Source organism: Catharus ustulatus, chromosome 4, assembly GCF_009819885.2.
Source record: "Catharus ustulatus isolate bCatUst1 chromosome 4, bCatUst1.pri.v2, whole genome shotgun sequence".
NCBI lineage: Eukaryota > Metazoa > Chordata > Aves > Passeriformes > Turdidae > Catharus > Catharus ustulatus.
In genome coordinates, this window is record NC_046224.1 from 7,894,518 (window position 1) to 7,949,823 (window position 55,306).

A 55,306-nucleotide genomic window follows, 5' to 3' on the forward strand; every position below is an offset into this window, starting at 1 on the left:
TTTGTTCACATAAAGGATGATCAGACAGAGGAACTGTCCAGGGCTGCCCAGGGAGGCGGCGGAGTCATCACCCCTGGAAATGTTCAAGGAAAGTCAGTGCCATGGTCTGGTTGACAGGGCGGTGTTCAGTCACGGGTTGGACTCGATGACCCCAGAGATACTTTCCAGCCTAATGGAAAAGGTTGGAAAAGGTTCTGCGATTTACAACGTCTCCCTTCATGTGCTTCACAGCCAGCAATTAAACCGCGAGAGGCGCCACGGACATAAACCACACTTGCTGCTTTCTCCCCTTTAATCTCGATTTTCTGTTTTGCTTTCTCTATTTCCCAATTCCCGCAGTTTAATCCTCCTTTCCCGCCGCGCTCTGTCCCGGGTCAAGCCGCCCCTCACGGGCCCGCCTCTTCCTCAGCGCCGCTTCCCGCCAAAACCCGCGCGCGCAGTCTGCCCCCGTTGCTATGCGCGATGACGTCACCGCTCTGCTTTTTCTCATTGGCTGCTCCGCCGGTGACGGCGCGGCGCGGCGCGGGATTGGCTGGGAGCGGCCCGCGCGGGGCACGCCGGGACGGGAGGCGGCCATGGCGGCCATCGGGGTGCACCTGGGCGCCACCTGTGCCTGCGCCGCCGTGTACAAGGTGAGGGCCGGGGGGTGCTCTGGGGGCTCGGCCTGGGCATCTCCGCCGCCCGCAGCTCCCCCTCGGCGGTGCGGCCCCCACAGACTCACGGCTGGGCCTCCCTCTGTCTCTCTCCCCAGGATGGCCGCGCCGACGTGGTCGCCAACGATGCCGGGGACAGGGTCACTCCCGCGGTGGTGGCGTTCTCGGAGAGCGAGGAGGTGAGGCTGCCCCTCCGCGGGACGCTGTGGGGAGGGGGGCTCTGTCTGCTACTCAGCTTTTCCTCTCGTGTTTTCCTTTTTTTTCCGTTCAGGTTGTTGGCTTAGCTGCGAAGCAAAGCAGGATAAGAAATATTTCGAACACCGTAGTGAAAGTAAAGCAGATCCTTGGGCGAAGGTAAGAGAACGGGCGGTGTGAATTTTTATCATTTAAAGCTGGTTTAAGGTCTCAGAACTAATACTGAAGGCATTTCAAAAAAATTATTCTGTTATCATAGAGTCACTGAACTGTTTTGTTTGGAAGGGATTTTAATGATCACGTCCCTTCCAAGCCCCATGCCGTGGGCAGGCACACCTTCCCCTAGACCAGGTTGGTACTGTGGCCTTCTGAGCCTCTATTTTCTTCCAGCAGCAATGAGATGCTTCTGAAAATAGAAAAGTAGGGGAGAAAAAATGTATTTTAGGTCTTAACTTGTCGGTGAAAATCAAGTTGTGAAATTTAGCAAGAAGTTGCATATATGCTTTTCATAGATACTGAAGTTTCTTAACTATAATTTCTTGTCACTTGATTGCTTTTCTGGGTGTAAAATCCACTGTGGTTTTGTTTGCATGAAACTTTGTGTTGCTTTTATTGCAACAGTGAAAGTATTGATTAGTGCCTGTTTTGATTTCTGTTAGCAGAGCTGTGGTAATTTGCACTGGCTATTACAGTGACAGTAGATTTAAACCTCTTGGGTTGGAGTTAACATCAGAGATGTGACAAAACTTTCTAGTGATAACCCAGCTGTGTGTTACAACTGTTTCATTGGCAGGAGCTGACAAAATGTTGTCCGTTCTGGTGTATTTATCAGCACTTTTCTTATGCAGAACTTCACTGAAATCTTCTAAAATGTTCATGGGGGATAGCAGGTTAAAACAATATGGTTTTGGTTTTCCTCTTCTGTAAGTAGTAGGTATTTTTTCAGTCATAAGCTTTGGAAAAGGAGAATGAAAGATGCCAGCAGTCAGAACTGCTGGGTGTTCTTCTGGTCTGTAAATGTATCTGTAGAATGAAAACAGGAGATTTTTTTCAAGTACAGCTTGATGTGTTAGCAATGTTAAAAGGGATATCAGCAAGATGCATTTCTGCAATTAACCTTGAACATGTGATTTATTTCATTATTTTGAATTTTTATGACAGTGCTGGTGACCCTCTGGCAAAGAAATATATTGCAGAAAGCAAATGCTCTGTGAGTATGATGATTTGTGTAATTTTATGCTTCTCTTGTTATTGTTTGGGCCACACCATGTCTGTGATCTGTAGTGATCAGCTCTCATCATGTGATGTCCCTTTGCTGCTATGTGGAATGTTTCTGGTTTTATCCAGTAGATAACCATGTTCTGGGGTCTGCCAGCAAAATGTAGTTAATTCCAACAGAAAATTTTTTATCTTTTTATATTTAGGTAGTAGTATTGTGTTTTAAGTTGCAGCACCTTGTGGTTAACACTTTTAACCAATTGATTTAATCTCAGTATTTAATTTGCATAATATTGTCCTTGTTGCTAGAAAATTTTGCAAAACAGGAGAAAAATTATCCTGGAAAATACATTCACAACAAGAGTGAGTCTTTTCCTGTGCTTTGACTGTTTATTTTGGTGTATTTTTAAAAAATAACTAGGTGTTTTCTTATGGAATATAATCAGGAGTGTACTTTTGTTCTAAACATTGCTTTTGTACTCAGGAAGACTTAAAAGAAAGGGAAAGTCTGGACTCTTTAAGTTATTAAATGTCCCTTTAGTGTCTGTCATATGCTACAGGTCTTTTTGTGATCTTTGATGAAGTCTTGAAAGTGTTTGTCCCTTGTAGTAGAATACTGATGCAGTGTGTTTTACACAGTCCAGTGCTTTTCACTTTAAACAACCTAAATTAAACATTACTTTTTGTTATTAACCAAGTTACTGTCTAACAAAGGTACAGTAATTTCACGACCATAAGGCGCACCGGACTATAAGGCGCACCCCCCGGGAGCCGGCACATTTTGCAACTTTGTAGATCAGATAAGGCGCACCGGTCTATAAGGCGCACCGGGGTTTTTTTTGCAGCGAGGCTCCGCCCCCAGCTCCTCCCGCACGCTTGCTGGTCGAGGCCCCGCCTCAATCCGGCAGCCATTGGCTCCCGGGCCTGCCTGTACCCGGCAGGGCCGGGCTATGCCCACCGCCGCTCCGTGCAGCATCCCCACGGCCCCGCTGTTCCGGGAGTTCCCTGGCGCTCCGGGTGACCCAATGCCGGCAGGCTTGCCCCGTGCCGCCGCTGCCCCGATTCCAGCTGCTTGCCCCCTCCCCGCATGGCAGCCGCTCCGATTCTGGCGGTTTTCCCCCTCTCCGCATGGCGGCCGCCGTGCTTCTGGGGGTTTTCGCCCCCCCCGCGCGGCGGCCGCCGTGATTCCGGGGGCTTTCGCCCCCCCCGCGCAGCGGCCGCCGTGCTTCTGGGGGTTTTCGCCCCCCCCCGCGCGGCGGCCGCCGTGATTCCGGGGGCTTTCGCCCCCCCCGCGCGGCGGCCGCCGTGTTTCCGGGGGCTTTTGCCCCCCCCACGCAGCGGCCGCCGTGCTTCTGGGGGTTTTCGCCCCACCCGTGCGGCGACCGCCGTGATTCCGGGGGCTTTCGCCCCCCCCGCGCGGCGGCCGCCGTGTTTCCGGGGGCTTTCGCCCCGCCCGCGCGGCGACCGCCGTGATTCTGGGGGCTTTCGCCCCGCCCCGCGCGGCGACCGCCGTGATTCCGGGGGCTTTCGCCCCCCCCCGCGCGGCGGCCGCCGTGTTTCCGGGGGCTTTCGCCCACCCCGCGCGGCGGCCGCCGTGATTCCGGGGGCTTTCGCCCACCCCGCGCGGCGGCCGCCGTGTTTCCGGGGGCTTTCGCCCCGCCCGTGCAGCAGCCGATCCGATCCCTGCGGCTTTCGCCCCCCCCGCGCAGCAGCCGATCCGATCCCTGCGGCTTTCGCCCCCCCCACGCAGCAGCCGATCCGATCCCTGCGGCTTTCGCCCCCCCCGCGCAGCAGCCGATCCGATCCCTGCGGCTTTCGCCCCCCCCACGCAGCAGCCGATCCGATCCCTGCGGCTTTCGCCCCCCCCGCGCAGCAGCCGATCCGATTCCTGCGGCTTTAACACCCCCCGCAAGGGAGCCGTCCCAATGTCGGCGGGCCGGCCCCGCGCGGGGGTGGCCCCGAAGCCGGCGGGGAGGCCCCGATACCAGCGGGTCCGCCCCGCGCGGGGGCGGCCCCGAAGCCGGCGGGGAGGCCCCGATACCGGCGGGTCCGCCCCGCGCGGGGGCGGCCCCGAAGCCGGCGGGTCCGCCCCGCGCGGGGGCGGCCCCGATGCCGGCGGGACGGCCCGCGCGGGGGCGGCCCCGAAGCCGGCGCGTCCGCCCCGCGCGGGGGCGGCCCCGAAGCCGGCGGGGAGGCCCCGATACCAGCGGGTCCGCCCCGCGCGGGGGCGGCCCCGAAGCCGGCGGGGAGGCCCCGATACCGGCGGGGGCGGCCCCGATACCGGCGGGTCCGCCCCGCGCGGGGGCGGCCCCGATGCCGGCGGGACGGCCCGCGCGGGGGCGGCCCCGAAGCCGGCGCGTCCGCCCCGCCCGGGGGCGGCCCCGATGCCGGCGGGGGCGGCCCCGATACCGGCGGGTCCGCCCCGCGCGGGGGCGGCCCCGATGCCGGCGGGTCCGCCCCGCGCGGGGGCGGCCCCGATGCCGGCGGGACGGCCCGCGCGGGGGCGGCCCCGAAGCCGGCGCGTCCGCCCCGCGCGGGGGCGGCCCCGAAGCCGGCGGGGAGGCCCCGATACCGGCGGGTCCGCCCCGCGCGGGGGCGGCCCCGAAGCCGGCGGGGAGGCCCCGAAGCCGGCGGGTCCGCCCCGCGCGGGGGCGGCCCCGATGCCGGCGGGGGCGGCCCCGATACCGGCGGGTCCGCCCCGCGCGGGGGCGGCCCCGATGCCGGCGGGGGCGGCCCCGATACCAGCGGGTCCGCCCCGCGCGGTGGCGGCCCCGATGCCGGCGGGACGGCCCGCGCGGGGGCGGCCCCGAAGCCGGCGCGTCCGCCCCGCGCAGGGGCGGCCCCGATGCCGGCGGGGAGGCCCCGATGCCGGCGGGTCCGCCCCGCGCGGGGGCGGCCCCGATGCCGGCGGGGAGGCCCCGATACCGGCGGGACGGCCCGCGCGGGGGCGGCCCCGAAGCCGGCGCGTCCGCCCCGCGCGGGGGCGGCCCCGATGCCGACGGGCTCTCACTTCCGGGGTGGCAAATGTTGCAACTTTGTAGATCAGATAAGGCGCACCGGACTATAAGGCGCACTTCCGGTTTTGGGGGGAGATTTTAGTCAAAAGGGTGCGCCTTATAGTCGTGAAATTACTGTATTTTGGTTTTGCTTACAGATAATTGAGAAGAATGGAAAACTTCAGTATGAAATAGATAACAAACTTATTAACCCAGAAGATGTGGCAAAACTAATTTTCAGTAAAATGAAAGGTATATAATAATTAAATTCATAACACACTTCAGCTTTTTGAGCTGTCCTTTTATTTTTTTGCTTTTACTCACCATGCTCTGCCTGTTTTCTAAACAGAGACTGCCCAGTCTGCATTGGGTTCAGATGTGAATGATGTTGTTGTCACTGTGCCATTTGATTTTGGAGAGAATCAGAAAAATGCCCTTGGGTAAGAGCATTGAGGTTTTTCTGTTATTTTATGTGCCTAAAGCAGATGGGCTGGAAGATCAGCAGGGAGAATTCTGCTGCTGGACTTCAGCTTGTGACCATCAATCATGATATTGGGATGTTATTTAACATGGGAAAATATGAAAGCAAGAGATTAAATCCTGAGCTGAGAAATTTTTAATGGAATTTGCTGATGTGACCAAAAGAAAATTCTGAATCACTGAAGTGAGAAGAAATTTTGATTTTATCAAGAATAGACTCTCATTTCAGGTCAGGAACTTCAGTGGCCCCTTTGAAATGCACCCTCCTCTATAATCCCCCCTTCCTGCCCTTCATACTCCCCAGAGTGGTGCTGCATGGCCTCTTGAGGTCTGCTTTGTCACAGTGCAGGTGTGGATTATATACCAGTTTTCTACTTGGAAATACTGTTTGGAAATAATTTTGCTCTAAAGTTGCTCAGTAGGAAAACATAAGCTTAAAGCTGAGTGTAAATGGCTGCATCTGTTTCTACTTTCTGATATGTAGAAGCCCTTACATTTAACTGTCATGAAAGAAATAAATAAAGCACACCTAAAAGTTGGTCAGAAAACAGCAAGCTAGGCATTTGCAGTGTCTATAATGAAACATTCTATTGCTCTCGTGTAACTTCAAAGTGAAGGAAACAAGCTGTGGGTTACTGAAGTCTCAAGAAAACGCATGAGTTAAAGTGTTACAAGTGAGGCACAGTAAATTATTTTGTTACCTGTTGAAATAATGTATTGAGGAGTGTTAATACCACACCTGAAGATAAGTTCCCAAGTTTAATTCAGTGTGTGGTGTAGTTGCAAGGTATTTTGCAGTTTTTATGGCCTAGGTAGTCTGATAATCTGGTAGAGTAATCTTTGACAGTGAGCACACAGCAGATCCAGTTATTTGAAGAGCACTGTAGCGATTGACTTTCTTGATGCTTTTCTTTTCCAGTCACTCAGTTTTGTTAATATCTCATGTTATAAACAAGGTCTGGTAGGTGGCACATGTAGTTCAGGTGAAATGTTAATAGTGTGTGACTATAGTGAGATCATTAAAGTAAAATGAAATGCTGTTCTGGCTCATTGCAGGGAAGCAGCTGCAGCTGCTGGATTCAATGTTATGAGATTAATTCATGAACCATCTGCAGCTCTCCTTGCTTATGGAATTGGCCAAGATTCACCCACTGGGAAAAGGTAAAATCCTGGTATTACTTCTTTTTAAGTTGCTGCACTTAAATTCTGAGAAATCTTAAATTAGGAAATCCTGTGTTGCCTTAGCGTGAGGCTTGTTTTGTTTTTTTTCTCTCAAGGAGTTGTAATTTTGTAGTGTATTAAATCCCTTTGTTTTGGTCTTTATATTTTGAGAATTATCTTTAAAGATTTGTCCTCAGTTTCAGACTTTCTGTTTAATAAGCTGATTTGCTTGAAGAAAAATGCATTCCTTTTTAAACATATTTTGGCATAGCTGGTTTTAATTGTGGGACATGAGATCATCTTACGTGGGCTGGAAGAACTAAAGCAGAGCTCCTGAGTTCAGTATGTGCATCTGGTTGTATTTATGAATATAGAGATAATTCACTTTCAAAATAGCAAAGACTGTTGTCAGTTTGAATTTTTTGTTCTTTTTTGGTGTTTCTTTATCATTCTCATATCCTTCTTGTCTGATTAAAACCTTCAGTGCATGGTGATGATCTTCTGACAGTGTGTCAAAATTAATGCTACTTTCAATATTGTTTTAATGTGGCAGCAACGTGCTGGTTTATAAACTGGGTGGAACATCACTGTCCATCACAGTGGTAGAAGTAAACAGTGGAATATATCGCGTACTCGCTACGAACACCGATGACAGCATTGGTGGAGTTTGCTTCACAGAAGCTCTGGCACAACACTTAGCTTCTGAATTTCAGAGGTAAGATTTGAATTCCAAGCATGTTGCTGTTAGGATAGGATCTTCATTATGTGGTGCTTGCTTTAAAAAAAAAAATCTAGCAGGCTCTCTGTGAGTGACATGATTTAAGTGAAGATGGTGCTGAAGGAGCAGTCAGTTGTTTGAGGCTGGGAAATGCCTGGGTTTGGGTGGATGTTGCCTGAAGTTGGTGTTGAACTATAAGGGCTCTGCTGTGTTGAGATGTGTGCAAACTTTCAGTAGTGGCATTGTAGTTATTACTAAAATGTTGACCAGGAAAAAAAGTTCAAAGTTCTGTTTTTCCTTTCAGAAAGAGTTACCAGACAAATTCCTGCCTCTTTAAACTGGTATCATCTTTTTTTTAAATACAGGTCTTGTAAACATGATATTAGAGGAAATCCCAGAGCCATGATGAAGTTAATGAACAGTGCTGATATTGCAAAACACTCTTTATCAACCCTGGGAAGTGCAAACTGTTTTGTAGATTCACTGTATGATGGCTTGGATTTTGATTGCAATGTGTCCAGGTAAGACAGATCTTGAAGCTACAGAAATCTTTCTAGGTGGTATTATTGGTGTTCATTCAGTAGGCTTTGATTTCTGGTGGTGTTTATTTTAGAGAAGGAAATAAGACTGAAGGCAAATTTGCTGTTTCATGTTGATGGTTCTGTTATGCTGTAATCTGTAATGGTTAGGGCAGTCACACTAACAGTGTTGCCCTGAAAGTGAAGTGCAAAAAGCCACAAGGAAAGCCCCATCTTTGGAGTCTGATTCTTGATGGAAGGGGAGTAGATACTGTAAGGAATCAAGGTGGCTGTTTCCTTTCCCTTGTTGTTTTTGTTGTACTTTAAAGAAAAGTTGGTTTGTGGACTCTTGACTTAAATGAGATCCAGAATGATAGGAGTCCTGGAAGTCTTGATGTTGCTTCTCAGTAAGAGCCAGAGTAGAAAGATGTTTTCTGTCTTTTTGTTCCTACTGCTGTGTCCTACTCAGTCCCTTTTCCCTTGGGATAATCTCAGTGAGATTTTTAGCTCACTTTGATTGCTCTTCCAGGCAGCAGCAGCTCTAGCAATATGAAGCACTTTTCCATTCCAGAACTGCAGCAGTTGGAGCTGCTAAAATAAGGCACAGCATGTTTGAAAGTGTGAGAAGCAATACTGTATAACTGGGGCTGGCTCACTTTTGGACCAGGATGTCAGTCCTGTGGATCAGTGTTGCAGACTTTGATTTGTGGTATTCATGCAGAGTAGAACTTTGTTTGCAGGCTTGAAAGAGACAAAAGCAAAAAGACAAGTTTGGTTTTTAATTTGCTTAATCTACTCCCTGTGTGAAGATCAGGACACAGCTTGATTTGCCTCTAAAAATTGAGTCCTTCTATCCGTTTTAAAGATCATGAAGCAGTTCCAGGATTTTTCTTTATTTTTTTGGCATGAGTCAAGACAGCAATCCTGGTGTTGTCAAGACAACAATACTGGGTTTTTTTTCTCTAGAGTACACTGAAGTAGAATGAATGTACATTCATGTAGGTGTTGTTGATGGAACTAATAGCACAGATACTTCCACAACAACAAAATCACTTGAAGATTAATAATAGAAAAAAATTATTTTTTTTTAAAAATCCCTTAGTACCAGCTGGAGAACTTAAAGTATGTTCTAAAACTTATTCTTCCATTTCAGGTATTTGTCTCCAACGGATTATATGATCCTTTTTGAATGTTTCATTTTTCTCTTTTAGGGCCAGGTTTGAACTTATCTGTTCTTCACTTTTTAGTAAATGTATAGAAGCAATTAAAAAGCTCTTGCAGCAAGTTGGATTTACAGCAGATGATATTAATAAGGTAATAATAGAAATAATTAATCTCTAGGATGTTTCCACAAGAACAATGCTTATGGGGCCTGTTTTTCTCACAGACTGAGATTATTTCATGATACATTTAAGCAATTTTGACAGGAATCCAATGAAGTCTGTAGATTCAGGATCTTTAGTACTGCTGTATTTGTTTTCATTTCAGGTATTCAAAGTTAAGTGTAAGGTAGAGTCACATTCAATTCTGTGTTTTTAGTGCTGCATATTGAGTAGGTGGGGAGGATTTGTCTCCATTTGGTGCATTTGTGTAACTACCCAAATTCAAACTGAAGAGTTACCTTTAAGTTCAGTTCTGCCTTCACTGAACTTTGGACAGGGTTTGCTGATGCTTCTGAAGAAAGGCAAAGTGCTGAAGTTGAACAAATCACTGTGTGTCCACTTGGTGCCTGTGCTCCTCCTTGCTGGCTTAAAAACCACATGATGTGCCAAACCAGAGAGTGCTTTAATCCCAAAGATGGTGAGCAGGGCAGCAGACATTATTAGTTTAATTCATGTCTCTTGGTGTGAGAGAGGAAATCCATCTCATCTCCTTTGTACCTGTGCTTGGAAAATGGTGCTGCATTCATTGCTGGCAGAATTGGCTCATCAGGTCTGCAGCTAAAGCTGCCTGGTGCTTTCAATGACACTTGATGTTGTTTCAGACTCTTAATTAGTGTTTGCTGTGTCACTTCTCAGTTTCTCTGATGGATAATGAAGTATCCCAGGCCAATGTTGAAAGAATGGCTTTTGTTTTCTGGTGACAGTGGTTTGTAGGTGGCCTTGTAGGTTCTCAGGCTTTAATGCTTTGGATGGAGAAGAGTGGAACACTTTAAATGTAAAAATAAATAAGTTCAGGGTCGTAAATTAGGTTTATGTTTTACATGATGAAAAGTGGGAGTTAGCTTTGTTTCCAGATCTGGCTGAATTCAACAAAGTCACTCTATTAAGACTAGGACTTATGGATAATACCTGAACATACTCCTTCCTACACATGCATGATGGAAGGGAGAGTGGCAAGCAGCACAAGTTACAACATGGGGAAATTTTAGATGCCAGGAAAGGAGTGTGTAGTATGAGGGAAATCAGATGCTGAATTAAGGGCCTACAGAGTCTGTGGAATATATATCTGTGGAGGAAAGGTCCTGAGCAGCCTATTGTAACTGTGCCTGTTCTGGCCAGGAGGTTGGACTAGAGCACCTCTGGAAGTCCCTTTCAACCTGATGTTCTTTTTGTGTTGAATTTTTCAGTTTTCAAAGTGTTACTTTATCTAGGTGATTCTTGCTGTAAGAGAAACTTTTCAAAGACATCATATTTCCTTTAATTTCAAAAGCAAAAGTATCAGAAGTCAACCAAAGATTACATCAGTTTTTGTTTCAACAACTACAGATGATAAAATAACTTGGGGCCGTTTGTATTTCTGCAGTGCAGGGTGTGACCTGTCTGTTTTATTTCACAGACTAAAGATTTGAAATGATTATCATGTGTTTTCCAGGTAGTTCTTTGTGGTGGGTCTGCTCGAATCCCAAAGTTACAGCAGCTGATCAAAGATATTTTCCCAGCTGTGGAATTGCTGAATTCAATTCCTCCAGATGAAGTTATTCCCATTGGTGCAGCCATAGAGGCAGGAATTTTGCTAGGGAAGGAGAATACCTTGTTAGAAGAAGATGCACTCATTGAGTGTTCTGCCAAAGATATTCTTCTTAAGGTAAGGCTAAATTTAGAATATTAGAAAATTTTACTGCTGCAGTGAATACAAAGCACTGACTATGTGTGATGTTAGAGAAACAGTCTTGTTTTATTATTACTTCTGCAGAATTGCTCGTCAGTTCATGATGGCAAAAAAAAAAGACAGGAAAAACTGATTTTAAGGGGAGATAGATTGTATCTTTCCTATGTTGTAATAGCTGGACTTCTCATTTATAGGAATGTCAGAGTTTTTTACTTGCTGTGATGGTAAATGTGACAGAGGGGAATGAAGCTTAGATTTCTTTTCTTGTGAAGCATTGTGGTGACACTTCCAGCTCAGTGAAGCACTTAAAGAAAAATATGAACTGTTTTTTTTTTTTTTTTTTCCTTAAGGGAGTAGACGAGTCAGGGGCTGACAAATTCACAGTGCTCTTTCCATCGGGGACACCACTGCCAGCTCGAAGGCAGCACACCCTGCATGCTCCTGGAAATATTTCCTCTGTGTGCCTTGAGCTGTACGAGTCATTGGGGAAGAGCCCCATGAATGAAGAGGAGAAATTTGCACAGGTGAGTGTGTGCACACTCCTGGGCACTTCTAACAGCAGCTACCTGCAAATCAGTTGGACCTAGAAAAAAAAATGGAAACCAATTCCACTAATACCAAAATTTGTTAGAAAATTACAGTGGCATGCATTTTAGTTATTCTTCTGGACATGCAAAATATTGAACTACTTTGTAAAGAAACTGGAGTTTTCCTTTTGAATTCTTAAATGGCTGACAGGGTTTGACACTTGGCATTACTGTAATAAGATCCCCTGGGATGAGAGATCTTTACCAGTTATTCCAGGAGTGCACAGATCCCTGAACATTTTAAATGTAACACTGATTAAGAAAATGGCATCGCTAATGTGTTGATTAATTTTTGATCTTCCTAGATTGGACAGGATCTTTGTATTAAATATTGAATTCAGTTTATCACAATGGTAAAATGAAATTATTCTTTCAAGTGAGGGTTTAAAGCTGTTGGTTAGGAGTCAGCCTACAGAGAGAACACAGCTTTTTGAAACAGTTATGATGTGCTTTCCTTGGAAAGCATCAGGAAAGGGGCAGATGTGTCTGAAATTCATGGAATATTTAAGAAGATTGTTATTCCACCTTAATTCTGTCCAGATGTCTTTAAAGGGGATAGGGGAGGGACATACCTAATAATTACTGATTCTAAAGGGCATTGTGGGAGTGATAGGTACTTCAGCTCTCTCAGGGATAGATCCTGAACCAAACCACAAAAGCAGTAGTGCAGATAGCTAAAATGCAGGAATTTTCACATCTTGGATGTTGTGTCACTTAATTCCCTTGAACTGCTGCACAAGAACTTTAAGAACCTATAATAATCAAAGTTGTTGTTTGTTTTTTTTTTAATAGATTGTACTCCAGGACTTAGATAAAAAGGAGGATGGCCTACATGATATACTAACTGTTCTCACTATGAAAAGGTACTCAAAACACTTATTGTTCTTCTGTTTAACCCTGCTGTGTCACACTTCTGATAAGCAGTCTTTGCTCCTGTTATAGAGTATTTCATTTTTTTGAGAAATTTCAGCATTTCATTGGTCACAAGGCTCTACAATCCTAGCAGGGGTAAATTCTGTAGAAATGTGAGTTTTCTGTAGTAGCTTAGGTGCTTTCATTATTTGATTCCTAAAGGAACAAAGCTTAATACAACTGTGTAGATCATTTTTAGCAACTTCTGAACTGTTGATCAGTTTGAGAGCAGTCAGAATCTCAGACAGTCAGACTCAGAATTTTCACACTTCCAGTTGGGTTGGGTAGTTTTGCTGAATGCCCACATGCTTGGGAGAATCTGAAGATTTTGTCTTCTTTAGTTATGGAAGATTGTTGAATTTACAGTGGCTCTGCTCTTTCAGAGGTAGGGCTGTTAAGCAGAAAAACAATGCCACAGGAAATTTCTACTTGCTATTTAGGTTTCAAAATAATTCATTTTCTTATGTTAGCTATCAGGTGTATTAATGCCTGTTAATAGACCTCACCTGAAATGCCTTGTTTGTCCTACAGAGATTTATGCTGAGCACTGACAAGGAAAACATTTTGGGGATTATAGATGCAACTCTGTCATGCAGAAAAACAGCGTTTTTTGGAAGGAGGTTTCAGTAATATTTAGGGGAATAAGGGAGAGGAAGCTTAGTAGAGAACATCTGTTTGTACCTAAATATTTTGTATGACTGTATGCTGAGCTGAAGTAGGGCTCAATATTGTTTCTTAATTCTTGGATTTTGACAATTAAGGTTTTCCTTGTTGAAGGAGATCCTTGGCATTCCAAGACTACTTACACTGCAGAAGTTGTGCTCTTGTGCTATATTCTATTTACAAATCTGCACAAAATAAATTGAATTGCAATATTTAAATGTGTTTCTAGATATATTCTAGCACATGTAGAGAAGATAGGTGCTTTAAGGGCAAAAAGTGCATATAAAAACAGTGACTAAAATGACCTTAATTTTATGAATGAATTTCATCTGTGCTGAAGCGGTGTTTGTCCCTGGATATTTTGATGCTGATCTGTTGTCCTTTCATCTGTCTGAAGACTGTTGTTTATCCTCTCTGGCACATGCAGTAACATAGTAAGTGTTGTTGAGATGATCCTAAGCATAACTCTCTTTTTTTTCCTAGGGATGGATCCTTGCACGTTACCTGCACCGATCAAGACACTGGAAAGTGTGAAATCATCACTGTTGAAGTGGCATCATAGTCCATTTTGGAAGGCAGCATTTTTCTAACTTGATTTTTGTCTCTTACTGGCTTTTCTGCCAAAGCAGTGACTCTTTGAGATGTCTCTCATGATTCTTAGAGGGCTGTAATAAACTAAAGTAAAATACCACCAAGTTAATTTGCCACCAAGTCTGTTTAGAGTGTGGTGCAAAAACATTAGTCAAGATGTGAACAGCAGATGGCTGAATTATCAGCAGTTGATTTACAAAAGGCAAAGCACAAATGCTTGTGCCTGTGATTCAGCAACAAGCATATTTACAGAGTTTGAAGATTTTTTTCCTTGACTAATCAGGTCTTGTACCAATTCAGCCAGTGCATCTGTGGCTTCAGCAGTACAGCTTTGAACCTTAGAAAACAAGACTGGTGAAAATTCAAAAAATCACTTTCTGGTAATTATACTGGAATCTTGTGTGGTCTTGATGCTACCCAGAACCGTGAAGATGGGGCCCATTTGTGCTGGCCTCTGCGGGTGAATTTTTTTTTCAGATTTTTTTTCTGTAAAATGGTTTTGTGATATTACCTAATACATGTAAGTGTGCTTATTTATATGTTATTAAAAAACACATTTTTTACAAAGATTCTTGGCAATCTCCATTCTGTGTAGCGCTGTATTGTCATACATTTGTCTCCATATAAGCTGGCAGGTGTTTTCAATAGCAAGATGGAACAGGCAAGTGTGGTTATGGAATATGAGGGTCTCAGCCTAAAGTGCAGTTAAAGGACAACTGTGTGTGACCTTGTGAAATACTGAAAGTGTCACAGGAGAGCCTCAGAAATTAGAGAACATAGAGCAACCTGTCTGGGTTTGAAGAGGGTTATATTCCATTACCTTGGGTTTGAAGCAAATTTGAAAACCTCTTCAACAAATGCCTGAAAGGAGCCTTCAGGTCAATGGTGGCCCGGGACAAAGAGCCCCACAGGGTGAGAGGTTACTCACTAAGCTGTGACAGGGGCGGTTTGGGTTGGACTGTGGGAGGAATTTTTTCACATTAAGGTAATTAGGCACTGGAATGAGCTGCCCCAGGCGCTGGTGGAGTCACCGTCCCCGGAGGTGTTTAATGAAGGCCTGGATGTGACACTCGGTGCCAGGGGCTGGGTGACAGGGTGGTGTGTGGTCATAATCTCAGATGCCTTTTCTAAACTAATAGTAAACGCCTCATCTGAGGAGTGAGGTGAAACTGTAATATAATTTTATTTCCCCCCCCAAGAAGGGCCGGGACCATTTCTCCGAGGTTCTTTACAGTTCTGCAGAGCTGAGGGTTCTGGGAAAGAAGCTGCCTGACGCTTCCCACGCCTGCCCCAGGCACTGCAGCGTTGTATAAGAACAAAAGCGAAATGGTTTTAAATCCGAGCCGCTCTCCGCCCCGTTCCCGCTTCCCCGGCCCCGTCCCGCCGGGGGCCCCTCACGGCCGAGGCGGGAAAGGGGAGCGCGGGCGGGGCCGCGCGCGCGGGGCCTCCCGCTCTGCCCCGCCCCCTTCCGGCGGGGGGCGGAGCCGGCGCGGCCCGAGCGCGGCGCCCCCAACATGGAGGGCTGGCGAGGAGGTGAGGGGGGAGCGGGCTGGGGACGGCGCGGCCCGGGGCTCTGCTGCCCCACGGGGCTCTGCTGCCCCCCGGGGCTCTGCTTTCCCCCCGGGCTCTGCCCGCCCTGCTCCGGGAGCCGGCGGGCCGGGACGGACTGGGTGGGGGAGGACGGGCGGGGAGGTTCCCGCTCGTTCTCGGCGGTGTCGCCCTGCTCTGTCAGGACCGTTCCCACCTCCCACAGACCCGCGGCGGGGAGGGAAGGGCTGGGGGTCCCGCCCGCTTCCCTGAGGATCCTGCCCTCTGCCCCTGGGGAGCTGCGGGAAGAGGGCGGGAGGTGCTGGGGTGAACCTGGAGCGGGGGTGGGACGCGGGGAGAGGCGCTGGATGCCGGGGCGGCCGCGGGGAAGGCACCGCCGCCCCCTCCCGAGCTCCGTGAGGGGAGAGCCGCGGGGGGGGCGGGCACGGCCCTGCGGCCGCCGCTCTGGACTTCATCCAGCCCTCGATCCCGGTGTTTCCCGGGCCCTGCGGAGTGCCTCGTCCCTCCGAATCCGCCTGGCTGACGGGGCCCTCGCGGTCCTTCTGGAGGAGGGCTGTGGGTCTCTGTCTCCTCGTCCAGTCACCATGGTTGCATCGCAAGTGCTCAGTTGCGCTTGACTACAGAAATTTGGCGGTCTTGTTAAAGAATGGAGGTTTCCTACTTGCCGTAGTTCAGTTATGCGGTGCTGTAATTTTAGAAAAATTGCTGTAGAAAAATTAGTGTATCTTTCACCTGTGGAAGTTTCTGCTCTCCAAAATATTTGTTGTTCTTTTTAAGTGTATATACTGTACAGAATAAAGGTGCAGGGAGGGAATCATTAACGTGTTTCACTTGACCCGTTAGAGAAGGGTTGAGTTGGAGACGCTGCAGTTGTACAAGAGACTCGTGGACTGCTGTCAGAAATGGTAATGTGGGGACTCTGGGATGAGGCATAATGATTTCTATTTAGCTGAGACATTAAATAGGATTCTTTACTAATTTTCTTATTGTAGCCTGGTATGTGCCATGTCTAGCTTCACTTGAGACCCTCCAAGAATTATGTAGGAAGGAAAATCTCACATGTAAATCCCTTGGAATCACCAACAGGAGTCTAAAGAGTTATGAGGTGGAATATTTGTGTGACTACAAGGTAGAAGAGGTAAGATCAACACAGACCAATTTGATCACTCTTTCAGCTGAAATTTGGAAGCAATCCAAAGGTAGTTGTGCTCGTAATATAAAGCAGCAGGCAGTGAGGACAACGCTTTTGCTGGCATCAAATTAAATATATTTTAAACTTTGAACTGTAAACAGAAAGTGGTGTAAGCTGCTACTTTCAGTATGTGGAAGGAAGATCTTTTCCTGAAATTACAGAAATATTAGAATATAAAATGTTTCACCTTTGCATATCTGATACTTTAGGGTGATAGCTCAGCATGAATTATGATGCCTCTCCTTTATTTGCAGACAAACATGCGTTTCTTGATTCTTTTAGTCTGTTTAATGAAGAATTAGGGCTATGTACTGCAAATGGATTCCTGTGAAATTCAGTCTCAGGATTTGTCCTTTTTACAGTTTTTTTTTTTTTTTTAAATAAGTGCAAAATGTATGCTGCTTCATTGTAAATACAACATTACATGTATTAAATTACTAACTGTTCTGGGAGGATGGTTGATATGACCAACAGTGGGTTTTAGACTTTTTTTCGCTAAATTTTGGATTTATTTTTTTTGTTCTGTATGTGATACGACTGCATTCTGCTTGTGCATACGAGTCATACAGCGAGTTAGCATAACTTACCACCTGCCTTGACAAACTAGCCTCCTCCTCCAGGTATGCTGCTAGCAATCAGAGTTCATCCCAACTTCTCAATCTCTTTGTCCCTAGAGGTTATTTGTAAAGTATGCAAAGTTGTGCTATAAGTTATTTTGCAAACAAAAACATGTTTTTTCTGTTTTTCCCCAGTTGTAATTTTTATGGGGACATCAAGGCCTTCTGCCCTGTGTGCTGATCCTTAAGTCCAGAGCTCTTGTTTGTCTGTGTGCTCCGTGATGCTGGACTTCAGCAACATGAACTCTGGCTAAATCTCTGTTTCTGTATTTCAAGGGCAAAGCATACTATCTTGTGAAATGGAAAGGATGGCCAGAATCTTCAAATACTTGGGAACCTCGGAAACATCTGAACTGCCCTCTGCTTATTCAGAACTTTCTTAGAGACAAGAATGAATACTTGTCTCGGGAGGGAGAAGGCAAAGCAATGAGAGTGAGAAACCACGTTAAAACTTTGAAACCTGCAGTTGCAGATTATGTTGTAAAAAAGGCTAAACAAAGAATAGCTCTGCAGAGGTGGAAGGAAGAACTCAACAGGAAAAAGAATCACAAAGCGATGATTCTGGTAGAAAACACCGTGGATCTTGAAGGCCCTCCTTTAGATTTCTACTACATCAATGAGTATAAACCTGCTCCAGGAATAAATGTGCTCAATGGAATAACAACTGGCTGTGAATGTGCTGACTGCCCTGCTGAGAAGTGCTGTCCAAAGGAGGCTGGGTTTATTTTGGCTTACAATAAACGTAAGAAATTGAAAATCCAGCCTGGCTTGCCCATCTATGAGTGCAATTCATATTGTAGGTGTGGGCCTGACTGCCTGAATAGGATTGTACAGAAAGGGACCCCCTATTCCCTCTGCATCTTCAGAACCAACAATGGCCGTGGCTGGGGAGTAAAAACCCTCCAGAAAATTAGAACCAACAGTTTTGTGATGGAGTATGTTGGAGAGGTGGGTATGTATTTATCTCGTATGGGTGGGTTATATACAATCAAGGAAATGTTAGATAAAATCTTAGCGAGCTTTCTCCCAGTTTTAACACCCAGAGGATGGTCAGGCACTGGAATAGGCTCTCCAGGGAGGTGATCACAGCAACAAGCCTGACAGAGTTCGTGGAGTGTTTGGACAATACTCTCAGGCACATGGTGTGATTCCTGGGGATGTCCTAGGCAGGGCTAGGACTCGGTGATCCTTGTGGGAATCTTCCAACTCAGGATATTCTGTGATTCTACTATGTAATGGATCAGTCTGCTTTTGAGTAGAGAGATAAAGGGACATTCAAGTCAATGGTAAAATTATGTTGCCTACAACATTCCTTCATTCCAGAGCAGTTGTAAAAGGTCAAAAGTAAAGAGAATGTTGATCTCATATGGCACTAAAGAATTAATTTAGATACATGCCCTAATAGTATTTCTAAAGGCGTGTCCTTAATTTCTTTCATGGCAATCATAGTCCTCATTCTTTCCTCATCATCTTTTTTGTAGTTTTTCCCATACTCAAAGCAGAGTTGTTAGAAACTCCCTGCACAGTCTTTCAGTCCCTTTTCTGTTTTGTCTGAACTTCTAAAGTAGTATTTCCAAGCATATTTATTACGTCTGAAACAGCAAGAATAAGACCCATAGTACAGACATTATCTGTTTATTCCATCTCATACTATTTCGAAGAGAACTTTTATGTTATAAAATACAGGCCTTGAGTTACTCTTGAGATTTTCTATTGCCCTATGTTTGTGTGGTTCAGCCTCTGCTCTGTTCCAGGGCTCTTCACGCCAACAGGTCCTGGCAGCCTCTCTGTTACAGTTGCATTTCTACCACAAATCTACCTTGCTACTGTGTTGGCTCCAAGTATTTCCTTCTGTCCCTTTGTACAATGTTTATGGTCTTAAGTAGATTTCCTCCATGCTTCCGGACCCAAAGCTTCTGACTTCTCATGTTCATCCATTTCCTTTAAATGTACAAAAGGTCAGATGTTCCAAATATCTCTGTTAATGCAAAAAGGTGATTATGTAATTTTGTTGCTTAAAGGAAAGAGTGTGTATTTACCATTTCACCTGAATCTACTTAATATCTACTGCTGAGTTCTCAAATCTCATGTCAGACTTTAGAAGGACTTGTTGTCCAATTCCATCACATTTTATATCTCTTGCTGCCAAATTATGATTTCTTTGCTGAATCTGCACAACGGCATGTGTAATGTGACAGGCTGCAGATGAAGTTGTTTAAGCTCCTTCATCTGTTGGCAGTGGCACACTTGCCTAATTGAATAGGTTGAGCTTTGTGAAGTGATGGCTGTCTGAGCTGCCATGAATAGGATCTTTCGTTGCAGTCAAAAATAGCAGGAAGAGATGCTTCTGGGAAGAGAGGAGGTGAATATTGGGCTGTAAGTGTGGCTGGGTTTTAAAGACTGATACCTGTTGATCATCTGTGCAAAGGGAAAAGGTTGAATCTTGGTTTTATGTGAAGTAAATGAGGCTTTCTGAGTCTAATAGAAAAAGTGTGTATATATAAACTTCAGGTAAAAACAGTTGATTGTATTGTCATCATCAAAACTATTAATGGAGGGTGTCCCCAGAGACAAAGTAGCACTGTGCATCAGCTGTAGACAAATTGCATCCAGAGAAGCCTCAATCAAAAATAATTAGTTCAGCTGTATGTACTCGTACATGTTCTTAATTCATTAGATGGAATGCTCTTTCAACATCAAAAACTTAGTGTGGTATTTTTTACTAAATATTGTTCTAACTTGATTGTGATTTTTCTTTTGATTTAGTGATAGTTAATAATATGATGCAGGTTTCTTTTTTCCTTTTTTTTCCCCTTTTTTTAGGTGATTACAAGTGAGGAAGCAGAGAGGCGAGGCCAGCTCTATGACAACCAGGGAAATACATACTTGTTTGATTTGGACTATGACTCAGATGAATTTACAGTAGATGCAGCTCGATATGGAAATGTGTCCCACTTTGTGAACCACAGTGTAAGACCTTGTTTTCTATGCTAAGAATTTGTAGAGTTATCCTAATTGTGCTAGGAATGTCTTCTACTGTAAACATTTCCTTACTGTAATCAGTTTTTCTGGAGTAGTTTGCTACTCCAGCACAGTCCAGTTAATCAGATGATATCATAAATAGAACAGAATACTTGGCCTTACTTGGATTGAGACTGCCTACAAAAATCTGGGGGAGAGATGCTGCCTGAAGTGGACATCCTGTAGGACTGGAGTTTTCACTGAATCAACTGATTCTATACAACCAAAAGAGGGTTGGTTTGGGTGTGTTAATTTTGAGTACATGAAATACTTAACGTGTGACAGGTCCTTAATAAAATTAGCCAGGAGTCAGAGATGACAGGAATTGATGTGTTATTTTGTAGCTGGCAGGATGGAATGTTATTCTGAATTTCTCAGTCTCTAGTGTAAAGTTAAATGTCTATAACTTCACTTATGATGCTTTAATGTGTGATATATTTCACTGTTAATGAACAAAAAAGCATTCAGAGTTTGACAGTCTCAGGGACTGCTGACTTCTGATATTTAATCCAGAGAAAATAAGGAAGTGGTTTCTAGTTCCAGTTCAGTGACCTTCCCCCTCCTCCTAGCACCCAGACCGTGGCAGGGAATTCAGAAGCCAAGCAGGTTTGCAGTTTGCAGTAGAAATTCATGCATAGTATGAAGATGTTATCTCTGGCCTGGAAGCAATGCTTAAGCATCAGGACAGAGTAGTGAGTTTGTGGGGCTTGAAACACTAGGTTGTTTTTAGTTTTCTTTCAGCTTTAATTGTTTTTATGGCTTTTGTTGGTGCATACTCTGAATGTAGCTCTGTGGCCTCTGAATGTAGCTCTAATTATTTTTGTTGTCACCTTTGAAGGTGCCACTTTTCTCTAGGTTGTTGCATGCTAGTGTAGTCTGCACATTGTGCAGAGGTTGTTTTCCTGGAAGGACCTGGCTCTGAGCTATGAATAATGTTCTCCTGGAACATTATTTCAATTTGTTGATTTCAGAAGATAACTTAATTACAGACTTCTGTCACTGAGACAAGAACTCACTCTTTCTTTGGTTTACTTAAACACTTCAGTGAAATTAAATGTTAATTTTTCTAAACAGAAATTGCATTAATTTTTGCTTGCAGTGTGATCCAAATCTTCAAGTCTTCAATGTGTTTATTGATAACCTCGACTTACGTCTTCCTCGAATAGCGCTGTTCTCTACCCGAACCATCAAGGCTGGAGAAGAGCTAACCTTTGACTATCAGATGAAAGGTCTGCACATTTTAACATGGTTCTTGTGGGAGTTTTGGGGTGCTGGTGGGTTTTACTGCAGCCTGAATGATGGTAGCATTTCAGCTCAGGCTGTGTTTTTATAACACAGCTCTGGCTTTCAGAACAGTCATTGCTCATGACGTGTAGTGCAGAGAAGAGCACAGCCAGAAGCTTTTGCCTGCATCTCTAGTGCATTGCCTCCCTCAGTGCTCCTAGCACATCAGGGATTATCTGGTGAAGCAAATTATTTCAAAGCTTTGTCCAGGGAATGCTCAAAGGAATGCTCAGGCTGCCCATAAATAAAGCTTTCCTTTATTCAAATCAGCATTTCAGGTAAGCTACTTTCTAGGTTGTCTGCTGGTGATAGTTACTAAGATAGATACTAAAGCAGTTGTGACAGCTCAGCAGCATGAGGCACCATAGGTTTGTCTGAGTTCTGGTGTCTGTTAGCTTCAGTTGTGGATGTAGGTCCTATGGAACAGCTGTTTCAGCTGGGATAGAGTTAATTTCTTCTCCACAGCTGGTACAGTGCTGTGTTAGATTCAGTGTGAGAATAATGTTGATAACACACTGATGTTTTGGCAGTTGCTAAGTGGTGTTTTTCTTAAGAACTTGTGTCTCATGCCTTACCAGTGAGGAGGTACATAAAAAAATGTAAAAAGAAAAAAGCTGGGAGGGAGCATAGACAGATGAACAGGTGAAAGGGATATTCCATGCCAGAGAATGTCATATCCAGTGTAGAAACTGGGGAGATACCGAGAAGGGGATGGTCAGAGTTCAGGGATGGCCTCTAGGTAAGCAACTGTGTGCGCATCACTCGTGTCTGGTTTTTGCTTTTACTACTACTACTAATAATAATAATCAGCATAATCAGAATATCATCATTATTACAGTATTTTACTGTTTCAATTATAAAACTGTTCTTATCTCAACCTACAAGTTTTAATTTTGGTTCTCCTCTCTGCTCCACTGGGGTAGAAGCGAGCGTCTGCGTTGTGTTTCATTGCCACCTGGGCTTAAACCACAACACTGCCAGATTGCTCTCAAACCTTAAAACTCCTTTTTCTCTCTGTTTAAGACACTGACAATGAAGGCTAGCTGCACTGTCAGCTGATCCATGTGGATACCTGGGGGGTACAAAGCTCAAGTCTGAGCTTTGGATTCCGATGTGTATGCCAGGTATTGCACAATTAGCTGTAATAAGGGTGTCACTGGAATCTGAGTGCAGCTTCACACATGGCTCTTTTAGAAGGCCTTTAGAAGCTGTTTGAATACTGGGCATGATCTTGGTCTGTCTTTTAGAACTTCCTTACTTGTGTTCATCTGTGTTGCAGGTTCAGTGGATCTGACTTCAGACTCTGCTGAAGGTCTTAGCCCATCCAAAAAGAGGATCAGAACTGTCTGTAAATGTGGAGCCATGTGTTGCAGAGGTTATCTCAACTGAGTTCGGGTATCCAAAGTCACAAATAGTTTGTTCTTTTTTTAATGTGTTTTAAGAAGACTCTTCTTTCACATACATATTCAAGTATTCTTACATCTGATGTAAATAAGGATGGTGAAAACAAGGTATTGTTTGTATTTGAAATGGCATTGGCCAAAGAAAGAGACTGTAGCATTTCAAGCCAATACAAAACTGATAATGGGGGGTTAAAAATTCAATTTTCTAGAGCAGTTGTTTAAGAAGTCGTAAAATGTGTGCAAAGAAAACTCTAAAATGTACCTTGATTTGAATATTCCTAGAATCACAGAATAAGCTGGTTTGGAAGGAAACCTCAAGGGTCATCATGTCCAACTCTTGGTCCTGCACAGGACATCCCCAAGAGTCACTCCCTGTGCTGAGAGCATTGTCCAAATGCATCTTGAACTCTGCCAGGGTTGGTGCTGTGACCACTGCCCTGGGTCACCTGTTCCAGTGCCCAACCACCCTCTGGGTGCAGAAACCTTTTCCTGTTATCCAACCTAAACCTCCCATGACTCAGCTTCAGGCTGTTTCTTCAAGTGCTGTCACTGGTCACTGGAGTGAACAGATTGGTTCCTGCCCCTCTGCTTCCCCTTGTGAGGATGTTGAAGAGCTCAGTGAGGTCTCTTCTCAGTCTCATCTTCTGCAGGCTGAACAGACCAAGTGACCTCAGCTGCCCCTCATAAGGTTTCCCTTCAGAACCTTCACCATGTTCATGGTCCCCTTTGGATGTTCTCTAATGGTTCAATGTCTTTTTTTACATCATGGTGCCCAAAACTGACCCCAGCACTTGAGATGAGGCCACCTCAGGGCAGGGCAGAGCAGGACAATCCCCTCTCTTGCCTGGCTGCTGATTCTGTGCCTGATGCTCCCCAGGACAGGGTTGGCCCTCCTGCCTGCCAGGGCACTGCTGACCCGTGTTCATTGTCACAGCAGTTGAGTGTGAGCTCTCAGCCATGGGCCTGATTCCAGCAGGATGAAGTGATGCTACATGTTTTCTGCACCTTGAGGAGTCAGGAGGCTTGTGATTTGAATTCTACATCTTAGTTGACAGTTCTTTTGCTTTTTTGTTATATAAAAAAAAGCTTGAAGATCTTAGCAATAACAGTTATGGCAGCAGGATGAGGGATTAAGGAGAGCCAGTGTGTAAATAAAGGTTCAGAGGAGTGCAAATTGTAAAATGTCCATGCAACTCCATGCAAGGGAAGTAATTGCAGAAAGAAAATTAGAGAGGCCAAAGCTCAATTAAAACTTAACCTGGCCACTTCTTTAAAACATGTAAAATGTTTTTGAAATATATTAATAGCACAAGGAGGGGCAAGGGAAACCTCCATCCTTTGTTGGACACGGTGGGGGAATATGGTTACCAAAGATGAGGAAAAGGCTAAAGGTATTTATCACCTCCTCTGCCTCAGTTTTCAACATTAAGACGGTTATTCTGTCCTCAGGACAACTGGCTCCTGAGCTGGTAGACAGGGATGGGGAGTAGAAGAGTCCCCCTGTAATCCAGGAGGAAGTGGTTAGAGACCTGCTGAGTCACTTAGATGCTCATGAGTCCATGGGACCAGATGGGATCCATCCTAGGGTGATGAGGGAGCTGGCAGATGAGCTCACCAAGCCACTCCATCATTTACCTGGAGAAAAGGAGCCTCAGGGCTGACCTTACCAACTCCCTGACAGAAGGGATCAGTCTCCCAGGGAACCAGCAATAGGATCAGGAGACATAGCCTCAGGCTAGTTAGGTTGGACATTAGGAAAAATTTCTTCACAGAAGGGGTGATTGGACACTGGAATGGGCTGCTCAGAGAGGAGCATCCTGAAGGTGTTTAAACAGCATGGACGTGGCACTCAGTGCCATGGTCTGGTTGACAAGGTGGTGTTTGGTCATAGGCTAGACTTGATCTCAAAAGCCTTTTCCAGCCTAATTGAATTCTGTAAGTGGTATTAACAGATCCCAAGTGTAAAACTTGAACTTCTTAGCTGATAGAATGTTTTCAGTTGTTATGCTCTGATTTTTAGTTAGGATTCTGTAGGAGGACTGCAGTTCCACAGAGCATTTGTAAGTGTGGAGTTGCAGAAGTAACATTTGCTGTTTGTTTTCATTGCAGAAATTTGGCAGTCCTGGTTGAAATGAGTTGCAGGCTACAGTTTGGAAATAGATAGCAAAAGGTTAAGGAGAGCAGCCCATTGTCTAACAAAGCCAATACATTGTGGAGATAAGCTCTGTTATCTGTTAGGTGCAAAAGAGCCCTGGGATTGATGTATATTCACAACTGGTTTTTTGGTCAGATTTTTACATACTGTGTCTGTTTTACCTAGTGACAGACTTCTAAGATACTAGGCCTGTATTTTCTGGTTGCAAAAATGTTAACTTCAGTGAAGTTAGTCTAGGGGTGAGTATACCCATTTGCTGTAGACATTTGTAAGATGTTCTTGAATGTAAAGGCTGAGAAATGTACTGTTCTTCAGCTGCTTGAGTCATCTTTTGTTTTTTCCTGGTCATCTTAAAGTTGTCTAATCTATTCATAGCATATGCTAAGTTTTGCTTGGCTTCAGAACCACTGAAGAGCAGTTGAGGTGGATGATGAGTGGTGTTACAGCCAAGGTCCATGCTCTAGGGATGATCCACATGCTTTTTTCTCATGGATTCAGAGCTCATAAAACTTGCATGTGGCTTACCAGTCATGTACATGTTGACAGGGTCAGGCAGAATAATGTTGCTCCATAAGTGGATGCTGCATAGCTGGATGCTGGCTATGTATCATAGGTCAGCTAGTTACCTTTATAAGGTGCACAGCTGTTGGCTCAGGTGAATGAAGTCAAGTACCCAGCACCTAACTGTTTACTTAATTAGTTAGAAAATGCCTTAAATTCCGTGTTAATTACTAGCACTTCAAAAAGAGTATTTCAAGGCTGTTCCTTAAGAAGCACAGTTACATTTGTACTGAAGATCTGGCTCTTGGGTAGCAAATTACATTTTATATGCTACTAGCCAAAATCAATTTTACTCTTTTGGTGAAGAGCATGGGCCATTGGAAATGCTGTGTGGGTTTTGTAATCTACAATAGAGAGATACACGTTGAAATAGAGACTTTATATTGTTTAATGAATAGGAGAAAGTTTGCTTAGATTTAAAAGTGTTTAATGTGATCAGGCTCACCTGTATCCACACAGTTGGATAAATGCTGAATGTTGTCAGTTTTTATCATGCCATATCTCTAATGCTTTTTTTATTTAAGTGGAATGTGGAGCTTTAATGTCAGCAAACTTTAGATGATCTTGCATCATTTGGGGTCATTAGTGCTCTCTCTTGCATGTAGCTCAAATGAGCAGTGCATTCCATGTGGATGGAATCTGCAGTCTCCAGCTCCTTAAGGCGCTGCAGCTGCGCTGTCCCCGCAGGATGGAGCGGCTGCGGCAGGAGATTCCTGACTGCAGCCCCGCCTGTGCCGGGGGCACACTGGCCAGGCTCCTCTCTCCCCGTGCCCAGTTTGATTTAAATATTGCAAGTAGATGCATTTTAGAAGGTAACAGTTGTGGCAGTTGTACTGGAGTGCAATGTCTGCCTTTTCCAGAGGCAGGGAATATTATCACCAGCACTGGAATAACGCTGCTGTTTGTTAAGGATCTGTGTGTTATCTTCTGCCATAAATAAAGAACCATTACTTTATGTTCTGGGAGGTAGCAGTATTTTGTATTTATTTGAAGGAAACCCATGGATCTGTTTCCAACATAAGAGCCTTGAACAGTATTTTGTATTTACATATTCTCAGTGTATTTGGATTGCAGTCAGTGAATTAGCTTAATTGGACACTGTGTCACTTGTTTTAAAACTCCTTTTACTGTTTGTATGAGTTTGGCAGAAAATTGCCAAACTGGAAATGGATTTAAAAAAAAAAGAAAAGCTGTTTTCAAATTCTTAGGGAAGCTAAACCAGCCCAGCTTCTGCCTTTGTTTTGCTTTGTGGACTGTTGGCATCGTCATGGTCACCAGCTCAGTCGTGTGGATGCAATTCTTGGGGGCTGGTGACCTGTGACCTGGCCTCCAGCTGTTCTTTTTTTATTGGTTTTATTTTTACTTTTTGGTAGCAAAACTAAAGCTGCAAGATCACCTGTAAGAAAAGCTATTGTCTATTTATTTAATCTCCAAGTTAAGTCAATCTTTCGGTTATTTTTAATGTATGTTTTGGAAACTTGTGTTAGAATATGCAGTTTGTAAGCTCAGGAACATTTTCTTTTCATACTGTGTCATCTCTAGTATTGCTATCTTCTTATAGTTTTTGATAAAATAAATTAAATTTAGTTTTTCTTTTGTTGTTGTCATTTTTTAAAAAAAATTAGCCTGTCAAAATTAGTTGTAGCAGTAGAATTTGCTTTAAGACTGCAACCTCCTGATTCCTGGCCTGTACCCAAACTTTCTAAGACTGTAAGGACTCCAGCAGAGATACCATGAGGAAATTGTGTTTTCAGTTTAGGGCTGGTGAGAACTTTATATAAATTTATATATAAATTTACACTTGCCTGAACACACTGGATTCTTGAATATTTGATCATTCTGTTAAAAGCAGCCCTGAACGTACATGCACATTTTTCAGATATGAAATGAGCCAACAGAAAAGGTTCTATTTGCTCTGACTTTATTCACAGAGGTAGTTCCAACAACAATTCACTCACTCAGGCTTTCTAAAAAAACCCCAAAGTTAGTAGATCAAATTTGGAAATTAGGTTAAATCCCACAAACACGAGGAAAGTTAACAGTGGAGAAATAGAGGGATCTTGAATACAGATCATGGCAATGCTTTGTCCCTCCTGCCTCTGTTCCCTTTGGCAGAATACTGAGGGGTTGAACATTCACATGTCACTAAATATGGCACAACTGAAGGCACACCCAGAGAGATGTTGTGCTAAAGTCTGTTTAATTCTTTGGGATTTAAAGACCATGGACTTCAGGGATTTTTAGATGACTTCCATGGTTTGGATATTTCCTAGGCACTCCAGTTTAGGAAAAACCTGAATTATATTTCTATGTTAGAAGCTAAGAATTTTGGCAGAGTTATGATGGCACACATGCATGGAGAATATATTGTCTGGATTTAAAACAGTGAAGTCTACAGAATGTTGCACAGGAGGTGAAGTTCTTTAGGGGATATCAGGTAACCTTCTCTGGCTGTTACCTGCCAGAGCAGGACAGGGCTGGTAACTTGGGAACCACAGGATTTTAAGTACAGTAATTTCATGATTATAAGCCACACCATTTTGACTAAAATTTTGGTCCGAACCCACAGTGCGGCTTATAATCAGGTTCGGCTTATAATCGTGAAATTACTGTTCTGAAGAACAATTCAGAACAGACCAGAACACAGTTCTGACAGTGATGACAAGTTGTTTGGAATGAGCTGCAGGTAAAGCAGTCTGCAGTACCTAACTCAGGAGTTAAAGCTCAGTGCAAAGTGAGACTTTGAAATGAACAATTTGATTTAAAACAAATTAAAACGCCCTCACAACTTTGGAAATTCTTACATTTTTAAAAATAACTGCAGTGAGTACCAGTTAAATTGTTATAATAATAAATAAATAAACAGTAATAGTGATTAAAGCCAAATTACAACTGTCTTGTTTGCACGGTCATTCTCAGGTGTTCCTCCCCACAGTTAACAGTGTGCTATTTTATTAAAACCTGAGTTCACATTACAAAGGCAAACTCTTAGAGCTCATGATAAACACCAAATTTCATTTAGTGTCCTACCCTTAGTTTTGTCTGGTCCACTTTTTGTCTACTGGCAGTGCTGGAGAATTGAACCTTGGGAGGTAGAACATTTTTACTGTCCCTCCTGGGAATACTTTCTGAATACATCCTTTTCAGTATTTCATGGAAGGAATAATAAAGGTTCACAGGCTGCACATTCCTAGTTCTGAGAGTAAGATGTTTCTGAATAAAGCATGACAGTAACCCACAGGAAAGAGAAGAATTCAGGTATTCATAGACATGCTGGTATTACCACTGATGTTCATCACTTATACCTGTTCTCAGGAGACTTTTTTCTTAGTGATTATGTTTTCACCTGCTGCGAGCTTCTTGTATAAATGATGCAGCTTATCTGGCTGAGGTGCTTCAGCATCAGGAGTCAAGGGAATTTCAAAGTCAGAGGAGCTCTGGGAGTCCCTCCACAGCTCCAGATCAGGAGTCCTGGAGCTGTCACTTATTTCCACCAGCACATCCTGAGCATGGGCAGTGCCATTTTCTGCAGCTTTCTCACAGCCTTTGCTTTCCAAGCCACAGGCACCATCATGGGCACAAGGTCTGTTCTGACCCGGTGACTGCTCCCTGCTGCTGTCCATCTGAGTGTCCCTGGGACTGTCCTGCAGCACAGGAACCACTGCTCTGCTCCCACCTTTGCTGAGGTCCAGGGCACTTCTCTCCTGGGAGGTGATGAGCACTGTGTCCATTTGGCTGTCCCAGCCCTGGCTCCCCAGCTCTGATATGTGTGTTGACTGAGAAGAATTCTGGGAGGAGATGTGTGTTGAGTCACTTACTCCATCTGAATCACTGAAGAGTGACTGGGACCCACCAGCATCTGCTGAAGATGGAATGTTGTCCTCATTTTCAGAGCTTTCTTCTAATTTATTACCTGTAAAAAATTCATCCCAGCAAGGGACATTGGCATTAGACTCCTGCTGGTCATGAGTTACTCCATTGAAATCGGCTGTGGAAGTGGCATCTGGCTCATGGGAAAGAAATTGAACTGTATTTTTTTCAGATTCTTCTTCATCATCTTCATCATCATCATCATCATTTGATTCCTCACAGTCCATGAAGTCTACCTTGTGGGAGGTGTAAGTTGTGGTCCCTTTGTCATTTTCTGTGCTCTCCTTAATGTTTCCTTCAGAATTTTCAGACTGTCCTGTGCTGGAGGGCATGCTCTCTCCTCTCTGCTGTTTTGGAATCTTAGGCCTTGAAGAAATTAATTCTGAATCAAAGAGATCATCTTCATCTGGCAAGAAAAAAATTTTAAAAAATACTAAGAAAAGTTCACATCTATGCAAAAATTTTGTTGAGAGCAAAGTTTTAATAAAAATTAATTTAGTATAAATTGAGGAAAATGTTCTTTACCCGAGCTGGAGATTTTGCAGGATGATATTGACAGTGTTTGCCTTGCCTGGTGCAGCACAGTGCCTCACAGACACAGTTTGAACAAGCTTTCCTAGGGCTGGGCTAGGATTGAGGGAAGGAACTCCATCCAAAAACTTACAGGGCTATTGAGCATTCAGTACATTTTTAGACTGCCAACAACTGTGTTTTTACACAATTGGAGCTCTCTCACTCTCCTGATATCTAAGTTCACATAATTTCTATTTCTCCTTTCCAGCTGTTGCTGTGAACACGCAGACAGACTGTGGTGAACACCAAAGCTTTTGGCACCTCTGCTTAGTCCCAGACTTGCATTTAAGGTGCAGCAGAACCTTTACCTGTATCAGATAATTCTCTCTTGAGGGCTCTCTTCAGTGTTCCTAAGGGCTTGTACCTGGGTTCCATGATTCTACTGTAGGACCTGCACAATGGCTTTAATCTGAAGGGAATGAGAAAACCAGTTAATATTTAGAACTCAGCAGATGCTTTCAGGAGCAAAAGTAGATCCTTTAACTTGTTTTAAGAACACTGCTCCATGCCTTTCACAGGCACTGCAGCAAAATGTTAAAGCAAAGACAGCAATACCTAGGGCAAAGTCCTTGATTCACTGGTGAGCTTCAGCAGCTGAAAGGTAGAAATCTGTCCTTTCAATAATTAACCTTAAAACAAGTACAATTTTTCAAAACTATCTTGTAGTTCCTTCCTTACAGAAGACAAGCTGACAGGGTTCAAAATATATCTACAGTTTTATTCAGTGATTATTAAGTGGAAGTCTATTTTCTTATTAAGGAGGAAAGGAAAAAGGAACAGAAATCATTGTTCTGTCCAGACTAAGAGACACCACAGCTCTCCTGCACCCTGAGGATGCTTTTTAAGCCGCCAACATCTTACAGCAGCACAAGAGAGCTGGCCTCTCTGATGCTGTGCAGGGGAGGAGTTCAAGTCCCCAGGAAAACCATCTTTACAAGAAACTTCTGAGAAGCAGCAATGACAAACAGAAATGGGTCACAGAACATAGCAAGATGAATCTCTGTTCAACTTCCTCTCAGAAGCAGAAAAGCCTCTACACACAGATAGAAGTAGAATACAAACTCTGAGACTCAGCTCATACCTGTGTGCTTCAGAAAGCCCAAGTCTGTGGGACTGAATTATAGACAAGTAAAGCAAAAGGCAGTGGCCCTCCTGAGAGGCTGGGATTCAGGAGGGGAATTGCCCTTACAGGAACAGAGTTTGGATCACCTCCCTCCAGCAGCCACTTGTCACTTACATTTCCATGACTTTGTCCTCTGTCCCACCCACTGGCAGAACACTGGGATACACGTTCACAGGACAGATATAGCTCAGGAAATCCTTGATCTGAATTCCAGAAAAGAAGCAGCAATTTAACAAATTACATCAACAGTTAAGAATATCACTTAAAGGCAGCACTGATGCAAGCACATCCAAAAGTACTGCTAGTAGTCTTTACCTAAAGCCCATGACTCTGTCAAAGTGGGTATCTCTAGAACAAGGAAACAGACCTGAAAGAATGCTGAGAACTCAGCCTCACCTAACACCTCACTGCTATTACCAATTAATACACAGACCATCATTGTCTCTGACAAAAAAGGCTGGGCACACCAGGAATGTGATCCAGTGCTGCCCTGTCCTTACTGCTGCTGATTTTTTCAAACATACATTTTTCTAACTGGAGTTCAAGTCTCCAGTTATGCAGATCAGGTACTCCTTTCTATTCCTAAAGTTTCTCCTAAAGTACCCTATAAAATCCCATTATGACAAAACACACTGTTTTTTTCAAGCCTTACTCTGTTGTCTTCTACAGAATCTCCAGTAAATTTCTTGAAGTGTGTCTGGTTTGGGGCACTCCTGCTGAGGCTTTTTCAGTGCTGAGCACTGGTAACACTTGCAGGTTGCAGATTACACTGCTATATGTACAGACAGCAGGACTGTCCTGTGGTGACCCATAATGTTATTGCAATTTGGTATCTAGCAGTTATTTACTGTTATTTTTTTGCCTGTTGCTGTTGCACTTACTAGGAAACTGTTATTTTTTCACTTCCATCTACTCCTGTTCATTCCTTACTGGCGGAAAGGGTTTAGTTGAACCTGTAAAGGGAGACAGCTCATTCCAGAGTGTTCTCCTTTAAATTGTCTCAAACCAAGACAAGGACCCATCTATTTCTGCATGTGGAGGTGGGAGTGTTACACTACCCCCCATATTCTGACAGCAAATTCCACACTGGCACCTCCATTTAAAATTCTGCACGGCAGAAGAAATTTAAACTTAATCAGGATCTTAAAAACAGTACTGCCTTCCTCCATTTTGTAGTGCAAAAATTTTGTGACTGTTCATTGTTAGCACTGGTCTGTTTTCAGTTCAGTTTCTTAGAAGAAAGTAGTTTTTTAGAGGTATATCGAGTCATGTTAAATGAAAGTGTGATTGTGGGGAGGATGCTGCCATGACCAATTTCCTTTTAGTCTTTTAACACAGGAAAAGGGGCAAGAGCAGCAGTCAGGATGTGAGAAAATTCAGTTTAAATGTGTGAGCTGAGAAAAGAAGGTAAACCCACCCAAATCTAAGTCACAGCAGATAAACAATGCATTGTAAACTAAAACTCCATGCTTAAAACATGGCATAATTGCATATTGTGCAAAATTGCACAATAATCTAAAATAGAAAGGCAGTCAAAACAATTGTAGAAGTGACTATACACTGAGAACAGAGAACAGGAAACAGGCTTGTAATCCTGCCCTACTTTAACAAGTTCCTCTGCAGCTATATTAAAACAACTTTCTCTGTCTTTAGCATTCAGAACTTCCTATCTCCTTACATCTTATTACTGACAGGATTTTTTCTAATTATGACAAGACATATCATCCACTCCAGAATAATCAAAATTCTTTAACATTTTCTTAATCAATGTCTATTCAGTACTACAAATATACAAACCTCACTGTATGAAGAGTGGAAAGAAAAACAAGCTCTGTACGTTCTCTCCCCAGTCCTAAAAAACCAGAAGAGGCACAGAAATTAGGTAATTGCCCTTCAGCCTTGGTCAACAGACCAGCATAACCTACTCTTAAATCCATTCTGAGATTCAATTATACACGTATCAGGCAAGACACAAACCTGAAACAACAGGTTTCTGTGTGGCCCAAATGCTCACCTCACTATTACACTGGTTTTCTTTCTCCTTTCCCCAAACCACATTGTGGAGGGTTTGATGCTGATGATGTGCAGGGGAGCTCCATTGAGGCAAGTCATCCCACAGGGCAGCCTGTTCCCTCGGAAGCACTCATCATCCTGTCCAATGGATATTAAATTAACTTCAACATTGACCTTTTTTACCCAGAAATTAAGCAGCAAGTTCCAAGAAACCAAGTTCCTCTCTCACTTCTAACTCTCTTGAAAGACCCTGTCACACCTTGGTTCTTTAGTGCAGCTGGCAAAGCAAAGCAGAGAGACCAATGCCCCAGTGTCATCTCAGCATTCCACCAAGCTGGAGCCTCCAGCCTGACAGACACCCCAGAAATGGATGGGCACACACTGAAACCACACAGTGCATGGCTGCAGCAGGCACCATCTGAGCTGCTTTTGATACACTGAAATGGGCAATACCCAATTGATCTACTCTGCTGCTTGTCTCACTTCACTTAAAAACGATTTTCAGGCTTCAAATACAATTAAATTACTATTGGCATAAGCTAATATATTTCCCCCTTTTTAAAACAAACAAACAAACAACTTCAACCTACTAACTATGGTTTTCACTCTCCTTTACACTAAGTCACCATCTCACTGCTCTTCATTAACCCAACAGCCCCCACACATCAGCACCTGTAACCACAGCACAGAGCAAAGTTAGGGCAGGCTCTGCAGAACAAACGCACCCGAGGATGGCGACAGGCGTGAATCTGCGTGTGTTGGTCCGTGGTAACATGGCACAGGATTTCTGGCATGTTCCTGAACATATCAAGTTTGTTCATGTGCACCTAGAGAAGGCCAGAGTTTACTCTTTATTAGTTCAATGTGTTTTCCAGACTGCAGCTGGAGCAGTTAAATAGATGTGATTCTACTCTCCCCAAATGCTGGCAGGCATTTAAATTATTACTCCCAATAATGTCCAAGCAGAGATGTATCAGCCAAAACTTGGACATTTAGGAAAAGTAGAACATACCACCTATACTGAAGAAGGATGAATACTCATGAGAAAATCAGAATATATATACTAACAATTAATGCTGTATGCAAATGACTTTTATCATTCACAAAATAAAAGAGAGTGAGGTAAACACTGAGCTTGAAAACTGGCAATTGACTTCTCTTTGGGAAGTCCAACTATTCCAGACTGAAGTCAACCAGTTACCTCATTTTGAGCACAACTGCACTTTTTAGGGGAAGTTAATGCAACAGGCACAGCTGTGACCTAGAGCAGCCCTCTGCACAGCCACTGCCAGCTCAGTGTTGGCCACAGCCATTAGTGAGGATCTGTTCCAAGGCAACAATGAGAGAAACATTACCTTGATTCCGAGTTCCTCGCTGAGGTTTATGAATAAATACTCATATCCATAAGCAGCTTTGCAGTTCAGCCACACAGCATGATTACGAGACAGAGAGGTCCAGCTCCTCACTAGCTCCAAGATCCCATTTAAACATTCCTCCTGAAAAGTGTAGAAAATGCTGTCAATCATCTTGGAAAGTGTTTCCAAAGTGCTGTGATTTAGTAAAGCAAAATGTCATTGTCTTGCAAGACTTACCTAACAAAAGAGTAGTTAATTAATTGTTTTAAGGGGCTTTCTTCTCAAAAACTTGTTAGACTTACCCGGCTTGGTATGTGATAAAATTTGGGGTCACAGAAAGTAGTGTCCAAATACACACTCTGGATGTCTTTTACCCTGGAGGACAGAAATGTGATATCAGAGTAAACATTGCATCACAGTGCTAAGACACACCACTTCCTCTCTCTTCAGAAGGATGTAATCCCACCTCTTGATTACAAAGAATACATCAAAAGGGGCTTGTAACTGCAGTATTGCAATTATATTTAATCCAGAATAAAAAAGAGGAAAAAATAATGAATACCTAGCCAAATTGTCCATGCCATATGATCTTCTTTCTATATCCTACAAATAGCTCACCTGGTCCCTGAATGCAAAAGCTCCATTCTGGCTGCTTCTCCTTTTGCAAGCCTGAAATCCCCTGTGTACAACACAGTGCCATTCTCACCTTCAAACAGAAACCTGCAGACAGCAACACTTGGGTCAAACTCCACATTAAATGCCAGTGGTGAAAATTTAAAGTATTGAAAAGACATACATGACTGAACCTGGACAGTGACCAGCTGGCAGGAGTGTCACCACTACATCTTCTTTCTGGAAGAGAGGGGTTAGCGTTATTTTCCCACAGAATAAGTACCACCAGTACTTTGGTCAGCACAGTGAGAGCAATGTATTACTCCCCACAGCCTCCTGCAGCATCTAGCATTGCTTTGGAAACCAGAGAGTCTCTTCACACTGCAACAAGCACTAAAGAGCAACCACCATCCTGTCATGGCAGAAGAGAGGACCAAGTATTGTTTGGTGAGTATAAAGCAATTTGGACAGAAGACAGTTCTACTTCCTCACAGAATAGTTTGGGTTGGAAGGGACCTTTAAAATACATCCAGTCCAACTCTCCTGCAATAAGCAAGAACTATTCAACTAGATCAGACTGCTCAGAGCTTCATCCTGACCTTGAATGTTTCCAGGGATGGGGTGTCCACCACCTCTCTGGGCAGCCTGTTCCAGTGTTTAACTATCCTCATAGTGAAATGCTTCTTCTTTGTATCTAGTCTGAATCAACCATTTTTCAGTTTAAAACTACCACTCCTTTTTCTGTCACTACAGGAGAGGAGGGGGCACATACATTTTAAAAATAGCTTGTGCACTTTGGATGCTGCAGCTGTGTTTCCTGTGCTCATGCAAACAGCATTACTGCCCATTACTAACATATGAATTTTTTTTCCCTGTAATTTACCTCACCAGATGTTTCATCTTCTAAAGAAATCTGAGTTGGAGTTTCAACTTCCAATGCAACCTGTAAGAAAATGATTGATTGTATTATAGGATTCACTGAACATTCTGTTTCATGTTTATGTCTCAGTATTCATTATGTAGACATCTCTAGCACTCACCATGGCTAATGCTAAGCCTGTAAAATTAAACTCATTTTCCCATAGTAAGTCAAATTTCCATTTCCAGTGGAATGAATTTTCCTACAAGTTATCTAAAAATTAAATACAGATATCTCAACCAAGATGTGCATGCCTAAAAAAGTTAAAGTATGTTGGACTTCTATCAGCAGCAGCTCTTGTTCCTCTGGATGCATCACATGCCTTATTTTTGGATAACTGCAAAGCCCAATCCCAGTGCCACAGCAGTGGATCTTGCTAGGACAGCTCTGTGCTGCAGCACTTTCCACTGTCCCTTATTACCAGAAGCAGAAATCACTGGGTGCATGTATTCCTGTGTTTGTGCAGAGATAATTATTTTTATTTCTATAAAAAACCCTAATTTTCAATTTCATAATGCCTGTATCTATAAAGGGAAGAAAATAACTTCGTCACACCTGTACCTAACACTGATCCCTTGCAGTCTGGCTCCAAACACTGGAAATCATGTAAATTTAGGAAATTTTTCAGTGATTTTATACTAAAACCTCTTCATGTTATAGTCAATTTTCCAAAAAGCAAAAGGAAAATAATATAACTTCAGATTATATCTACTTCAAGCAGTAAGAGACTTTAAATGAAGCAAAAGAGAAATAAATGACAGAAGCAGAGAGACATGAGCAAGGTAAGGAAATGAATACAAATTCAAATGTACAAGTGATCAGTGAAGGCCATGTAAAGCTGAAGTTGAGAGAAAAGGAAAAATTTCATGAATTAAATTAAATGACAAACAGCAATAAACCAATCTCACATAGCAAGCAGCAGGAAAGGCACATTATTGGAAGTACTTAAGCTCTGAAACACTGTATCAAGACCAATATTTAGACACTCCTGGGGAGCAGGGAACAGATTTTGTCTGAGAATCACGGCTTGGAAAGTGCTATTTTCAAAATAAACACAAACTCACAATATGATTCTCCCAAAACTTGTATTTCCAGTTAGTCAACAACAATTCCTTAGTTACTGGTGAGCAGTACAGTTTAACTTTCAAGCTGTGAGGAGACAAAAAACACAGATAAGTGTTTTTTAAAGTAGATATGAGGAACAATCTAAGGACACATCAGCACCTGGCACCCAGCACATCAAACCCTGCACTCAGAAACCTCTCATGTGAGATCTGCAGAGCTGGAAGCCTGCAGGCTTCTCTTCAGCACAGCAAACCCAAACCTACCCTTGTGTGCCCCTGCCAGCATGGTTTTGTGCAGACACAAATGCAGTGTGTGGTACATGGGCACGATCTATCCGCTTGTTTCTATGCCCCTGCACAACCTCTGGATCAGTCAGCACACAGCAGAACACAGAATAATCCTTAGGAGCTTATGCACAGACCCCTGATGAACAGAGGGAGTCTCTGCTTGCATCAGAGGAGATGCAATATCTACTCCAATAAATCAAAGAAAGCCTAGGAACTGGTCCACAACCTCCCACTGCCGCATTTGATCATCCTCATGGTGAAAAAGATGTCCCTTGCCCTTTCTTTATGCACTTGTATGAAAAGTCTGGCTCCATCTCCTCTACCCCTACCTGCAAACAGTGACACATGATTGTCTCCTGCTCCCAAGGCTGAAGACACCCAGCTCTCAGCTTCTCATCACACATCACATGGTCCTGGCCTCAGAGCAGCATGCTGACCAAAACATCTATCAATTTATCATCCAGGGGAGCCCAGGGCTGGACACAGTACCCTAGAAAAGTCTCACAGATGCTGGCCAGAGGGGAATAACTGTGTCCCTCAAAGTGCTGGCTACCTGCTTGTTTATACAATTCAGACAGCACAGCTGGCCCCTTCACTGCACAGGCACTGCACTGTCTCTGTGTACCAACACTTCCAGGGAATAACAGAGAAATCCTCATGAAACTCATGAATGTCATGGAGTTCAACAAGGCCAAGTGTACCTGAGTCTGGATAACCCCCAGTGAGGCACAAATGACTGAATAGCAACCCTGCAGAAGCCTTTGGGGTACTGGTGGATGGGAGGTTGGACACGAGCCAGCAGTGTGCAATGGCATAAGCCAGTCTTATCCTGGGCTGCATGCCCAGCACTGTGGGCAGCAGGACAAGCCAGGGATCCTGCCCCTCTGCTCCTTTGAGACCCCACCTGCAGTGCTGGGGTCCCAGCACAGGAAGGACAGGGACCTGTTGGAGCAGGTCCAGCAGTTCCACCAGCACGCTCAGGGCTGGAGCACCTCTGCCATGGAGGCAGGCTGAGATACCTGGGGTTCCTCAGCCTAGAGAAGAGAAAATTCTGGGGGGACATTACTGCTACCATTTGATATTTTAAGAACTATAAGGAGGATCTTTCTACAAGGACATGGTGTGGACAAGGGGAGCTGACTTTAAATTAAAAGGGGGCAGGTCTAGATGATATGCAAGGAAGAAGTTTTTCTAAATGATGAGGGCGGTGAAGCACTGGAACAAATCGCCCAAAGAAGTTGTGGATGCTCCATCCCTGGAAGAACTCGAGGCAAGGCAGGACGGGGCCTTGGAGCAGCCCTGTCTGCTGGGAGGTGTCCCTGTCCCCTTCCCAGCCTGGGACTCAGGCCCAGGATGCTGCTCTGCTCGCGCTTTGCCGGCACCGGCCGCCTCCCCCGAGGCCGCCCCGCCACCAGCCCGTACCTGCCCTCCAGCCTCCTCTTCAGGGCGGTCGCCCGCAGCCCCTTCATGTGATCTGGGGAGAGAGGCAGGGGTCAGTCGGGGGACACGCGGGGCGGGGGTGATGCCCGGGGGGTGGGGCACACGGGGCGGGACGGACGGACGGACGGACAGAGGGCGGGGGGACCCGGCGGGCCCTCACCCTTGTGGCAGTGCGACAGGAAGAAGGCGCGCGCGCGCACGTTGTCGCGGTCGAAGCGGTCGATGGACACGGCCGGGTACTCGCGCGTGCGGCCCCCGAACCGGCTCATGGCGGGCGGCGCGCGCTTCCGCCCGCGCGGCCCTCAGCCAATCCCGAGGCCGCCCCGCCCCGCGCCGGCCAATCAGGGGCGGGCACGGCCTTTTAAAGGGGCCATGGCCGGCGGTTGCCTGGCGACTGTTGAGTCGTGAGGGGACAGCTGTGAGGGAGGGAGCCGTGAGGGGACAGCCGTGAGGGGACAGCCGTGAGGGGACAGCCGTGAGGGGCTGGGAGCGGGGCAAGGCGGGCAAGGCCGTGAGGGGCGCCCCCATCGCGCCTCGCCCGCCGCTCCGCCGCGCCCCGCGTGAGAGGAGTCCCCGTTTTGCGTCTCTTGAGCCGAGGTGGGCCGCCTTAAGGGCTGGGTGGGCGGGTTGGGGCCATGGAGCCGGGAGCTGGGTGAAATTAAGGTCGCAGCGCATTTACGGATGCGGGCCGAGGTGTCTGCCTCAGCACCTCGGAATCTACAAGGAGCTGTCGGGTAGAGTAGGTAGAAGCTACTGGAAAGCGGAGAGCAGAGATGAGATATCAGGAAGAATTTTTTTGCAGTGCGTGCGGTGAGGCACTGGCAAGGAGCCCCTCACTCATGACAGCCCTCCTCCCAGCAGCTAATTTTTCAGGACGTGTCCTGTTCCTGCTCCAGTGGCTGGAAATTCAGTACTCCCACCTACATGCCAGAGGTGCTTATACCCCCAGCCTAGCTCCAGGAGCTGGCACCAGTGTTCACTCATACACAGGTCTCACCAGGAGCTGGCACTTTGTGCTTGCAGTACACACACATGTGGAATACAGAGTTTGTGCAGAGAGACAGTTCAGATTTAAGATGATACAGTAGGGTAGTACAGTCTGTGATGATCAGGTGTGGGGCTTAGCTGGGCATGTAATACTGACTGGCCTTGTCTTACACAGGACAGGCTTATTTTATATTCCTTTGTAGCTATTCCCATATTTATTTCTTACTGTTCCTGCACATTCCTCACAGATCTACACAGTTCCATGGATTCCCACACCTCTCCAAGTTTGGGTCCCCCTGGCTAAGTCTTACCAGTGCAAAGTCCAGGTTGATTTCCCTGGATGTCATTCCTGTAGTTTCTTGATATCCCATCTATTAGTGCCAGAGTTGAGGCTTGTTTATCAGTGTTTGTCTCTGCATATTTTGTTTCCCCCTTTTCCCCAGATTTCCCAATTGACAGAGTCCCTGACCACATAACCTTGCTAGAACAAAACATTCTCACACTCTTCACATGCCTCGTGACTGGCCAGGTGTGGTTGTCATCATCACTTTCCTCATTTGCCAATCAGGTTTGAGTCCCCATATATTGTTTTATGGCATCCTCCCTGTCCTGCAACCCTGTGAAAATGGTCCTTGAGCAGATGCCCCAAGGGAGCAAACACTGTCCTCCCACAAACCCTTGCAGCTTGTGTAACTGTTTAGGAAACCACCATCTGCAAGCCCAGGCTAGTTAGGATTCCACAGTAATTGTGTTATGATAAACATTAAAAATGTGTTCCCAAGGCCAAAGCATTCACTGTTTACCCTAAATTGGGAGCAGGAAAACACTGTCCTCTTAGCAAAGTCCACTTCACTGTTCTAAAATTCCCCTTAAATGAAAAGAGTTAATATTAAACTGAATCTTTTCTTACCATTCTCTTGTTTTCTTTATTTGCCTTTATCTGTCTGTTGTCTATCATCTCTTCCCTAAATTCCTGGCTGGAGTACAGCTGTCCCCTGCTCTGGTACAATGAAAACAGCTCTGTGCCTGGAGCTTGGACACAATAGACAAAGAGTATGATTTTTAAATAGCAGCCACAAAATGAGATGCTTTCATTATACAAAGTCACTAAACTGGAACTTTCAATATGTGATCTTTATTTTTTGGGCAGGAGCGCCTGTGGACAGGCACTGTGCCTCAATGGTGACTCACAAAATGCCAGACCTACCCACATGCCTGGAAGAAAAACATTCCTTAGGTGAATCCAGCACATCCTGTAAAGAAGTACTTAACACTAATGGCACGTAAGTTATCACAACTTATCAATTTCATTATAGCTTAGCGTTTGTTAAGATCTAATGTTACTGCTAATCATATTGACTGTCTAAAGTCAATATTGACTGACAACAGTTCTCATCAAACGCTGATGAACAAACATAGAGCTTGAAAAATCCTGTGATGGCTACAAGAGCCCTTTGCAGCACAGGAGGAAAAAAAAAACTTATGTTGAGATAGTTATCTCAAAGACTACCCTAAATTTAGAACAAGGATCTGTGCTTATTCTGTTAATTTGTATTTGATACATCATAACCAGGTGGGAAAATTACTATTTATTTTAGTAAATGGCTGCTTTCAATTGCAAAATGCTGGTAAAAGAATGTTTGGAGTACTGAACTGCAAGAAATGGTCTAGTGTTGCTAGAAAAATGCCCTTTCACATATTTTTACTGATCTCTAATAAAGTGTATGTGGCAAGAGATGAAAGGCTCATTCTTTGTCTCCTGATGGCTTCTATGATGTCTCAGATGACAGGTGTACAAACTTCTTTCTGCTAGTTCCACATTGTGATCACAATAATTCTCAATACAATTTTCCCAATTATTTTTATCCTGTGGTGCAAGAATTTTTTTCCAATTTCTGCTTTTCTAGAAGACTAGTGACATTTTGCATTTCATAAGATTTCAGCAATCAACTTTTCAAGCTCTCTGTTGATGTAGGAACTTCTAAGTAAAGAAATTGGGCAAAGTTTGGAGGCAGCATCCTACCCACAGGGAAGGAGTCTGTATTCATCCTCTCACTGCAAAATCCAGCTGCTTTCGTTCCTTGGAGATGCTTTCCTAATTATGAAGCTGAAGCTTGGTGGCATTTCAAAACTGGGAAAGGACTCATCTCTGATCATACCTGCTAGGCATGATAGTGATGCGTGTGTTTTGCTTGCAGAAGCAACAAAAGTTCTATTTGAGTAGTAAAGTAAGATATGCTTAGGAAAGCAAATACAATGAAATTCACATACAAGGCAGAAGTCAAATAATTTTTATTTTTAAAGTAGTTCAAATCTATCTCTGGTTTGTATCCATGGTCTGCAATTTTTTATTCTTTTTTTGTTGCTGTTGTTTTTAGTTTGTTTGGGGTTTTTTTTTCATTTATCTATTTAATTAATTTTCTTTCCATTTTGAGTTACAGCTTGTCCCAGTTCTGCAGTTTCCAGTTTTAGCAGTTAATGAACCTGTTTGCTGTGTCTCAGCACACTGAACAAATGGGTTTTGTGTGAGGAGGAAGTCAGTGGCAGTCAGTTTGACTGGGCAAAGGTAGAAAGGGGTGGGTTCTGGCATGCTGTGTGCCTTGCTCCCTTATCCAGTTTTTCTTTGAAGACCTTATCTCTGTCGTTGGCACTGTGGCCATGTCACTGAGTGTGCATTTCTCCTTTCCCTTCCTTCCCCCTCCTTTACCATCCTGAGTGTTTGCTGCTCTTCAGTAACAGCCCAGATTTTCATTCTGTGATTCCCAGTTTGGTGTCACTTCAGGAAGAAGAAGGAAAAATCTGGTCATCTCCCTGCCTGCCCCAAGGGGACAGCAACTGCAAACTTGTGAAATTCAGAAATATTGCATTTAATATTCTTTTAATGCATCAATATACACAATTAAATTTTAGGAAGGTTGAGTCAAGATGTATACGGAAGTACAAACGAGTTGGGTTTTTTTGAGACCAAGTAGTGCATTTAATTTTATTCCAGCTGCTGATAACTTTCCTTTTTTAACATCAGATTTTGAACTCTGTAATTACTTTATTTTAAATTTTTGTTCTATCCATTACTCTGTGTCCCCAACAAAATCACTTCCTTCTGTCTTCTCTATTTAATTTTTTCAAGTCTAATTACAGGAAGATGTCTGAAGTTTCTGAAGTCGTGACTAAAGCTGACATCAAACCAAAATCTATGCATCGTGCCAAAATATGGTCAGATGATGTAGAGAACTTATACAGATTTCAGCAAGCTGGATACAGAGATGAGGTGGAATATAAACAAGTAAAAAAAGTTGATAAGGTAAGATTTAGAACTTTGTAAGAGTTTCTATTTTGAACTTCTGTCTTATGTGAAATGATTAAATGAAAGTGGAGGTGCTGCTTATTTCATTTAGGCTAAGTTCTGGTACAGTGTGTTCCTCACAGGTTTGACTTGAATTCTTGAGCTGTTGTTAACTGTGTAGAATAACTCATTTCACAGAAGTGAAACAGAAACACTACCCAGTCTGTGTTTTGTTCCCCCTTCTGAGGCATTTAGAAGCATCACAGATCTCTTTGAACAGATGTAGCTGATCTCCAAAGGAATAATTCAATATTGAGGGAAGAAATAAATCTGAGTGAGTTCTCTGAAGCTTCCCCATCAGTCTGTCAATAGACTTGATAGGAAACTTGTAGATTGTCCATGGAGTCAGTCCTGTGTCATTGCTACTGCTTCAGTTTGCAGTTGGGTTGTGTGCTAGCACAGTCAGGCTTGTGCACACTCAGAACTTGGCCTGTATCAAAATGATGTTAATACAACAAACAATATATCATTTTTATTACTGCTCTGTAATTTACCTTCTAGAGCAGCAAATACAGTAGGAAGAGCACACTTCAAAAAGATGCTGACCAAGAAACCACAGAAGGTTCCAAGAAACTCACTCCCCATTTAGTTAACTCAAAACACAGCAAAACACTTTGATGTGCATAATAAGATACAATTTATTATTTTATCTTGGGCTCTGATACCACTACAAAGGCTGTGGTATAATTTTCAGTAACTGCAGAAGGAAATCACATAATTATTGTGGTAGGATTTGTGTGTTTAAGATTTATGGCAGGGCACAAACACTGGCAGTTAAACCCTGCTGGAAGTGAAGGAATCCCACTGACTCATTGGAATGTGAGTGTGCATTCTGTTACAGCCTGCCAGAGCTTGGTAGTGATTCTCTTTCAACTTACATATTCCAAAATGTCTTGTTTAGTCCATGTTATGTTTCTATAATGCAGTTGTTGCTAAAGATGCAATTATAATGTAGGTGGAATGAACCTTAAGGCTATTATGTTTAGACAGACAATGCAAATAACAGCTGTATGCCTGAAGTAATCAGGTAAGTGATGAAACCACTTCTGAGGCTCTCTAATTAGAGAATGCTCTAGTCTGACATCCTGTTGTCAGCTCTGCCTGGAAGAGAAATAAGATGCTTATCACCTGATTTTTAAGGGTTAGTTTAATGAGAAGCAGTCATAGATGCTCAAGCTGAAAGAGCTGCTAAAGCCATAAAGCTGTTGAATGTGCAAATGCTGAAGCCTTTAATTTAAAGCTTTACACTGTGGAACAGTGAAGAGCACCAGGGTGATGCTGGGTTTATGTGGGACTGGTCCCACTTTGAGACTGATACAGTCTGCAGCTTACTTTATTTTCATGAAACTTCTAATGAAAAGCACATTTTTCTTGATCAAAAGGATCTGAAAGAAACCTTTGGTGTATGTTGTCTTACAGAAGCAGACTCTTGCAGCCTCTCAGATTACTGAATAACTGAATAACATCAATGTTATATTCCTAAACAAGGTGTTTTAAAAAGTTTGACTTGTCCAATTTTAAATTAGCCTGCTAAATATCTTTAGATTCCTATTTCTAGGCTTTTCAGATCACATAACTTTGTAGTATACCTGAAAACTGGTTTCTGTCATCTTGTTCTCAATCTGTTTTTAAAAGTTCAGCAAGTTAATAGAAAAGTAGTATTTAGATGCAAATGAGAGTTTCCTATGGAATTATACCCTGTATTCCTTGCAATGTCATGCACAAACATCATTTAATGTGAACATGTTCAGGTGATTTTATACCCTTTTTGTTCTGCTTGTAGGTAGAGTGCTGGCCAGAAACTGGATTTGTTAAGAAACTCCAGAGAAGGGACAATACATTCTATTATTACAATAGGCAAAGAGAATGTGAAGACAAGGATGTCCGTAAAGTGAAAGTTTATGTGTATTAGTGTTCTTACTGTTCTGGTTGGTTTGTGTTTATAAGTTGTTTCTTAAGACCTCTAAGTAAATGAATTGTGTCATCTGTTATCTTAAGTATCCATGTCATGCTTAGTTAGAAAGGGGAGTGCTGGAAATGTAGGGAAGCCTGAACTATAGAGGTAGAAACTTTACTTTTTCCTTCCTATAACCAAAATTCTTATTCCTCATTTTCCTGGTTACAAATGGTTCGATATAGATCTAAAAAGGTGGTAAATGGGCATCATATATTTCAGTTAACTGTATAACATCCATTATGAGTACAGGCATCAGTCTTTATTCCAAGTAATATAATCTTGCTAACACTGGTTAATGTCAGCCACAGTCTCTTGGTGTAGCTAAAGGTTATGAAACTCCAAAGGGCCAAAGTGAGGCCAGAGCACTGACTTAACATTTCCTTGGAGCAGCGCAAGAAAAACAAGTAAAGTATTTAAGTGAAGGATGCTGAACAATCAGGTAACAATGGCCAGTGCTGAGCTGCAGGTGTGAAAACTGGTCAGAAAGAGTCACAACAGAAATGTCTTTCTGTCTATCCACAAAGTATTTTTGTCAGGTGCCAGTATTAATTACTCAAAGAGGAAGTATTAATTGACTTAGTAGCATATGCCTTCTTGTGGGGGTGGATTGTGGATTCACAGGTGTTGGGAGCATGCAGTGTAAAACTCCAGGGAGAACACAAAATCCTCACTCAGGAATATTCAGGTGACATACAGAGATGATATGTGGGATCTCTGGGCAGAATTTATCTCAGCTAACTTCAAATGTCACATTATCAACATCCATACCTGATCCTGTCATTTGGACAGCCTTTGTTCTGAATTCAGAGAAGCTCTTGAGGGCACAATTATTTTCTTTTAAGTGCAGCTATGTAACATTTTCTTTGAATATGCTGCTGTGACATCAGCTCTGCAGTAGCTGCTCATACCTGGGCTATTGAGGCACTCAGTGAAGATCAGGGGCTGTACTTACCTTCACTGATGAGGAGATTTAATTTAAATACTTTGAGATGCCAAAACTCTTGATAATTGACCAGTAGAACAGATTGTTGTTATGTAAACCAGTTGGTGTGTTTGTAGTTACAAAATTTTGTTATTAATATTTCCTGTCTCTAGACTGTTGACCAAGGGTATCTGAACTTAGTTTTAGGCATGAACTAGCAGTGTACATTTGACCACCTACCTTATGGATGTTCTTCATTTATTTGAGCCTAAGATAGAGGCAGACTCAAGATGAGAAACAGCTCCTTGTCAAAATAAGTAGTATGGGTGCAATATTTAAAAGACCTCATTGAAAATGATCTCATCTTATTTAGACTATTTGGAAAGTTTTAGCTTAGATTTGTATGAGCTCTGTTAGAGAAATGACTGAAAGATACTCTGAAGCAATGGTAAAACTTACATTCCCAGCAGATTTTAATGCCATATAAAGAGAGAGTTACTGCAATGTAGAGAAATAAAGCATTGCTACAATGAATGTCACTTCAGCCTGTCATTACGATTTCTTTTATGCTTGGAGTGCTCTGGATGTACTTTTTTAAGACAGGACTTTTTGCATACTTTGCAGTTAAATAGTGGGAACAGAACAATTTCCAGATAACCTATCTATTTTGTCACTTTAGTTTAGTGGATCTCACTTTGTTATGGATTCCTAAAAAAAAAATATTCCAGTGGACATGAAAACAGCCTTTAAAGAGTTTCACATAAAATATAGCTGTGTTGCATAGCCAGCTCAAAATTATTGTCAGAAATTATTGCTGTCAGCAGACACAGAAGAAGTGAGAACATTTGGTACAGCCATTTTCTCAGTCTATAAAAAAGACATAGTTGGGCATTTGAGAACAGGAATTAAAACTGCAGGTAACTCTTTAGGATTTAATGTGGATTTTTTTCCTCAAGAAAGATTTTTAAAAGTTGAAACACATATAAGAGATTATTCTGGAATTCCCTCATTTTACCTGACTACTACTCAATACTTTTCCAATATTGCTGGATGCTTCTGTCTGTATTTTAAAAGCATGAGTGTGCATTTCATGCAACCCATGGATATTTCACTTCAAAGAGTAGCATGGGAATTCATGTTCCCATTTATATGAGTTGACAGATCCTTCCCACTTTGAGAGAGTGAACCTAGATATTACTTGCATTTTTCAGCATTGTCAATGGGAAAAAGGTCAAATGTCACTGTGATATTCAAAAGATTCACAGGAAGGAAAATAAAGACAAGCCTTATGATTAGTATGACCAGTTTACAGAGATGGCCAAGACTGGTGAATTTGGGAGTTCTCTCAGTTCATTAGTAAAACAGCAATTTTTGTACTGGCAGTGTTGGTTTCAGTTAGAATTGTCCTTTGACATCCAGTTCATGCTAAGCTTAAGGTAATGTGACCACTCCTCCAGGCTGCCAAAGTTCCTCCTGACCAGGCTTTGGCATTCAACTGTGCTGGCTGAGTGTGAACCTGATACTTGGGCACCAGCAAGGTTTCCTCTGCTGCCCGTGTGCTGGTGTATCTCTCACTCAGAGCTGTCAAAAGAACTCTGTGCTCTCTTATCTGATACATCTGTAACTGAACTATCCCTACCTCCGCTTTAAGCAGGTGGAGAACAGTGAGCTCACTTGTCTCTTAAGCTTAGTTATGAAGAAGTATCAGAAGAAAGAGACATGAGAAAGCCGTGCTTCATTTAAGGGTGACACAACAGTACTTTTCAATATAAATAAATTCTGAACATCAATATGCAAACTCCTTTACTGAATTTTAAAGGGCTAAAGCACATATCTCAAGTTTTATTGCCTAGAAATGAAAATATGTGCTATTTTTCTGATTTGAGTCTCAGTAAAAAATACTTTCCCAGGTACTTATCTGTTGGTATTTCTCTTATCAGGGAATACTGTACTGCTCTCAATGGCCATTTGCAGCAGCTCAAGGAATGGCTCTCTGTTAACTTGCAGCTGCCTAAGCCTGATCTACTTGGTCTGATTCTGATTCCCTTCATAGCTTTGTACAAGAAGAATAAATCCTTTCTGTGCCTGTTGAAGCTCACAAGAGTAGGGAAAACAAAATTCCAAGACCTACTTTTCAGGTTTTGTGTTTGACTGCTTCAAGTGAAATGGCAAGAGTGCAGCCTTGGATGTTCTAGGCTGGTGTGCTCTGTTTGTCAGGCTTTACTGGCATCACTGTGGAACAGTATTTTCTGGCAGTGATACCATGGCTGTTTGATTGCTTTGCAGTCACAGCAGCTCAAAGCTCCACACAGAAAGATGGTAGAAGTGTTTTGATTTTCACTTAGGCACTGGAATGGACAGTTGAACCTCAACCTTTTGGTTTTCAAACATGGTTCCTTTGTTTCAAAGGATTGAAAATGGTTGGCCTCAAACTCATTAAAAACAAATTTCTAATTCAGCAGCTGTTGATACTGCTTTTCCTCACATTGTCAATACAAATGGAGGCTGCTAGAAAGCACTGGAGTGGAGTTCCCCTGTGCTCATTGCAGGCTCTCTCCTGCTACTCCAATTCCATTGAATTGATCTTATTCATTGGATCTGCTTTCTCAGTAGCCTGCCTGTGCTGAGCACCTCTTGGCAACCATAATTACTTTAAAAAACAGGTTTTTTCTTGTTGCAGTTGAGACTTTGCATTTAATTCAAGTGGAAGCAAGTGTCCTCACAAACAGCATTTGGGAGGAGCGTCAACTGACTGCAGAGTTCCAAGGTGGCACCCAAAAAATCACTGCAATGTAACTTTGTACAAATATAATAATTTTTATAGATGCTTTGTCTGCCAGTGTATTTACATCTCTCAGTGTTTAGATAGAGTGTCTTTGCTGCTTGTTGCTTTTGTGGTTCTTTTTTCCCCTCAGTACTTTTCCGTGTTTTCTGCCTTCACAGGCACTCCACACTCATGGACCCTTTGAAAAGCCTGTCCAGTGCCCTCTATCCTGGCTTCCTCAACCAGCCCTGGCTCAGACCTTGAGTCTTTTCCAGGGGAGGCACACGCAAAGGTAATTAAGGATGGGATTTAATAAGAAGGCAGGCCAGACTGCATGGATCAGGACCAGGGCCCAGCCAGGTGATTGTCCTGCCCAAATGCTCTGAATCCCTCCAGCCTCCTTCCTTGTCATCTTCCCATACTTGTTCCACCCTGGTCCTTCCCTTCCTGGGTCTTTGGTCATTTCTGTAAACATCCTGTAGTAAGTTTTGTTCAATGCCCCAAGCTTCCTCAAATACTCCTCTAATTTCACACTAACCATGTTTTCTCCATCTTATCAGTTACAATCTTGAGGCAGATCCTCATGATTTGTTATTTCTGCGATACAGAATAACCAAACAATTCACTGAAGCAGGTGCTCCCCGGTTTCACACATCCTGTGGCAGGCTCCCCAAGGCAGGCACTTGGCTGAGCTCTAGGGATGGTGTAGAGGCACCCAGGCACCCGAGCCCCAAGCCCCGCAGTGCTGCTGCTGCTGCACGTGGAGATACAGGAAGGGAATGCCTAGAAACAGAAGGAGGAGTGGAAGGAAGAAGGGGACAGGCTCAGGGGAAGACAAGCAGGTTAAAGAGCAGGTTAGATGCGTCAGCATTTTGCCAGCAATCTCATATCCACAGAAACCTCCTCCCCTGCTGGCAGCTCTTGCTGGTTAGGGAAGTAAATGTGGTCCCAGCTCCTCGCTGCAGATGTTCCTCCTGTCTTGGCAGGAGCACCCAAATACCTCATCCAAGGAAGAGCTGTCCTGCTCGGGTGGATAAACTGCTGACAGCTGCTTGGGGGATGGAGCAAAAAGCAGGGGGATTGGATATATGGCAGGCACTTGATGTTTGCCTGGTGTCTAGAGGATGTCTGCTGTGCTCTCCTCAGGAGCATCCTCGTGCCAAGGACAGGATGTTCCATCCAGGGCTGGGATGTGAGTGAGGAGGAGCCAGCAGGTGGGCTGTGAGTGTGAGGAGATGAGTGATAGGATGCTGTGCCTGGAGAGATGGGCTGGAGCCAGGCACACACAACACAGGGATGTGTTGGGCAGTGTTTCTGGAGAAAAGAGCCTGGTGTCCCTGCAGATCAGCCTTTTTCTGTGGCTCTGCTTTCCCGAAGCTACAGACAGTGCAGCCCTTGCTCTGTGGTGGTTACAACCTCCCAACTCCTCTCCTAACCTCCCTGGGTGATACACGTCCATCTTGTTGAGAAGGAACTTGAGTCACAATCCAGAAGGACCCTTCTTCCCTCAAAAGAAGGAGGTCTGTGTATCAGAGCTGAAAGATCACTGTCTGGGGGAGATGCTAATTAAAAACATGAAATATCTCTTTGATAGCCTATCACTCACAACTTTGGTCTCAGCAAATGAGAAAGATTACTACACTTGCAACTACAAAGACTGAGATTTATTTAAAACATCAGTGGATTAATATTTTGTCAGACCAGAGCAACAGTTCAACAGAGAAGATAGCTAGGTAGATAGATGACAGACAGATCTGAAGGATGAGTTCAGAAGAGGTGTTCAGAAGAGATATTCATTGCCGTAGAATGTATATTGCAAACAGATTATCGAGAATGCAAGGCAACAGAAACAGAAGAAATATAAAGAGTATGTTATAGACAGTAAGAAGACATTAAAATATCGCTGGGAATCTTAGGAATAGCTTCTCTGTTATTTACAGTCTTACCATTTATGTCCATCAGATGGGAAAAACATCAAACCAAATGTTCATAACTCCCGCTTTACTATATCAGAGCAAGGTAGTGGGATCCATCTATACCAGATGAAATTATTTACCATCTCTAGCTGGGGAGGATGTGAAAATCACCTGCTAAATACAAACACATTCAGTTCAGAAGTCTGGAGTCATGTACACTTCCAGTCTTAATTCCAGTAGCTCAGTACTCCAATTTCACTAATTTTAGATCTTAACAAACTTTGGAAAACTGGAGAGATGCCAGAGAACTGATGGAGGGTCAACATGAATTAGTACTTAAAAGGGAATGATACTAGACTGGATAAACAGACTCTGATCAGAGATAAATTAATGAAGTGGTTACACATGGACTCTGTCAATAGAGGTTGGTAACTATTTTCCACTGTGCTTCACTGATCACACACGTCTGATACAGACAAGGTGGATACTGAGACGTAAGGCAGATACAGAGCAAGCAGAGGTTTTGTTTCTGGAACATTATTTTACTGCCTGAGGACTAACACTATTTCCAAACACTGTCATCAGTCTCAGCCCAGAGTTAGCAGACTATAAGCAGTGACTTGTGCAGTGTGAGACCCTGAGATGAGAGCTCACACCTCTCACTTGGGATGGAGCCCTCTGCTCCCAGACTCCATGAAATCCATAAACTTTAGTGAGATAACAGCTCCCTTGTGCAAATAAGATTTGCATGCATGACTTGCTTTTCAATTCAGAGGCTGTAGCCACTGCAGGTTTTGAATTGCACATGCCCATGCAGAAGAAAAAAGCCTGTGGTTGGGGCAGTGCCAGCTGGAAACATTTCAGCACAAGAGGCAGCAGTCTGGATCTCAGGCAGATGTTTTAGTCAGCCTCTGGCTAGCTGTTGTTTAATGGAGCATGTGCCTCAGGAACATGGAGTTTTGGGAAGAAAATCTCTTTCTCCTGGATGTGCTTTGCTGACAGGTAGCCTTGAGGTGGCCTGGGAAGATGGACGAGCCACACAGACCTCACTGCTGGTCATAGTGTGCTTGCTGTGGGCAAGGAAGGTTTTTCCATCTCACCTCTCTGCAGAGAATCATGAAATCCTACATTTTGGGGCTGTGCTAGTGCCAAAGGAGAGCATATGCACATAATAAGGAAGGACAAATAGGTGGATAATTTTCTTTTCTGTTCATCCCGGTGTGGAAAGCTTAAATGACAAGATGGAAATTTTGCATAATCAGGAGGTGCTGCTGCTGCTCTGTGTCCTTTTGCTATTCAAAGTAGCTTTCCTCTTCTTGAAGATCAGTACCAATGCAGATTTCCCTGTGATGTTCCTGCCACCCTTGGTGGGGTGAAGGGTGATGTCAGACTTGCAGATGCAGCAGATGAAGGGCTGTTTTGCTGTTCAGCTGGTGTGTAAAGACTGGAGTCACACCGAGCTCTATCCTCTGCTCTTCAAAAGGGGTGTTTCAAAGCAGCCCCACAGCTGCTGCCCCACTTACTGCCTGCCACTAGCTCACAGGAGCAGTTGGTAAACTGCTTATACATCCATCAGAAGTCCAGGAGGGAAATTTGCATTATATACGCATACACGTGCATATATTAATGAAACATTTATCTTTGTGAAGATTTTTTTTCTCAAAAATAAAAAATATTGAGGAAATTTCTCTCTAAATCTGTTGAATGCTGACTCTTTGCTGAGATTTTGGAGCATGAAGGAACAAATGGGAAAGTTTCTGCAATACATTGAGTAAGAATGTAAAAGAGGGAGAATCCACAATCCTCATAAAACTCAAATGCTGAAAAATCCACGAGAGAATGAAGATTATAATAATTAATGAAGATTATAATAATTAATTCAGACAATACATCCTTGAATGGGAATGTTTCAGCTTCCTCATTTGCTCAGTCTCTCATGTGATCTCCAAGAGCTAAACATAAAGTGGAAAAAGTGAAGTGAAATAGTTTTCAGAACTGTTTGAAGCCTATTGCCTGCATTCCAGAGCTCAGCTCGGGACTCCACAGGCTGAGGTTTGCACTGGATCTGTGAGCCCGTGCCTCCCTCTGCTGACTGCCTCTCCAGACCTCTCTCCCTGGCTGCAAATCATCAAAGGCTGTGGTTGTTTTCCCCCTCCTGTTGGGCTGATATTCCTCCCCATGTCCCAGGCAATGACAGTAAAGTCTGGGGAGCTGTGGGATATGGGCTACTCACATCAGCCGCAACCCCACAGTGCCACCCCAGCAGCCCTGTGCTCCCTTTGTGGCATCTGCCCCATGGGTCCCAGTGCCACTCAGGTTCTCCATTGACTCTAAATTAAAGCATCGTTGTTTAGGGGCAGAACTCTGAAAACAGTGAGGCAGAGACTCAATGACAGTTACCATAAACTGAGAGATGCCAGCAGAGACCTTTGGCTACATCACTGGGTTATACCTGGGGTATACTTCACTGAATTTTGATTTTATCTTTTTGGGTTTTAATTTTTTTTGGGAGGGAGGGTTGTGTTTGTTTTTTGTTGCTTTGTTTTAAAGTTTGAATATGCCTGTAACACCACTTGGTACTCCTTTTAAAATACTTTGGTCCTTATAGGCACCTTCTAAGTAAAGCTGACTGTGGGAACTGCAAATCTTAAAGGTTTTGGATTCTCTTCTCCTTTCACACACTCTCTACAGAAACTTCCTGTCCTCTCAGCAGAACTTGTGCCCCCAGCAAAGGCAAGAAGTGTACAGTGTCAGCATGGCAGGGTTGTGTGATCCTTTCTGTAGAGAGAGTCAAACCCAACTCTTCTGGGATGATGGAGAGGGATCTCAGTGCTGTAAATATCCATTTATTCCTCTTCCAGAGTATTTCCTCAGGTTGGGGGCTGATAGAGATGAGATTAAAGTCTATTCTAACAAACCAAGTTTGTTAGTCAGGTTTCCTTTAGACTTGAAAGCACAGAGGAAAACAGCTCCTGGATGCCCCAGGGGTTTTGTGTTGTGGAAGCTTTGTTAGAAAGCTCTGAGGAAACTGCTATCCTTTCAAAATAAAGTGCTCCAAGTAGAATAACCCCAGGACCATCGTGCTGGGATCTGAGGACTGATTTAACAGTGCAAAAACCAATTACCAGGCTGTAATCAGTAATGGCTGTGTCAGGAAACTGAAATGGAAGGATTCTCCTGGAGGGAAGGAGATGGGAGAGCAGGGTCTGCTCTTGCGGGAGCTGAGACTAAAACAAATGGCAGCAGAAAGCCCCTGTTACCAACAAGTTATGGAATAAATTGATGCATAGAAGCCCCAGAGCATTAGATCACTTGAAAGGACACGCAGAGCATCAGGGAGCCAGGTCAGTGTGGGGCTGAAGGCAGCACTGCCTGCCCAGATGAGTTACTGACCTCCACCCTGGGACTCAACATCCAGCTGGGAGTTACAGAGGCAGCAGCATCAGTGACAGTGATATATAATTAGCCTTGGAACATATTGGAATTTTCATATATGTGCTGAATTAAACCTTCACCAGAGTGCAGAGAAAAACACATTATGACTTTTAATATAAATAAAATATTAGACAGGAGAAAGCATATAATCTTTTATAGTCTGTGGTGCTGATGTTCTGAAGAGACTCCAAAGCTCTCTTCAATTTATGGGCCAAAGCTATTTCTAGGAACTAATGCCAGGAATATTTTTGAGGAAGGAGAGCTAAAGCTCAGCATGTAAACCTTGAAACTGCTCTAACAGATGCAGCCAGCTGTGATAAATGTAAAACACACTAAATAAGACCAAGGGAGTTGTGTCCAACCCGAGCAGCACAAATCTTTCCAGTGTTTAACCATCCAAGATTTCCTTTGATATTACTTCCTCCATAAAAAGAAGGCTGGGTTTTATTTCAGACCTGAGAAGCATAAGTACTTTTCACTGAAGACTGATATGCTTACTTTGAATTGTAGAAAGAAGTGGATCTATTTGGTCTGTTAAATTAGTGGCTCAATCAGACTCTCATCAAATTAGAGCTGCTGTCTCCTAAGTGATCACATCACTCAGAAATCTCTTTGATGCACAAGTGAGTGGTCTGGGTGGGAGAGATGTAGACTGGTTGGTTAGGTGGAGAAAATGTTTAACACTTAAAAAACATGATACTATAACAAAGCATGGGCTGGGAAACAAGCAACTCCCCTGTCCCAATATTCACTGATTATGTGTAAGTAACAATTAGTGGTTTTCATCAAGTTTTGCCTGTGTTTTGCATTTGTTCTGTTATTCAGTGGGTGTTGGAAGGCTGTGTCCCTTTGTCCCCATAACTCCAAGTACAAATGCAGTACATGACGCAGGACGCTCCTACAGTCACCCCCTGCCATGCCCCACCCTGAGTGTTTGATCTGGGCACAGCCAGAACCTGCTCAGGAACATAATTAATGTACAAGTACTGAAAAAGGAGCATAGAACCAACCGTTCTGTAGGTCAAGAGCACTTGTGTGTCAGGAAGCCACATCCTTCACACATGGGATTGGTTTTTTCCAAGTGGCTCAAGAGGACATGGAGAGTCTCTCCACTGAGTCCTGGAGACTCTTCTTCCCCACACTTACCCTGGGAACAACTGCTGGAGGGTTACAGGAGGCCTTTGTGCCTTCCCACCCAGTA

At 43.7% G+C, this 55,306-nt stretch overlaps 4 protein-coding genes across 6 annotated transcripts; 3 read left to right on the forward strand and 1 right to left on the reverse strand.

Annotated features, from left to right (window-relative positions):
• Positions 1-551: 551 nt before the first annotated feature.
• HSPA14 (heat shock protein family A (Hsp70) member 14) lies at positions 552-14,326 on the forward strand. Its single transcript, XM_033059059.1, has 14 exons — positions 552-632; positions 752-832; positions 925-1,007; positions 2,010-2,058; positions 5,221-5,314; positions 5,412-5,502; positions 6,599-6,703; positions 7,257-7,418; positions 7,787-7,942; positions 9,151-9,253; positions 10,754-10,966; positions 11,341-11,514; positions 12,370-12,440; positions 13,636-14,326. The coding sequence occupies exons 1-14, from the start codon at positions 576-578 to the stop codon at positions 13,712-13,714; spliced, it is 1,518 nt and encodes a 505-aa protein (XP_032914950.1). The 5' UTR covers positions 552-575; the 3' UTR covers positions 13,715-14,326.
• Positions 14,327-15,217: 891 nt separating this feature from the next.
• Positions 15,218-23,222, forward strand: SUV39H2 (suppressor of variegation 3-9 homolog 2). The gene is made up of 6 exons (XM_033058317.1): positions 15,218-15,276; positions 16,284-16,429; positions 17,377-18,048; positions 19,924-20,070; positions 21,221-21,350; positions 22,685-23,222. Exons 1-6 carry the CDS (start codon positions 15,258-15,260, stop codon positions 22,792-22,794), a joined length of 1,224 nt encoding a protein of 407 aa, XP_032914208.1. The 5' UTR covers positions 15,218-15,257; the 3' UTR covers positions 22,795-23,222.
• Positions 23,223-27,423: 4,201 nt separating this feature from the next.
• DCLRE1C (DNA cross-link repair 1C) lies at positions 27,424-39,050 on the reverse strand. The gene is made up of 14 exons (XM_033058860.1): positions 38,942-39,050; positions 38,764-38,815; positions 37,054-37,138; positions 35,954-36,013; positions 35,255-35,310; positions 35,077-35,178; positions 34,761-34,833; positions 34,459-34,599; positions 33,829-33,930; positions 33,105-33,241; positions 32,888-32,942; positions 31,205-31,293; positions 30,276-30,376; positions 27,424-29,800 (listed from the first exon to the last, which is right to left on the reverse strand). The coding sequence occupies exons 1-14, from the start codon at positions 39,048-39,050 to the stop codon at positions 28,836-28,838; spliced, it is 2,127 nt and encodes a 708-aa protein (XP_032914751.1). The 3' UTR covers positions 27,424-28,835.
• Positions 39,051-39,246: 196 nt separating this feature from the next.
• On the forward strand, positions 39,247-53,322 carry MEIG1 (meiosis/spermiogenesis associated 1). 3 transcript variants are annotated; one of them, XM_033058510.2, is made up of 4 exons: positions 39,247-39,378; positions 40,919-41,051; positions 42,907-43,069; positions 44,895-53,322. In XM_033058510.2, exons 2-4 carry the CDS (start codon positions 40,948-40,950, stop codon positions 45,021-45,023), a joined length of 396 nt encoding a protein of 131 aa, XP_032914401.1. In that variant the 5' UTR covers positions 39,247-39,378; positions 40,919-40,947; the 3' UTR covers positions 45,024-53,322. The 3 variants fall into 3 exon arrangements, with proteins under 3 accessions (XP_032914401.1, XP_032914400.1, XP_032914402.1); XM_033058509.2 differs by lacking the exon at positions 39,247-39,378 and adding an exon at positions 40,319-40,336; XM_033058511.2 differs by lacking the exon at positions 39,247-39,378 and adding an exon at positions 40,803-40,821.
• The last annotated feature ends 1,984 nt before the right edge of the window (positions 53,323-55,306 follow it).

Bases quoted from the DNA above. Each gene is read 5' to 3' on its own strand.
- HSPA14 (XM_033059059.1), top strand. From the start codon at position 576: ATGGCGGCCATCGGGGTGCACCTGGGCGCCACCTGTGCCTGCGCCGCC. The intron at 10,967-11,340 runs GTAAGGCTAAAT...TTTTTCCTTAAG, and splicing joins CCAAAGATATTCTTCTTAAG to GGAGTAGACGAGTCAGGGGC. The intron at 11,515-12,369 runs GTGAGTGTGTGC...TTTTTTTAATAG, and splicing joins AAGAGGAGAAATTTGCACAG to ATTGTACTCCAGGACTTAGA.
- SUV39H2 (XM_033058317.1), top strand. The intron at 20,071-21,220 runs GTAAGACCTTGT...TTTTGCTTGCAG, and splicing joins CCCACTTTGTGAACCACAGT to TGTGATCCAAATCTTCAAGT. The intron at 21,351-22,684 runs GTCTGCACATTT...TCTGTGTTGCAG, and splicing joins CTTTGACTATCAGATGAAAG to GTTCAGTGGATCTGACTTCA.
- DCLRE1C (XM_033058860.1), bottom strand. From the start codon at position 39,050: ATGAGCCGGTTCGGGGGCCGCACGCGCGAGTACCCGGCCGTGTCCATC. The intron at 37,139-38,763 runs GTACGGGCTGGT...GTCTCCTCACAG, and splicing joins AAGAGGAGGCTGGAGGGCAG to CTTGAAAGTTAAACTGTACT. The intron at 34,834-35,076 runs GTGAGCTATTTG...TCTGTCCTCCAG, and splicing joins CTTTTGCATTCAGGGACCAG to GGTAAAAGACATCCAGAGTG.
- MEIG1 (XM_033058510.2), top strand. From the start codon at position 40,948: ATGGTGACTCACAAAATGCCAGACCTACCCACATGCCTGGAAGAAAAA. The intron at 41,052-42,906 runs GTAAGTTATCAC...GTCTAATTACAG, and splicing joins GTACTTAACACTAATGGCAC to GAAGATGTCTGAAGTTTCTG. The intron at 43,070-44,894 runs GTAAGATTTAGA...TTCTGCTTGTAG, and splicing joins AAGTAAAAAAAGTTGATAAG to GTAGAGTGCTGGCCAGAAAC.